The 60,001-nt window shown below is 47.3% G+C and overlaps 1 protein-coding gene and 4 non-coding genes across 5 annotated transcripts; all 5 read right to left on the minus strand.

The window, feature by feature from the left end:
- Positions 1–2,151: 2,151 nt before the first annotated feature.
- Trnan-guu (transfer RNA asparagine (anticodon GUU)) lies at positions 2,152–2,225 on the minus strand. Its single transcript has one exon. It is a non-coding gene; the product is annotated as a tRNA-Asn (tRNA).
- A 3,612-nt stretch (positions 2,226–5,837) lies between these two features.
- On the minus strand, positions 5,838–5,911 carry Trnan-guu (transfer RNA asparagine (anticodon GUU)). The gene has a single exon. It is a non-coding gene; the product is annotated as a tRNA-Asn (tRNA).
- Positions 5,912–10,074: 4,163 nt separating this feature from the next.
- On the minus strand, positions 10,075–10,148 carry Trnan-guu (transfer RNA asparagine (anticodon GUU)). The gene has a single exon. It is a non-coding gene; the product is annotated as a tRNA-Asn (tRNA).
- Positions 10,149–18,448: 8,300 nt separating this feature from the next.
- On the minus strand, positions 18,449–18,522 carry Trnan-guu (transfer RNA asparagine (anticodon GUU)). The gene has a single exon. It is a non-coding gene; the product is annotated as a tRNA-Asn (tRNA).
- Positions 18,523–34,247: 15,725 nt separating this feature from the next.
- LOC119434740 (uncharacterized) lies at positions 34,248–59,996 on the minus strand (the record flags this gene model as incomplete). The annotated part of the gene is given in 15 exon segments (XM_037701820.2): positions 34,248–35,180; positions 36,354–36,791; positions 38,289–38,734; positions 40,065–40,356; positions 40,358–40,833; positions 41,670–42,036; positions 43,816–44,051; positions 44,464–44,804; positions 45,827–46,110; positions 48,604–48,779; positions 50,023–50,188; positions 52,798–53,118; positions 54,607–57,858; positions 57,860–59,812; positions 59,814–59,996. Coding segments are annotated over 15 exon segments (9,027 nt in total), but the record flags the coding sequence as incomplete, so codon positions are not given.
- Between the last annotated feature and the right edge of the window lie 5 nt (positions 59,997–60,001).

A 60,001-nucleotide genomic window follows, 5' to 3' on the forward strand; every position in this document is an offset into this window, starting at 1 on the left:
TAAACACCCATACCCAAAGATATGCAATTTTTCGTTATTTAGACGCCTAATCCTGAGCAGGTTGAAGGTTTCATGCCACTTACAGTCAAAATACCGTCATTTCGAACACGAGAGAGACGCGTCGTCTGCTCGCGCAGACGGCGCGCTGCGCTTACCGCTGCTCGCCGCGTCGGAGTCAATCGGAATGTCGACAGAAATATATAGGGACGTTCCACCAACCAAGTAGAGTCGTTTTAAGCAAGCGAACGACATATATTCATCGAAATAAAGCACTTCTGTTGAGTAAGCGAATATTTAATGGCGTTTTTCACTGGTCGATGTGGAGCAGGATTTTTTGCTCCACGGCTGCGAATCCGAATTTCACTGGTCTAGCTGCAGCGGGTTTGCACTTTCCACTGGTCGTTTCGGATCAACTTGCTCCGTGCCGGATCGCTCTCACTTGCTCCGCTGCCGAGGCGCGGATTCGAGCGGAAATAGGACGAGAAGCATACGTAACTTCCGCTCGCTGGGGGATAGCGATCTTCGTATTCTAGGTAACTCTAATCTTGGTAGAGTGACTCTAATCTTGGTGGCCATGAAAACATGCAGAGCGGAAGTCGATTTACATGACGTGTGTGCGAAGGCTTCCGGTACGATCCAGCGCGGAGCATTTTCGCTCTCCGCTGCCAGATTAGGGTGCACTCGCTCCAGGATTTCGGCGGCCGCTTCAGATCGACCAGTGAAAAACACCATAAGTTTTTACTTCTAATACTGCTTGCATTTTCTTTTATATTTGATGTTTATTGCGTTTCGTTTACGTGCTTGTTAGAAAAAAGTATTTATATTTGCGGAAGTAGGAGCTGGTCAAGCTTGTTGTTCAGCTTTTAACAGTGGAGCTGTTTAAGGTCGAGGTTGATCCCTACGGAGCGATGGTGCTCGCAGTTCGAGCAAAGTGGAGAGAGTGTGATATGAGGAGAGGAGGTGCAGAGAGAGAAGAACAGACAGATAGCGAGAGAAATAAAGAAAACACAGTAAACTTTCTTGGCGAGACGGCATTCGAACTGGGGTGCCCACGGTCCGAAGGCGAGCGTCATATCCACTATAGGCTATGCACCCACGCATTTATGGGAACCATATGATTGCGTTATACCGACGATTGTAAGACAACTTGCCACGGATAAGAGAAAGAGAAAATGAGCGCGAGAGAGAGAAAAAGAATAAGAGGTTAGAAAGAGAGAAAGAAAGAAAAAGTGGCGGGATTTGAAACCGGGTACTCACGGTCCAAAGGCGAGCGTCATACCAACTACGACATACACCCACGCTTGTCGAGCTGCGCTGTTTCATCAGATTTCACAAGCGTGGAACTGGCTTAATTTTTACTCCTTGCCTCCCTCATACAGAACTGGATTGTGAATGGTGAGCCCTGTATGCGAGGTGCACGCATAGCGCATGCATAGCCTGTATACTGGCCAGCGTCCTCGCCTGTACGCATTGTAAAAGACTTCCCACTCTACCGCACTTGGAAAGTGGCACTGGTTAATGGGAGCAGTCGCTGACAGCCTTAGCAAGGCTAGTTCCGCAAGCAGCTAGCAACACTCCTCGTCCATTTCGTAAGCAACAGTATTTGTGAGACAGATTTTGCCAGAAGCAACGATATTCAGCTTAATTATTACGTTGCACGAATGAACGAATTAATAAGTAAATAATTAATTCTGGGATTTTAAGTGCCAAAATAATGATTTGATTATGAGTCACGCCGTAGTGGGGCACTCCGAATTAATTTTGACCAGCAGGGCATCTTTAACGTGCACGTTACACGGGCATTTTTGCATTTCGCCTCCATCGAAATGCGGCCGCCGCGGCCGGGCTTTGGTCGTGCGACCCCGTGCTTAGCAGCGCAGTGCCATAGCTACGAAGCCCCCACGCCGGATTACGTTGCAAAACACTACAAACTCTTCCACATAAGAAAGTGGACACGGTGCCATTATGCAGTCGTTTGCAAAGCCAAGTTCCGCTGCAGCGGCCATTGCTATACGGTGGCTAGATGGGTACCATTGATATGGGTTCCAGCATGGCGGCCGATCCCGGTCAGGCGGAATAAGGCGAAAATTTTACGTAATGGCGGCGCCTTGTATAAAAAAAAAAGGTAGAAAGTACTAAAAAGAGTACAGCCGCCCCCGGGAGGGCTCGAACCTCCAACCTTTCGGTTAACAGCCGAACGCGCTAGCCGATTGCGCCACGGAGGCTGCACGCGTGACGGCGCCGTAAAATAATGCGGTAACATTACCGCCAAAGTATTTCACAAAGACCAACCTTGGGGACATCTGCTGTTTATTACACACTACCCGGGCGCGCGCTCGGGCCCGTCTCGAGCCCGTAAGAGCCATGGGCTGGTCCGCCCAGGCCCGGCCCAGTTATTAGATGCGAGAGCATCTTATGCTCGGGTCCGTGTCCGTTCTGCAGCGTCCTCCCCCATACTGCGCATGCGCAACTCTCCCTCATTCAACTCGCCTACGCAGGTGTGCGCTCTCCTCCTCCCCCTCTCCGCCACAGGTGCGGCGCAGCAAATCAATTTTGCATATAACTCTCTCTCTCACTCTCTCTCTAAGGGTACGCCGGTAGGCGACGCAAGTGTCGCGGCGCAGTATAAAGCGCGCGTTCGCTGTGTTTCCGTCACCGATTACTAGCGCACCGACGTTAGGAATCACGTACGATCTCTAAATAAAGACGCAACAACCCCGTACAAACGTCTCCTCTCTTCTCAATATATTCTCTCACTCTAACTTTCATTGGGTTGCGTTGCCAAGTGAAACGAAACGGAAACTCGATGCGCACCCCCCGCGATGCTTTCGCATCCCACCATGGTTGCCTGTAGGGTGATATGATGTGATTTTTTCTAAACTAACCCCTACCCGGTCCGTGCCGAAGACTCTGAACAATTATCGAACTTGAGTCAATAAATTTTGCGCGAGTGTAAACTTGAATAGGCTTATCTGTTGGCTTCCAGAATACCATAATACACTGCCATTAGATGCTACTTTAAATCCGTTAAATAGGAATTGGTTAAACGCAAGGGTGACGCTCATGTGCAATTATACGGGATGGTTTTTAAGCTGCACCAAATATTTAAATATTGCCTGTGGCTTATAGCACAATTCTAACCCGTGACTCGATGAAGCGGTCATTACTTCTATGAGAAATCAAAATGCTTGATTGAATAAATAACATAATTACGCGAATTAACTTTTAAATAATTACATTACTGCGCATATTTCAATCTACGAATTCTAGCTAATTATGCAAGGCAAGGCATATCAATTAGAACGAATGCAAGGCATATCGATTTAGAACGAATTCTGAGGATGAAACCGCTTGCCAGATATGCCCCGTCGAACTTGCACTGAAAACGCAGTGATGTTCCACTTAATTTATTAAGAAAACAATGTACAACAGTACAGAAAACATAGTACAAGAGTAATTGTAACGCCAGTGCATTTCGTGGGACACTTTGAAAATTATTATCTCGAAAATGGCAGTCTCGAGAATTCATCCCAAGTCGATTTACCTTGCATGCTCACTATACTCGCGGACAACTTTCTGTGGCAATGAAGGGAAAGCTACGGGCGCGTGGCTGCTGCACATGTGTTACCGCGCCTAGTAGTCCGGCAGCGTTTTACAGCGCTTTTGGTTGCTCGGAACAGACGCTGAATCGGCGCAGCTTCCACGTGCGACAGTTTCGCGTTTGCCCAGACGCGGAAGGGAAAGGCCGCAAAATAAGTGAAGTCTTTCACTCAATGCGATCTATTTATTTAACTGCTGCTAGTAATGTGTTCATGTTTTCTCTTCTCCAGCCGAAACTGACGTGGATTAAAACGCCGGACTCTGTTCAAACGCGCTCTCACTTGTGCGCGCTTTCGCTCCGTAGCTTTCCCTTCATTGCCACAGAAATTTGTCCGCGAGTATAGCTACAATTCGTAGATTGAAATATGGGCCGTAACGAAAGTATTTACAATAATTAGCGCAATTATAAGCAGCTTGATTTCTCGTAGAAGTAATGGCCGCCTCATCGAGTAATTTGATCAACGGTTAGAATTCTGCTATCTGTCACAGGCATTGTTTTTTTTTAATTTTGTGCAGCCAAGAAAAAAAAAACATCCTGTATAACAAAATATTAACGCACTTGAAATGGTTCAGCGGAAAACATGTTTATTTTTTTTCTAACTACCGTAAAACCGACTCACCCACAACACTCATGCAAGCGCATGGCCGGCGCCAAGAGATTGCAACTTCAACGCAAAGTTCTGAGGCTCATGTTTCTTTTTCTCTTCTCATTCCAAATTTTCTTTTTTTTCTGCACTTTTGATGAATGAAACATTCTACCATTGCCATTGCTAAGCAGTAACGATACCTTAGAACTTTCTTGTAATCTCATTGTACATTTTTGAATGTATATCGCGGAACTGGTACAATGCTCAGAATGGGTTCCAAGTGAATATTCTTTGCACATTCACCGGTTACAACCGTGTCTGTAAATTAGGACATCGTTGGCTTCATTGGCAATGTTCGCTATACAAGAACACTAATAAAGGCGGAGGGCAAACCGAACGCTCCAGTATTTTCTTGAAGATGAATGGTTTAAGTTAACCACGTCAATCGCGCAAGGCCTTTACATGTAAGAATGACGGTGATGACATGAATGAAAGAGGTTATCGCGATTTTAACAGTTTCTTATTTAAGGTTATGAGGACTAAGAGGGTAATGAGTGCACCAAGCATAAATATTATCAAGGTCAGATAAAGGTGAGGTGTTAATGTCATTATTTCTGGTAATGAGACGATAAAGAATACTATTTTCGACAAAGAGAAGCATTACAGAACTGGTGCTAATGTGCAAATCATTCACATACATTACAAACAGTACTGGGCCAAGGACCGCACTTTGAGGAAGATATAACGGGTGAAATAGTAGAGGCGCTGTTGTTGGCGTAAACAAATTGTAGTCAATTGGTCAAGCGGCTGCAAATCCTGCCCAAAACATGGGGATTGAGGTCTAGGCTTGAAAGCATTAAGGACTTTGTCAAATGCTTTTTCGGAACCTAAAAGTGCAGTCACAATGGGGTATATTGTGAGTCATACTAGCACTCAATTCACTTTTAAAAAGTGTTAGTTGTGGGGCGTATAATAAGCCTGCGAGAAAACCATGATGATTATCGTTAAAGACGTTAGTGGATATGCTATTAATTTAATGATGTGAGAGCAGATTATGTGATGAGCTTACGTTATGTGAAACTAGATCGTACTTTTTTTTAGAATTCCGTTTTAACCGACGGATGCCAGTGAAAGCAAGTTTACCATAAAGATCAAGGGGCGTTAGTTTTCCAGAAAGTGTAGAGTTTACTGGTGGTGACGCGGGGGTCATGTCTATAGCTAGTAATTCTTTCTTCGGCAATTATTGCTCTTATCGGCTGCAGTTCCGCGCCTGCATTTGAATATGCACTCAGTGAGTGCATTTGAATATCAAATGCACTCACTATTAAATGCCTATAAAGGTGCTGTGGGTATTGCGACCCTGCTTAGCAACATCGACGCATCTTTGTATTCTCGCGATACGTTGATCTGATTGTTTTCTTATTCCATGTATTGGTTACAACTACAGCTGGAAACAGTCATCTGCCGTCATACGTTATGAAAAAAAAAAAAAAAAAGGCGATAACAGTTCATCCGCGCCGGTGCAGCTGCTTTCACATTCCAGCATGGCGGCGGAGCTCGGTTGGACGCTAGATGGCGGCACTTTCCGATAACGTTGGCGCCATAGAAAAAATAAATAAAATACAAACCATCGGAGACAAAAGAAACTCCCGCCCCCGGGAGGGCTCGAACCTCCAACCTTTCGGTTAACAGCCGAACGCGCTAGCCGATTGCGCCACGGAGGCTGGATGCTGCGAAGCGAAGTAAAAGAGAGACATATAACTTTATCTCCGAGTATTTCATGCAAGCCGATTAATGACGCGTTGGCGTCATGCGTGCTATATATACGGCGTGATCATTGTTAAGTTTTCCGGAATATTTAAATGTCACCTGTCGCAGAGAACATTAATTACTCCACGGCACATGTTGCAATTTGCGATTCGTAGCCAGTGAGTTTGCAAGGCGTATCCACTCGGACTGAATTTCCAGAAAAACGGTTGGAGACATGCGTCATCACGTGGCGGTAAAAATACATTGTTGTTCCACTTACTTTATTTAACGAAACGCTCTTTTGGGCATTCAAGGACAAAAGTAACTTGAACGCCCGCGTATTTCGTCCCACACTTCGGGAAATATCTCGAAACTGGTGTCATTTATGTCACTTATGCTAACTACCACAGGCGATTCTTAAAAATTGCGGAAAACTTTGAAATGATCACTCCGTATATACAGGGTGTCCCAACTATCATGCACCAAGATTTAAAAATATGCAAATGCTACGCAGCTGGACAGAACCAAGGTAATGCTGTTTGCCATCGCTTAGAGATACTCAGATTGTTTTTGCATTCCGCCTAATTACATTATTTATTGTTAATTAATCAACTTCTCAAACATTATAATTATATGAAAAGTGTGAATGAGAAAATTGTAGGGCAACATGAAAGAAAAAAAGAAAAACGTGGGCAGCTTGCACTATAGTAGTGCAAAGTAGTGCCGGAGTGCCTGGAGTAAACAGCGGAGCTGGTGATCGACCTAGCTTCCAGGTTTTACTAGGCTTGGCTAAGTTTTGCTAGGAAATGCGCAGTGCTGCTAGGCACGGTATTCCGAATCGGCTCGCCGCCGATGCGCAGATTCTCGCTTGGCCGTGCGACGGGCTTCAAAATGAGCGGCTTCTTCTTCGGGTGTCCGGATCTTCTTTGGTCGTCCCATGTCAAGACTACATGTACTTACCACAGAGTCAACGAGAGTTCTGCCCCTGCCGCGGTGGCTCCGAGCTTTATCTCCCCAGTGACGTCAAGGCCAAGATGCGCCTCCACACTTGCCGGGGCGTGGCTGGTCGAAACCTGCCGAGCCGCCGCCAGAGGCGCCTGCTGCAGTCACGGACACCGCGCGCGTTCGGCGCGAACGCGGACGGCGTCGGCAGCAGCTCTGCGCGTTGCCGCGTTCGGGCTGCTAGAATTTATTTCTCTCTCTCGCTCTCATTTTCTCTTTCTCTCTCCCGAGCATAATGCGAGCCGCGCGCATGCTCTCCTACTTTCTCTCTATTTTTCTTTCTTTCTTCTTTACATCCCCCGCCCCTTCCCCAAAGCGCTGAGTCGGGCTCCCTAAAGGGCTGCAGAAAATAGCGCCTCTTCCTCTTCACAACCAAAATCTCTCTCCTACCCTCTCCTTAACGCCCCATGCCAATGCAACATGTGCAAAGCATGGAGAGGAGGCGAAGCACACGCCGCTCCGGGAGGTGGTTGTGAGGCAACGCGCGGTGACGTCATCGTTCAGTGAGTTTTTTTTTCTAGACGTATTATGGACTGATGGTCAGCTTAAACAGCTCCGCTGTTAAAACACCCAATACAGCTTTCTGTTACTCAACAGGTGCTACATAAATGTGTTTTTCCAAGCGTGAAAGAAGCCCGCGAATACACGCAAAGTGCCTCGAGCGGCCAGTTAAGCGTCAATATTGCGTGTAATTGCGGACTTTCTTTATAACGCGGAAAAAGAATTGCGCGAGACATAGCACACTGAAAACAACTGAATCGGGTGTTTTAGAACACAATTATTACTTTTCCATCAAAATCCGCACCCTGAATCCAGTAATTAAGAAGTTTCGTTAATTAATCTCATCTAATTATTGAGGGTTCAATTAAGAAGAAAAGAATACTCCTGGTGCGTTACGTCACTGCTGACAGAGCACCATTGGTTGCGTCCTCGTATATTCCATGTTTTATTTTTAAGAGCTTGCCTAACGTTAGCTGACACGCACTATACATCTAGCTTTGTATACAAGTTCCACGCATACACGTAACAATATTTATTTTGGCAAGCGACACGGCACTTGTTTGTTGAGTAAGCGAATATTTAATGGCGTTTTTCACTGGTCGATCTGGAGCAGGATTTTTTGCTCCACGGCTGCGAATCCGAATTTCACTGGTCGAACTGCAGCGGGTTCGCACTTTCCACTGGTCGTTTCGGATCAACTTGCTCCGTGCCGGATCGCTCTCACTTGCTCCGCTGCCGAGGCGCGGATTCGAGCGGAAATAGGACGAGAAGCATACGTAACTTCCGCTCGCTGGGGGATAGCGATCTTCGTATTCTAGGTAACTCTAATCTTGGTAGAGTGACTCTAATCTTGGTGGCCATGAAAACATGCAGAGCGGAAGTCGATTTTTGTGACGTGTGTGCGAAGACTTCCGGTACGATCCAGCGCGGAGCATTTTCGCTCTCCGCTGGCAGATTAAGGTGCACTCGCTCCAGGATTTCGGCTGCCGCTCCAGATCGACCAGTGAAAAACACCATAAGTTTTTGCTTCTAATATTGCTTGCATTTTCTTTTATATTTGAAGTTTATTGCGTTTAGTTTACGTGCTTGTTAGAAAAATGTATTTATATTTGCGGAAGTGGGAGCTAGTCAAGCTTGTTGTTCAGCTTTTAACAGCGGAACTGTTTAAGGTCGAGGTTGATCCCTACGGAGCGATGGTGCTCGCAGTTCGAGCAAAGTGGAGAGAGTGTGATATGAGGAGAGGAGGTGCAGAGAGAGAAAGAAGACAGACAGATAGCGAGAGAAATAAAGAAAACAATGTAAACTTTCTTGGCGAGACGGCATTCGAACTCGGGTGCCCACGGTCCGACGGCGAGCGTCATATCCACTATAGGCTATACACCCACGCATTCATGGGAACCATATGATTGCGTTGTACCGACGATTGTAAGACAACTTGCCACGGATAAGAAAAGAGAAAATGAGCGCGAGAGAGATAAAAAGAAAAAGAGGTTAGAAAGAGAGAAAGAAAGAGAGGCGGGATTTGAACCCGGGTACTCATGGTCCGAAGGCGAGCGTCCTTCCAACTACGACATACACCTACGCTCGCCGAGCTGCGCTGTTTCATCAGATTTCACAAGCGTGGAACTGGCTTAATTTTTTCTCCTTGCCTCCCTCATACAGAACTTGATTGTGAATGGTGAGCCCTGTATGCGAGGTGCACGCATAGCGCATGCATATAGCCTGTATGCTGGCCAACGTCCTCGCCTGCTACGCATTGTAAAAGACTTCCCACTCTACCGCACTTGGAAAGTGGCACACGTTAATGGGAGCAGTCGCTGACAGCCTTAGCAAGGCTAGTTCCGCAAGCAGCTAGCAACACTCCTCGTCCATTTCGTAAGCAACAGTATTTGTGAGACAGATTTTGCCAGAAGCAACGATATTCAGCCTAATTATTACGTTGCACGAGTGAACGAATGAATTATTAATTAATTATTAATTATTAAATCTGGGATTTTAAGTGCCAAAAGCATGATTTGATTATGAGTCACGCCGTAGTGGGGCACTCCGAATTAATTTTGACCAGCAGGGCATCTTTAACGTGCTCCCAACGCACGTTACACGGGCATTTTTGCATTTCGCCTCCATAGAAATGGGGCCGGCGAGGCCAGGATTTGATACCGTGACCTCGTGCTCAACAGCGAAGTGCCATAGCTACGAAGCCACCACGCCGGATTACGTCGCGAAACACTACAAACTCTTCCACATAAGAAAGTGGACACGGTGCCATTATGCAGTCGTTTGCAAAGCCAAGTTGCGCTGCAGCGGCCATTGCTATTCGGTGGCTAGATGGGTACCATTGCTATGAGTTCCAGCATGGCGGCCGATCCCGGTCAGACGCAATAAGGCGACAATTTTACGTAATGGCGGCGCCTTGTATATATTGTCGCGACGTCGGAAGCTCGAGGGACAAACAAAACGCACTTGTCGGCAGAGGCAGTAACAATAACGGACAGTTTTTTAATACCGCGCTCTAGTCACTGCTTCTTCTTCTGCTTGCTTATGTGCCGATATGTCTTTTTACGTCGTCGTCATTGCCGCACTAGACACGCGGCAATATATAAAAAAAGGTAGAAAGTACTAAAAAAATTACAGCCGCCCCCGGGAGGGCTCGAACCTCCATCCTTTCGGTTAACAGCCGAACGCGCTAGCCGATTGCGCCACGGAGGCTGCACGCCTGTGAACGCCGTAAAAGAAATGTGGTTACACTAGCGCTAAAGTATTTCACAAAGACCGATCCTGGGGACATCTGCTGTTTATTACACATAAACACGAACGGGCCCGTCCGAGCCCGAAAGAGCCATGCGCTGGCCTGCCCGAGCCCGGCCCAGTTATTTCTAAACTAACCCCTATCCGGTCCGGGCCGAAGACTCAGAACAATTATCGTACTTGAGTTAATGAATTTTGCGCGAGTGTAAACTTGAATAGGCTTATCTGTTGGCTTCCAGAATACCCTAATACACTGCCATTAGATGCTATTTTAAATTCGTTAAATAGGAATTGGTTAAACGCAAGGGTGACGCTCATGTGCAATTATACGGGATGGTTTTTAAGCTGCACCAAATATTGAAATATTGCCTTTGGCTTATAGCACAATTCTAACCGTGATCTAAATTGCTCGATGATGCGGTCATTACTTTGTTTGAAGTTTAGTTTGAAGTTTATTTGTAGCGCAAGAGCAAAGAAAGCATACATCTTAGGTAGTACATTAGGAGGTCCCAAAGTACAACTGTCTGGGGGACCTCCTGTTTTACATTGCATACGATATAATCACATAAACAGCAGCAGGATGCATTAAACAAGCGATAACAACATTTCACAAATCAAAGTGTTATATAAAAACAAAATAACAAGAAAATAGTAATAAAATAAATATCATAAAAAAGCTTAGGCTAGTTTAACTTGTGAATTTAAAGCAATGGAACACGAACGTATTTATTTAAAATCAATGTGAACAATAAGAGTGAAGAAAGTCATACGTAGTAGAAATTCCCACACAAATACTAGAAAACACACGTCCGCAGAAAAGACAAAGACGAAAAGGAAAATCTGCAAGAAAAGAGGCAAGAAAAAAAAAAAAAAAAAAAAAAGATCACAGAGAAAGCAGCTCTTCTAACAATTTTATTTTTAATTTTCGTTTAAAGCAGTAGAAAAAAGAGGTAATCTTAAGGTCAGCAGTAATTGCATTCCAAACACTTATACCAGCGAATCTGAGGGTAAACTTTCCATAATTTGATGTTATTTTCGGTAAAAGGAGGTTGTTCTGTTCAGAAAACCTTGTGTTGTATGAATTAACAATGTGACACAAAGAAAGGACGTCCGCAGGTATGTCAAGATGAATGCAGCGAAATACGAGAAGCGATAACTTATATTGAAATAAATACAGAAGGGGTAGAATACGAAGAAGTTGGTAAAGAGGCAGGGAATGGCATCGCAGTGGTGTAAATGTCATGAGCTTCAAAGCTTGGTTTTGGAGGCGTTCTAAAGGCTTGAGGTGAGTGGGATATGTGTTTGCCCATGTAGACAAACAGTATGTTAAATGGCTACCTATATATGCATGATATAATGAAGTAAGAATATGTGGTGCAAAGTATGCACGTGCTTTGATGAGAACATGAATACCAAATGACACTTTGTGCAGTAATGAACTGACATGGCAGTGATATTTCAGGTGTTTGTCAAGGGTAACCACCAAGAAATCTCACTTTTTCAGATATCGGTAGTACATAGTTATTCAAAGAAATTGTTACGGGATTTACTAATACTTTAGGTGGACTATGGAAGAGGACAAACGTTGTCTTAACTGGATTTATACACAGTTGGTTTAAGATACACCATGTGTGGACATTGGAGAGGTTAGTATTAAGTGTGGCTTGCAGCGCGCTTAGTATGTGCTGAGATGAGTATAATGTAGTGTCGTCGGCATATAATAGGCAGTCTGAATCGGTCAGTACATTAGGTAAGTCATTTATGAATAATAAGGAAAGCAACGGACCTAAAATGGAACCCTGAGGAACACCACTGGTAATTAATTTATTGGTAGAGTACTGATCATTTATACAGACAACTGTGGAACGATTAGACAAGTAGCAACGGAGCAGTTCGAGAGGTGGACTAGTAATGCCGAATTGCTCTAGTTTATTTAACAAGATGCAATGATTTAGTATGTCAAACGCCTTAGTAAGATCAATAAATATAGCCCCTACAATTAGTCCGCGGTCAATGGCTTGCTTGATTTTGTCAGTTAAGTGAACTAGTGCTACCTAGGTTGAGTAGCCATGTCTGAACCCAAACTGGAGAGGACTGATAAGCCTAAACTTATTTAGGTAGTTCATGAGGCGGGTATAGATAAGTTTTTCAATAACCTTGCTAAAGAATGGCAATATACATATGGGGCGATAATTGTTAATACTTTCACGGTTGCCTTTTTTGAAGACAGGAATTATTTTACCAATCTTAAGTGAGTTAGGAAATACCCGGGCACGGAACATTTTATTAATAATATCAGCAAGGACAAGTGAGATGTCAGCAGAAACAAGCTTCATATGCGCTGGTCTGATAGAATCAAGACCAGGTCCAGTTGATTTTAGGGAACAAATAACATTGTAGACTTCATGCGGTGAAACAGGACGCAGATAAAATGAGTATGAGCTACGCGAAATACTAGGCACTGCATTAGCTGGAGGACTGTTATCAGAAGCAACAAACTGTTCACTAAATGCATGAGCAATATCATGTCATTGGTGTGTTCATGATCATTGAGGACAATTCTTTTGATGCCCGGATCAGACTCTTTCATATTAAGAAACTGTCTAATTAGTTTCCAGTTACGCCTGGTATCGTTTCCGTTTTCAAGTATTTTGTTTTCATAGTAGTCTCGTTTTGCGCGCCTGAGAATTGCAGAAAGAATGTTTGAATATGCACGGTAGCGATTTTTCAAATTTATATTAAAGGGCTGCGATTTTACTTTTTTGTGAAGATTACTTTTTCGTGTTATATGGAACGCAACATGGCATCTGATATCCAAGGATTTCTTGGAGTAGAATACCAATGTGTGACTAGTGAATAAGTAGTACACTGATCAATGCATTTAGTGATTCTGGAATGGAACATGGAAAATGCCTTCTCAGGACAACCCTCCGTATATACGTCATCCCAGTTTGTGGTTTGAACCTGATGAATAAACTCTGTTTTGTTGAACGAAGATTTAGCATATCTTTTAGAATTGATAACTGCTTCTGTACCTAGGCAAAAAAACAAGGGGTAATGATCAGTGATTGAATAATCGATAACTCCAGAAGAGCAATAAGAATCAGAGTCAAATGAAGAAAAGATGTGATCAATCAGCGTGGAAGAGCCTGAAAGATCATGCCTGGTTGGAGTGTGTATTAGGGAAGAAAAGCCATAGCTGAGTAGACAGGTTACATATTCAGAGCAAGACTGACAGTTGATATTGAGAATATTAATGTTTATGTCTCCGCAAATTATTATATTTTTATTTTCATTTGTTAACGCATGTAATATATCTTCAAGCTGAGAACAGAATTCCGCATAAGAAGTTGATGGCGAGCGATATATAGCACCTACTATCGTAGAGCTATTATTGACCGGCAGAGAATTGCGGTCAAACTCTAACCAGATGGATTCACATAACAAGTCCCGAAAAGCAAGATCGTAGCGTCGAACGTAGGGTAATGATGATCTGATGAAAATAGCCGAACCACCGCTGCGGTGGGAAGTTCGATTATTGAATTCAGATTTGTAGCCAGACAGACCATACAAATTTCCATCAGCTGATGTTAGCCAGGTCTCGGATAAGCATGTCAAGGAAAAAGTGTGGTCAAGCATGGAAAGAAAGTTCAATAGATCGTCATGATGCTTGCGTAAACTACGAATGTTGCAATGGAGGAAAGAGAACGCAGGTGATTTATCGTGCAACAAAGATTTCACTTGGTCACAGGAAAACATAATGCAATAAGGACCGAACAGCAACTGTGGTTAACGGGAAAATGGCTTGCACGATCACTGAATAATCGCCAGATCCATCACACCAGTGATGCGATAGACGCGGCTGCTGTCTGATTTCCTAGCTTTAATCACACAGTTGTCAGTCCACAGGTATTTCCAACCTTTACCTCTTTTGAGGTCAAGAGCCTGCGCAAAGAGTCGTTTGTTATCAGGTGGTCATTGATGAAAATTGGCTTGTTGCTGCTCTGAGCAAAACCGATGGCTGACGTAGTCAGCCTGGCCTTTCTTGCCTTGGCTGCAAACTCGGAGCGCTTAACCCTTGAACAAAAACGTGCAATAATGTTCGTGTCCTTCTTAGCAGGAACACGATGCACGGAGTCAATGTCAGATTCCGTGATAGGACAGCCAATCCTATCACCAATGGCCTGCACCACCGCCAGGCAATTTTCGCCTTGCGTTGCGGGAACGCCCTTAATCTCGACGTTATTTAGCCGAGAGTATTGTTCCAGAGCTGACAGACGCTTCGACAACAGTTCATTTTCATCCTTCAGTGATTTGTTCTCTTTGGTGAGAGATTCATTTGGGTTTTCATGGACTCGTACAGCGCATTAATCATGCCCTCTTTCACAGAAGAAAGCTCTGCACGGAGGGCTGCAATATCTTTAGCTAGATCAGCACATGACGGCATGGTGGAAAAGAATACAGTAGTTGACTAATGGCAGCAGTGGTAGCGGCAACAGGCTTACAAATAATTGCAGAAGTGTCGAGCGACCAACCTGTACAAAGTACGGTGAAGGCGTTAGGCACGTTGACGTAGCCGCACCCCCTGCTGCCAAATGAAAGGCACGTATAGTCCGGCTGCTCCTTAAGTAGAACTGTCGCTCTGGCAGGTGTCGCTTGAGTTGTTCCTAGTCGATGACGTCAGATGCAACAATCAGCGTTCTATGATAAATCAAAATGCTTGATTGAATGAATAACATAATTATGCGAATTAACTTTTAAATAATTACATTACAGCGCATATTTCATTCTACGAATTCTAGCTAGTTAGTATGCAAGGCATATCAATTCAGAACGAATTCTGAGGATGAAACCGGTTTCCAGATATGCCACGTCGAACTTGCGCTGAAAACGCACTGATGTTCCACTTAATTTATTAAGAAAACACTTTTTAATGCACTGAAGTACAAAAGTAATTGTAACGCCTATGCATTTCGTGCGACACTTTGAAAATTATTATCTCGAAATTGACGTAGTCTTGAGAATTCGTCCCAAGTCGATATACCTTGCATATGCTCACTGTACTCGCGGACAGCTTTCTGTGGCAATGAAGGTATAGCGTCCACCGACGCTGCTGCCATTCACACGACCGGACGGAGGAGGAATTTTCGCAGCGGATGGCGTATCACGTAACGCGCGCGTCATCAAAAAGGGCCGCCCTAGCCTAGTCCGGGCTCCTCCGCTCGCGGTCCGGATTGAAAATGCTCGCCGGTATTTCCATCCGTCCCTTTGGCGGTCGTCTGACCTCAATTTAGCGTAGCCAGCGTCAAATCAACATTGGACGGATTGGCGTGGCTACTATGGCGTGTTGTCGGCTTGAAACCACGTGTGTTTTTGTTGTGCAGCAGTGACTGCATGTGTTATTGTTGTGGTGCAGCGGGAAAGGCGAGTCGTGGCTGCGCGTGCATTTCTATTTACTCAGACCGCGCAGCCTGCGTGACCTTAACATGAGTGAGGTGCACAAGAAAACGATAAGTGAAGAGGCAAGCGTCACTTTTTCGGCTCTTGTTGAGAGATTCACAGCACTATGGAATATGAAATGCGCAAGTGCTAAGCGTTGGAGTCGAGAGTAAGCACGCGGATTCCGCAAACGGCGCTCCGGCTGTGGGAATGCGACCTGACTCGGTTGCGCCGGATTCAAGTGATCACGTGACAGTCTGGCCCGCGGAGCAGGCGGGATTTTGCCCTCGCGTGTGTATCCACCTTATAAGCGGGGACAAAGGGAAAGCTACGGGCGCGTGGCTGCTGCACATGTGTTACAGCGCCTAGTAGTCTGGCAGCGTTTGACTGTGCTCTTGGTTGCTCGGAAGAGACGCTGAATCGACGCAGCTTCCACGTGCGACCGTTTCGCGTTTGCCCAGACGCGGAAGGGAAAGGCCGCAAAATCAGTAAACTTTTACACTCAGTGGTGTGTTCTGTCTTACTTAAATGTTGCTTGTAAGGTGTTTATGCTTTCTTTTCTCCAGCCAAAACTAACGCGGATTAAAACGCGGGACTATTTTCAAAAGCGCTCTCACTTGTGCGCGCTTTTCCTCCGTAGCTTTCCCTTCATTGCCACAGAAAGTTGTCCGCGAGTATAGCTACAATTCGTAGATTGAAATATGGGCCGTAACGAAAGTATTTACAATAATTAGCGCAATTATGTTCATTATTCAATTAAGCTGTTGATTTCCCGTAAAAGTAATGGCCGCCTCATCGAGTAATTTCATCAAGGGTTAGAGATTATGGGGTTTTACGTGCCAAAAACACGATGTGATTATGAGGCACGCCGTTGTGGGGGACTCCGGAAATTTGGACCACCTGGGGTTCTTTAACGGGCACCTAAATGTAAATACACGGGTGTTTTTGCATTTCGCCCCCATCGTAAGGCGGCCGCCGTGGCCGGGATTCGATCCCGCGACCTCGTGCTCAGCAGCCCAACACTATAGCCACTGAGCAACCACGGCGGGTTTGATAAGGGTAGAATTCTGCTATCTGTAACAGGCAATCTTGTTTTTTTTTAAATTTTGTGTAGCCAAGAAAAAAAATAAATCATCGTATAACAAAATATTAACGCACTTGAAATGGTTCAGCGAAAACATGTTTATTTCTTTCTAACTACCGTAAAACGCACTCGCCCACAACACTCATGCAAGCGCATGGCGCTCAGACACTGCAACTTCAACGCAAAGTTCTGAGTGAGCCTCAGTGTTACTTTTTCTCTTCGCATTCCAAATTTTCGTTTTTCCCTGCACTATTGATGAATGAAACACTCTACCATTGCCATTGCTGAGCAGTAATGATACATTAGAACTTCCTTGAAATTTCATTGTACATTTTTGAATGTATATCTCGGAACTGGTGTAATGCTCAGAATGGGTTCCAAGTGAATATTCTTTGCACATTCACCGATTACAACAGTGTCCGTAAATTAGGACATCGTTGGCTCATTGGCAATGTTCGCTATACAAGAACACCAATAAAGGCGGAGGGCAAACCGAACGGTCCCAGTATTCTCTTGAAGATGAATGGTTTAAGTTAACCACGTCAATCGCGCAAGGCCTTTACATGTAAGAATGACGGTGATGACATGAAATGAAAGAGGTTATCGCGATTTTAACAGTTTCTTATTTAAGGTTATGAGGACTAAGAGGTTAATGAGTGCACCAAGCATAAATAATATCAAGGTCAGATCAAGGTGAGGTGTTAATGTCATTATTTCTGGTAATGAGACGATAAAGAACACTATCTTCGACAAAGAGAAGCATTACGGAACTGGTGATAATGGGTAAATCATTCACATAGATTACAAACAGTACTGGGCCAAGGACCGTACTTTGAGGAAGATATAAGGGGTGAAATAGTAGAGGCGCTGTTGTTGGCGTAAACAAATTGTAGTCAATTGGTCAAGCGGCTGCATATCCTGCCCAAAACATGGGGATTGAGGTCTAGGCTTGAAAGCATTAAGGACTTTGTCAAATGCTTTTTCGGAACCTAAAAGTGCAGTCACAATGGGGCACATTGTGATTCATACTAGCACTCAATTCACTTTTAAAAAGTGTTAGTTGTGGGGCGTATAATAAGCCTGCGAGAAAACCATGCTGATTATCGTTGAAGACGTTAGTAGATGCTATTAATTTAATGATGTGAGAGCAGATTATGTGATGAGATTACGTTATGTGAGACTAGATCATACTTTCTTTTAGAATTCCGTTTTAACCGACGGATGCCAGTGAAAGCAAGTTTACCATAAAGATCAAGGGGCGTTAGTTTTCCAGAAAGTGTAGGGTTTACTGGTGGTGACGCGGGGGTCATGTCTATAGCTAGTAATTCTTTGTTCGGCAATTATTGCTCTTATCGGCTGCAGTTCCGCGCCTGCATTTGAATATGCACTCAGTGAATGCATTTGAATATCAAATGCACTCACTATTAAATGCCTATAAAGGTGCTGTGGGTATTGCGACCCTGCTTAGCAACATCGACGCGATACGTTGATCTGATTGTTTTCTTATTCCATGTATTGGTTTACAACTACAGCTGGAAACAGTCATCTGCCGTCATACGTTATGAAAAAAAAAAAAAAAAAAACGGCGATAACAGTTCATCCGCGCCGGTGCAGCTGCTTTCACATTCCAGCATGGCGGCGGAGCTCGGTTGGACGCTAGATGGCGGCACTTTCCGATAACGTCGGCGCCATAGAAAAAATAAATAAAATAAATACCATCGGAGACAAAAGAAACTCCCGCCCCCGGGAGGGCTCGAACCTCCAACCTTTCGGTTAACAGCCGAACGCGCTAGCCGATTGCGCCACGGAGGCTGGATGCTGCGAGGCGAAGTAAAAGACAGACATATAGCTTTATCTCCGAGTATTTCATGCAAGCCGATTAATGACGCGTTGGCGTCATGCGTGCTATATATACGGCGTGATCATTGTTAAGTTTTCCGGAATATTTAAATGTCGCCTGTCGCAGAGAACATAGTTCTGTTCTGGAGATTGATTATTCAGAGAAGCAGACATTACTTTCACGAGAAATCGAAACACATATTCGACTAATGAAAACAAAATAAAAAAAAGCTTACAGTGACATACGATTTCTTGAACGAGGGCTGCGCGTTCAAGTGAATGGACGTCGCGAACATGCACAGCGACACCGCGGCGTCGAAGCGCAAACGGAAAGAGCGCGAACGCGGCGATTCCCTTCTCCACCACCAGGTGTCTTCTTGCTCTGGCGCTCGCGATAGAATTTGAGGAGCGATTGAGAGAAATGGCAGAAAAGCGGTGGGCAAGGAGAGTTTTCAGTTATTTGTACATGAGGAATGTTGATACAAAATGGAGGAAGCTGACCAGAAAACTGTCAATCAAATATTTGAACTGCAGGAGGGGTGCAAACCAGGAAACAGCGGTTAAGAAAAAGGTTAAGGAAACAGAGAGGGGTCTGTGGAAAACAGGGATGCAGACGAAATCAGCACTGGGAACATACCGAACTTTCAAGCAAGAAATTACCAAAGAAAATATCTACGATAATTCTAGGGAAAGCTCTTTGTTGTTTGAAGCCAGGACGGGAGTATTGCGGACTAAGATGTACCGAGTCAAGTACCAAGGTATAGGACACGTTGTGCTCAGGGGCGGATCCAGGTTTTTTCTGAGGGGGGGGGGTCAGCTTCTGTCAATGATAATGATGATGATAGTAGCCTTTCTTATTTACCGAAATTCACCGTTTCTGCTCACGATAAACCCGCGTTTTATACGGCTAGAGCAACACCTGTAGCCCACCGTGGTGGCTCAAAGCCACAGTCAGCTCAGGCGTTGCGCTGCTGAGCACGAGATCGCGGGATCGAGTCCCGGCCGCGGCGGCCGCATTTCGATGGAGGCGAAATGCAAAAACGCCCGTGTGCTTGCGTTGTAGTGCACGTTAAAAAACCCCAGGTGGTCAAAATTAATCCGGAGCCTTCCACTACGGCGTGCCTCATAATCAGAACTGGTTTTGGCACGTAAAACCCCAGAAAGAGGAAGAAGACCTGTAGCGAAACCAGATATCGGTTTCTCCGAGCTTATATGAAAAGGACGTTACCCAATACAGCCATGTGCTTGGCGGCTGTGCCTGATAATATAGGGTGTTCAAAACTAAGCTTTATGCTTTTCTTAAAATTAGGCACTGGGAGGCACGCGAAGACCACCTGTGCAAATAAGTTATGCAGCCAGGGGGGCACAAAGTGAGATGATAATAATCGCTGTGAGCAGCCCAACTAACTAAAATTGAACAATTATTTTTTGTCGACTGCAGTAAGTGGGTATGTTTGTATTGAAAACTTAGAGGCAGTCGTGTTTCTTACTGCAGTCAATAAAAAGTTAATTATTCAATTTTAGTCAATTCGGCTGCTGACAGCGATAATTATCATCTCACTTTGTGTCCCCCTGGCCACATAACTAATTTGCGCAGGTGGTCTTCACGCGTGCCCCCCAGTGCCTAATTTTAAGAAAACTATAAAGCCTAATTTTGAACACCCGGTATATCTTGCCTCTATTGTTTCTTAAAATAAAATTTGGGATCATCTGTTGCAGGTTCGTTATAAATGCGTAAGCACGGGTCCGTCTTTGGAGTTCGGTTGGGACACCTTGTTATACTTAAGGAGATTCTTTCTGTTCGGCTGAGACACCTTCGTTTGCTTTGGAGCTCCAACGCAGCAATCACTACGCTGGTTGTTTATGATATGCGAATCACCGCGTATGCAGACTCACGACGCCACACAAGAAGTACGATGTGGTGTGTAGCCGAGAGCGTGAGCCAGCGTCTTCATGTTTTATTTCCCACGCGACGCCATCCTTTTACACAAGGCGCGCATCTGCTTCCGTTTCTCTATCCACGCGACGCCATCCTTGGCCCGCGCGCTGGCGTTGGCCGCTGACGTCACTTCGCAGCCGCTGCTCGAGACTTCGCCCCGCTCCGCGAGAACGCCCACTCAGATAAACGGATCCAGCGGCTTTGACCCTACTATGCTAATAAAACTGCGAAGTTACAATGAAACACTTGTACCTTACGAACGGTACTGTGCTCGTACTGGATATTGTCAACGTGTAACTGTGATCACAATGAGTGCTACAGTTAAAAAAGTTGCCCATGCGTAGTTCTTAGTTTAGCTGTTCGTTGTTATTATTGATACAGGGTTTGTCCGAAAAGTAATGTCAGTGAGTCGATTAAAAAGAAATTATTGATCAGACTGGTACAACACAATAAAATGTTTCAAAATAGGCTCCTCCTGCGTCGTTACATTGCTTGTAGCGAGATTCCCAACCACCGAAGGCGTCATGGTAGGCCTCCTTAGTAATGTCCTTTAGAACCTTGGTGTAAGCCTCTTCGACTTTGCCAACTGTCGCGAAATGATGTCCTTTCATGGGAATTTTCAAGTGGAGAAAGAAGAAGAAGCCTGGGAGAGCCACTTCAGGACTGTATGGTGGCTGGGGAACCGTTGGCATCTTTCAATCGGCCAGGAAGCGGGTCACGAGGAAGGTGGTGCAGGCTGCATGGTGCGTTGTCATGGCGACATTTCCAATCGCCCCCGATATCAGGCCGGGTGCGATGAATCCTGGTTTGAGTCGCTTGAGCACTTTCACGTAGAATGTGGCGTTCACGGTTGTGCCATGGGGTACAAACTCCTGGTGGACGAGGCCACTGATGTCAAAGAACACAATCAGCATGATCTTGACCTCTGACTTGCTAATTCTGGCCTTCTTGGGGTGAGGGGACGCCGAGATGTGCCACTTGGCACTTTGCCTTTTCGTTTCGGGGTCGTATTCAAACACCCAAGTCTTGTCACCTGTGATGACATTGTCCAAAGCGTGGGGGTCACTTTCGCACAAGTCATAAACCTCCTGGCACGTTTCAACTTGGCTCGATTGTCGGTCGTCCGTTAACATTTTGCGCAAGATCTTCGCGCACACTTTTCGCATCTGAAAATTATTCGTCAAAATCTCGTGAACGGCACTTTTTCGAATGTTTACTGTCTGTGCCACTAAACGGACACTCGAACCAGGGTCTGAGTACAAAAGATCTCTCGCGCGCGTCACATTTTCGTCGGTGATGGTCGTTGATGGCGGTACAGCGCGGGCTTCATCGCTGACCTCTTCACAACCTACTAAAAAGACCTTGTGCCCCAGGTAAACTCGATGTTCTGACAAACAATTATGACCAAAAGCTGTCTTTATCAAAGGAAAAGTTTTCACTGCAGACTTGCCGAGTTTCACAACAAAACTCGATGGCAATCCTTTGTTCCAACGAGCGCTGCATTAAGGCTTGCACGGTAAATGAAAATGAGTTGACAAAAGACCTTGTTTTTACTCTCCAGATGGTCGCAGACGACTGAGCGACAGCGCGTGCTTATAAGCTAACTTCCCCCTCCACGAATCCCAAACGGTCTTAGCGCGCTGCGACGTATAGTCGCTTCACAATATAATCACTGACATTACTTTTCGGTCAAACCCTGTACATAAACATTTCAGCAAGTGATCTCTTTCATTAAGCAGGTTGGTCGAGGAACCGATGACAGCCAATGAGGCAACCGATGACACCCCAAGGGGCAACTAAGTTGATCAGGCGTGAAGGCGCTCGCGCGGACATTGGCATGCTTGGCAAAATGGACGTCCCCTCGTTCATTCGACGCCACCGACGGGACGAATAAGGCACCGCCGGTGCCAGGAGGTCCAAGGTGTTCATGAGAAAAATTAACTACGGCAACTTCGCGACACCACAGCCCTATGGAGTAGTAATGTCAGTGAGTAAAGGTAGCTGGCTCACAAGCTCCTAATGGAGCTTGTGAGCCAGCTACCTTTACTTCTACATGGCTGATACTACTGGTACTCACGAAAAATAATTTTGAACAATGCTGGTGGCCATATTTTTTTGACAGGGTCATCCCCCTATCAGCGAGCGGGCGATGCAGAAATCTGAGGGGGGGGGGGGGGGTTAGGACATCCGGACATCCCCCCTGGATCCGCGCCTGACGATCAGTATAGCATAGTAATCGGTTAGGTTCAATCAGGTAATTTGGGCTTGCCAAGCAAACATTTCTGTGGCTCAACCCAATAATAGAAGGTCCAAAAGATAGGATCACAGGCACAGATAAATTTAGGCAATATTGCGAAGCGGGATTTCCAGTGATCTTTTTCTTATTACAGAAAAAAAAAAAACGCCAACAAGACAACCATAAAGGGTCTTTTGTCTCGGCTTCGCCACAGCATGAGCATGATGGCACCAGACCAGACTTGTGGTTTAACGAAGGCTTACGATAGCGCAGCCTCGTGATGGACGCTTCAATTTTTCGTGTTTCGTGACTGTCACGGCTGATGTAATTGATGGGCCTAATTTGCGTAAAGCGAGCACCACTGCCATAAGTGCGGCCAAAAAGAGGGGTATAAAACCTAGCCGCCGAAGGAAAAATGTCCAATCAAGAATCGGGGAAAATATACGTACACCTGACGTTCCTTCACATTACGAAGTATCTCTCACAATTACGATCATTGCTTGAAGGCTCTGCAGATGATCTTGTAACAGACCGTCTAGAATACGACGTGAAAGTAATTTTGCTTTACCAGGACAAACGTCATCGAATTGAGTATCAGTGGTAACAGGTCTGTCGGGAATCGTAATTACATCGCAGACGCGCACGCCCAAAGGGTCAAGTAATTGTCACAGGAATGTAACTTGCGTAATCGCGGCCAGTTGACGCCAAAAGACAATGCAGGCTGGGAAATATTCTTTGAGAACGTCGAGCGATGATTCATAAATTCTCAAGAACGTCTGCTCCGTCAAAAGACGGAACCTGCACGAACGAGGAGGAACACGGGATTCTAGATACAGAACATAATTTGCAACAAATTTAGGAAGCCTTAGACACAAACGTAATGCTTCTCTTTCTAAGAAGATCAGAAGGCGGGACTTGTAAGCTCCGGAGACGAGCACGCAACCGAATTCTAGTACAGGACGAACGTACCTACATACGCTATATCATTAGGAGTGTATCTCTTCTCAATCCTATTCGACGATTTCTCAGCCTATGTAATATGCCAATTGCACGGGTACCTTTTCCAGTCACAGGGTCTATGTGTGGCCGCCAGTTGAGAGAGGCGTTATAAATCATTTCAAGTTATTTAATATACTGTGCAGGTGGTATGTCTTGAAGGTGGTACGACCGTGAGATGTATACTGGGCTATGTATCAGAAAAAACAGAATGGCACATTTCCTGGCATTGAATGAAAACTGATTAGCGTCTAATCACCTTTCCAGGGCACAGAGATAAGTTTGCAGTCGTTGATATAGCGCGTGAATGTCGTTTGATAATGCGAAAAACACAATATCGTCTGCATAAACATACGTATAGTTACTTCTTTACGACGGAGAATTGTGCTCGTAAGAATATTAAAAAGCACAGGGGAAAGGACTGAGCCTTCTGGTACTCCCGTTTTTGTTTATACCTAGAAGAAGAAAAGCCACATTTCTAGCAATAGAATTCTCTTTCACCATCTCTTAACAGCTTCTGCAATGGTCCCACTCTGACATTGAAAAAAAAAAAAAAAACATGTACTATGTAAGTTTAAGAAATGTGGGAACATCAATAGTCAAACGCATTTATAACGAAGTGCTGGGATCAAGTCTTACTACATCAGGTCATTGAATCAGGTCTTACTACACCTATCGCTATCTAACTTTTTGACTATCTGATATCGATCTTAACTTTCGTATTTGGAACTAGAGCACTGCACGGGCTCGGGCTTACCCGAAAGCCCGGGCCCGGCCCGGCCCGTGGGTCGGGCCGGGCCGGGTAGAGGAGTTTTTTCACGGGCTCGGGCCGGGCTCGGGCACGGCGTGTTCTTTTTGACCCGGGCCCGGGCCGGGCTCGGGTTTTTAGACGCGGGCCCGGGCCGGGCTCTGTCTTTCTGCGAGTTATTCTCGGGCTTGTCAACTCTGAAAAACATGTATTTTTCGGTCTCGGGCCGGGTTCGGGCCGGTTTCGAGTCGGGCTCGGGCCGGGCTCGGGCTTAAGGTAAAGGGGTGGCGGGCCGGGCCGGGCGGGTAACCTAGATTATTTCCGGGCCCGGGCCGGGCCCGGGTCTCGCCATAAATGTTTTGATCGGGCTCGGGCAGGCCGCTCAATGTAAAAACGGGCCCGGGCCGGGCCCGGGCCGCAAAAATCGGCCCGTGCAGTGCTCTATTTGGAACCTATATCGCTATTATAGTACTATTACCTGCAATTGCAATGACTACGGTTCTATTAATCTCTTCCCTGCTTTTTTTTCATCAATACTCTAACAGTCATTTACATATCTCGACTGCTGATCAGTTAATCCTTCCATCTTCGTTGAATCCCAACGCGTCTGGTAGGTGGACAATCCCTACGGGTCTCGCTGGGTGAAGATATTGTCATCCCTTTCTGGCATCAGGAAGTGCCTCCCGAGCTTGGAAGCTTGATCAGCCTAGGTGGCCCCTGGATAGCTTCGTTATCCAACGCTCCGCGAAGGCCAACAGCTATCCGACCAACCGTTCGCTGGCGGCGTTCTACCCATTCCCTCGCAGGGCGGCGAGAGGCAAAGCACAGCATTCGCGAACGTCAACGCTGGCACATGTGCCAGCTTCCACAGGTCACGCGCCATCACATACCGGTTGCAACTCCACATACACCAGCGACGGAGGACGCAGTAAACCTGCTTTCTGGCGGAGGATGTTCTCTTGTTGGTATGTATAGCTCCGTTCGGCTCGACAGCTGCACTCCAAGATACTCCGAGCACAATGCCAAATTGTCGTCACCTGTCCTTATATGATGGTCTCATCCTTGCCTGCGAGATGTACGATTGCAGAGTTCGCGCTGTTGAAGCAGAGCCCAAGGCGAATGATGTCCTCGTGACATATGTTTGTGAGCTTCTGGGGGCACTCTGCCATCAGCACAAGGTCATCAGCATCCCTCATCCTCCCAAGCAGTACTGTACTTCATCTGCGACCCGAGACCACAACTGGGGAGCTTTTGCTCCAAACTGACCACGTGTAGAACGTACAGCAATGCGGATAGCGGGGAATCTTCTAGTGGTCCCCTTGCATAAACTTGCATCACTAGTAGCCCCCTTGCACCACTGGGTTAATCCCGACTGTCCATTAAAGTATTTCTCAATTATTGCTTACGTCTTAATTATTAATTATTGGTTTCTTAATGAGGTTACACATACATTCGGCTGCGACGGAGAGAACGACGTCACTGACGGTATGCCCGCAGTCCGCCATTGTCCCCTGCGTACGTTCGATGTCTCGAGTTTGCTCGGCGGCGTGGTTATAGCAGCATTCGTCCGCCACTGCCGCTTGCGATCCTTCGAAATTAAATTGCTTCAAAATTACATCTGCCCGTTACGTAAGTCAATGAATGGCGCACACCCCCACAAGCAATGGCTCATACCCCCGTAAACGCGGCCTCCCCATTACGACGACAGAAGAGAAGTGAAATTCTACGCTGGAAGGATGAGTGGCAACGCAGCCAGCTGTGGAAGAAGACGACGACAACGAACGTGGGAGCAGTGGCACGAGCGCGTGCCGAGCACGAGCGCAACCCAGGAGCGCCAACGAGCTATCTGCGGAAGAAGACGACGCTCGAGCCGATGCCGATGATGATAGTTTTGTGTGGGACAGGCGACTAACAGACACTTTTTCGTTTCGCCTAGCCATATAAAGCTGCGCTTTAAAATTCATGAGCCATTCCACTATGTGAAGGTGGATGACCAACGAAGCTGCTTAGCAGACGATACAGAGGTGTAACGAAATTTTGAACAAAAGTACGAACCATGCAGGCCCGTAGCCAGGGGCGGGGTGTGTTCTCCAGCATGGCTCCCGCTACCCCGCTGCAAAAAGAAATTTTTCGACGCAGGAAGCGCCTCAAAACCTACCTTACGCAACAGCTCTGTTGAGGAACGATTGAATGGGTTGGCTCTAATGGCGCTCTACAGAGAGTCCGTTGACGTGAGCAACATAATCGCAACGTTTACGAAGAAGGCACAGATACTTGTGTTTTAGGCTTCCAAACTTAAGGAGCCAGTGCGGAGAAGGACTTTGAAGAAAACGGACGCACAGCGTCGCGGACTTGTGGGACCTGAAACGAGATCACTGCCGACCGTTCCACGCCAGACGCCGGGTTCAGCTCTTCTTGAGTGTGCTTCAATACAACAAATATTTCCACTCTTCGTCTTTTTATTTTTGGCTCTGAGTGACGCTGTTTTATTTTACAACGAAAGCTGTATATGGCTAGGCGAAACGAAAAACCGTTCGTCCTATGTTTCGATATACGTCTCCATTGGCTGCGCCGTCAGTTACGTCGTTCTCTACGTCGCACCCAAGCGCGCGCGCCATTGGCGCTATTCTACGCTAGAACGATGAGCGCAACGGAGCCAGCTGTGGAAGAAGGCGACGACGTTCGAGCCATATACAGCTTCTCTGTAAAATTCCTCATCGGGCGCCTTATCAGGCGCACACTACGTCACGTACTACGTCATATGGCTGCCACAAAGGTATCGTATGCTGCAGCCCCACGTCTCGATGCACTGGTCTCGAAATGCGCGGCGAGAACTTCGACAGCTTGTGTTGGCAGGTACTTGCCCCGTTTCTTTGAACACCGGGAGTGAGGCACCACCTGAGTAGCTGAACTCAAGTCGAAGGCGATTGTGGTCGCTACCCAAGCTGTATAAGCCTTTCTCGTCGATGTCCATCCGCTGATGCAGAATATTAAGGCGTGCTCACACCAGGACATAATGAATGAATGCCGAGCTGCTATGGGGAAACCCCGTCACCTTACCATCACAGTGTGGTCCTAGATTCGAAATAACCAGTTCAAACTCCACAGTCGATTGAAGCAGGAGTCGGCCTTTCCCATTCGTAAACCTGTCAAGTTGATTTATGCGCGCGTTAAAGCCGCACACAATGATGAACTGTCTATCTGTAGCCAACCTTATTGCACCCCTGCGAATGAACTCCACCAGCTGAGGGCAGTCGAATCCGGATATATCGAATCTGAAGGGAATCAAAAAAAAAGTTCGAATATGAAATAATAGGCCCGGAGGCAAACGGCGGCTTACCGATTGCTGCGTCCGAGGGCCACTAAGTTACTGCACACAACTCGAAAAAAAAAAGAAAGAAAAAAAGTTGCAGTGATCTTTCATTTCGTGAACGCGGGTGACGCGCGAGCGTATCGCCACCACGTATCGCCCCCTTCGCTCAACGCCACCTATAATTTCCTCTCTAGGTGGCGTTGTTTCAAAAGTGCACAAAGTAGTGCACTTTGAGGTCTTCGGCATGACGCCGCGTTCGACATAACGAATGTGCTGGTGAACGGGCGTTCTATGTACGCGTGCACCAGCCCCTATACATTTGCATGAAATTCTCAAGGGGATTTTACAGCTGCTCGATATACGCAATAATTCGATATATGTGGGTTCGATATATCCGGTTTCGACTGTATTCGCAGTGCGTTGCTTGCTGCCGACTGACGTATACGTATACACCACACACACACAGCGGTAAGCCCTCCTAGCACATCCCCTAAAGCCCAGAAAAGGTCCTCGTGCGCAGTCGTTGTCCACACTTCGCTACTGCATTTCCCGACGCCATAGCAGTCCAACGTCCTTGCGGCTGTCCCCACTTCGCTTCTATTCAAAAAGTAAAGCGACATATGACGACAACCCCGCAAGCACCGTCCGCCATCTTACTTAGGGCGCTCAAAAACGAAACCAGTTGCAGCGCAGCATACCTGCGGCCAGATGCTGCTTCTTCGCCTTCGTTCTGCTATGCCTTCCCTCGATTGTGTGCCGCAGCGCACTCAGTGAGGGAGCCGTGGCAACGCCGGCAACGAGGTAAGGCTGCTGCTAACCGAATGTCCTAATTATTTAAGCGATGAAAAAATACCGACGCGAAGCTGATTGTGTCAACGAGATCGGCGTTGCATTCTCTTCTGAAGCCGTAATAATGTTTAGCCTCGGGTATCGCTTTCCTGTGCATTTGGGTCGTCTTCCCTGTGACGTAAACTAGACTTAACCAACAAACAGTGACACATTATCGATATGCGCATTATCGATAAGCGCCATCAGCATTTACATGTCAGTGTTGCTCAATGACGGAAGAAAAATACAGCACGCGATGGTTCGTGCGTATAAACGTGCATATGGCTACGTCGCTGCCGCAAATCGAGTCGGAGATCAAGCATCTATACCGCCTTTCACCGTGGTCTATTTTTTCAAAGCAGCATATGCTGCGTCTCCGGAAAACTTCATCGTGCGGCCAGCGATGTTTAGAACATCGGGACAACCATATAATAAATAAAGACCGGTAACGAGAACGGGAAAAGATGCCAACACCTCATTTTTCTTCACATTTCGAGGCATCTCTCACAATGATAGCAGCTATCGCCATAGGCGTCGGCAGGGGTGCAAAACAGGCACTTGACCCCCCCCCCCCCCTTCCCCGCGCCGCCGCGATGCAACGGGTTTGTCCCAACCTCCCAAGACAAAGTCCTGCCGACTCCCATGCCTATCACTAGACTCATTATATGATCTTATAGCAATCCATGTACAATGCTGTATGATAAATCTTTTAGCGTTGCGTGGAAAGATGCCACAAAATATGATCTCTAAGAATTCTCACACACCGCCAATAGGCGGGTATCTCACTCATGCGTACATTCAAGGGTTCAGCCAGTTGCTGTAAGAAGACCACCTGAGGTGTACAAAATCTCGGCTATTGAACCACAAGAAATTACGCCGGCAGCGAAGTAAAAATGGCTTCTAATTTTCTGATCGGTACTTCGTAGTTTTTAACAGCGGAGCTGTTGTAGGTCGAGGCTGCACCGTTCGTCCGTCCGCCGGTGTCATGTAGGTCACGTGACGAGGAGAGGATGGGAGCCGCGCCGGGGGAGGGCAGGTCCCGTGACCAGCAGAGGAGGAGAGGCGCGCTGTCACTTATTGTGCGTATGAGTGAGCATATATTCAAGTGTTCGCCCATTCACTTATTCTTGACATGTTGGCGAATGAGTGGGTGTAAGTTTCCGTGCTGGTTGGGGTAGAGGTGCGTAGATACTGTGCGCGAAACCTACTACGACAGGAAGCGGCGCTACTCCCGTTATTGTTTAACGAGTGGTACTCACTCTTGCCGACGTAACCGGGGCTGAAGCCCTTTCTTTGAAGTTTAACAATACAACGCTGGCGGATGAGCAAATTTGTGTGTCCTCGGGGAAATCCGTACATCTCGAAGTGCCGGAAACATGTACGGACAGTTGCAGCAGCGGTCCGCGAACTTGGCCACACAGATTCGCTCCATTCCTTAATATGCCAGTCACTATTTTTGCAGCCAACTACTGCACAAGTCTTCATCCACATTATTCAATCCAACATGATTGGAGCACAGTGCGTTAGCGAAAGCTCCGTTGCATTTCCGCCAGCTGATTGCACAGCAGCAAAGTAGAAGCGGTAATGGTTTCGTATCCAGTGCGCTGTAACTGAGGCCACGTGCGGCGCGCCGCCGAAAGCGCCCTCTCGTTTCTCCAGAACAAACTGCTCCGCGAAAAAGGTCAATAGCCTTACGCTGCCAACCAGTTACCGCCGTGTGAATACTCCCCGAAACAATATATTCCTTCTAAGGGATGCCAGCAAACGGAAAGGATATCCAAAAAAGATCACGAGGCAAGACACAGAGAATGGAACAGGAAAAGTGCTGGACTGACAACTCATGAGTTGTTAGTCGAGCACCCTTATTGTTCCTTTCTCTGAGTTCTGCTTCACGATCTCTTCTGGTTACTTTTTCCTTTTCCTGGTATGCCATTATAGAGTACCACGTATGAACTCGCCCAACAAGCCGCTCTTATGAACAATATACTCGTATTCCACCGCCTGTACCTAACATTGCTATTGTAAAAACATTGCCGACGAGAAACAGATCATGATGTGTTAGGATCAGACTGGGACAATAAAAGTCACCTTTATTAGCTCAGCTACGACGGCAATGTAAATGACTCCACTCGAAAACGCTCTATTGCTGGAAACATTCACAGAAACTCAGAAACTCGACCTCCATTCACACTAGCGCGAGCACTGCCTGCAAGCCTAGCATAACACGAAGTGCCGCGCTATAGTTTCATTAACCTGATTAATGAAACTTCTTCTGATGAATGAAATAATTTTCCAGATTATTTCGAGGATTATTATTTTTTCAAGGTTTAAACTAATGAAAAGAAAAAAAAATATCAGGAGTTCATAACCTGAGGATAAATTTCGGTTCCCGAAACTAACATTCGCTATCAGCGAAAAAACAACAACAACAACTAAAGTCTCGAGAGACAAAAACCTATGCAAGTGATGAGGACTATTCTGAATGATCCTACTGCAAGAGAGCTGAGGTGGTTGTGCAAAGGCGCCAGTTCTCGAGAAAACGCATGGGGTGGATCTGTTCTGTTGACTAATTTTGAATGACTAATCTGAATCAGAATAAGTTATCAAAACGGAAGTGAGCTTTTAGGCGGACTTTATAGGGTGTCCCAGCTATATTTAGCCAAGTTTCAAAAATATGCCGAAGCACTATAGGAGGGCATGACCAAATGGAGGTCAGGCATTTTTTCTATTTTGCTTAATTGCGGAATAAATCTAGCTTAATTAGCCAACTTCGCAAGTATTGACTTCAGGCTGACACTTGCAATGAGAAAATTTGTAGCGCGTTGTAGGAAACATTCAGCAGATTCAACTTCGTACTTGTTACGTAATGATTTTTTTCTGCGTCCTAAAGAAAGCCCGCGAAATATAAAAAAAAAGAAGTACGGGACGTGGCCGCTTGCGCGCCGCGATTGGAGCAACGTAGCGCATTTAGTGTGTATTGCCTGGTTTGCTTAACGCTATCGTGAAGCACGTCTGGCGTAAATCGCGTCCCTGAAACACGCACGCACGCACGCAGGCACGCAGGCACGCACGCACGCACGCACGCACGCACGCACGCACGCACGCACGCACGCACGCACGCACGCACGCACGCACGCACACACACACACACACCACACACACACACACACACACACACACACACACACACACACACACACACACAACACACACACACACACACACACACACACACACACACACACACACACACACACACACACACACACACACACACACACACACACACACACACACACACACACACACACACACACCACACACACACGCACACGCACACGCACACACACACACACACACACACACACACACACACACACACACACACGCCCGCATGCACACATGCACACGCACGCACGCACACATGCACACGCATGCACGCACACGGCGGTTTCGCATAATATCATAATTGCTATAATAATAAACTATTGTTGAAGACAGGATCTTCTTAGCTGACTTGACACGCGTTTAGCGTATCTGGGATCCGGGTGTGTTGTAACGACTTCGAGAAACAAATGGCTCAACGGGACAAGAAGTGATAATTGGTCGCAAAGTAGATAAAATTACCGGCATGGGCGCAATTAGTGCCAATATACTAAAAAGTTCCCTCATTGCAATATATCCCTGTAAAGGATACACCACCGTATATATAGACACGTTGAGGCAAAGCCACCGTCTGGCACACTTTTGGGAAATGGAGCGAGTTCGCTTGGCTAAGCAGGAGCTCGCTCGAGGCAACACTGCCTGGAAGGAGGGCTTCGGCGGTGCCCGCAAGAAGCGGTAATTAGTCGCAATGTACGTAAAATTAACAGTACAGGCGTAATTAGCGTCAATATACTCGAAAATTAACCAATCGCGCCATATGCCCTATCTCCGGAATCGGCTTACCTGACATCTTGGGTCAAAAAAAAAAAAAAAAAAGAAAGATAGAGACAGGGTTAACCAAACATCGACGCTTAAGAAGACAAGGTGGACGTAATTGTGCGTGAAATAAGATACGAATAGTATGTGTGCCAAGGGTGTCATATTGTAGATGTCACATGTTTAGGTGATGGCTGATGAGCAGATCCTGAAACGATACTTGAATTTTAGTATGTGTTTCCCCCCTTAATTAAAGCGTGTGACTGTCACTTGTATCTTTCCTCGCCCTTGATGCGATTGTAATGTGGCATCTGCGCATGAACGCATGAATGTACAAATAGCACGCTGTCATAAATAAAGCTTTAGTTAGGTGTCAGCGCTTGTGTGTGTCGTTTCTCCTTTGTCTCCACCATTGTTTGCGTGCTAAGAAGGTTGATCATGGTATGCCAACTAGTCCGATGTCTGACACTGCGAAGCCTTCAGAAGGGACGGGTATACGTGCACCAGCGAATCATCTTTCATGTCTAGTTTTCAAAGGACACCCGCTTGCGTAGCCCGTCTCACTTGCTGGGTGAGCTTGAGTGGTAGGTCAGTCGGCCCATTCAGCATAAAGAAAGTTTGGGGGGGTTGACGAGGAGGTACGTCAACCCCCCAAACTGCACAAGGTCAGCAAAATCATTCTCATAATTTCATATCCCAAAAATTCAATTGCGCGTTGAGCTGTCTTCTACGTCCTGGCACTTGGATATTTTGTCTGTTCGTGCGTGCAGTTGTTGACAATGGCGGGTTCATTGTTGCTGAACAGCTACGACAACTCCTTCTCTTTCGTGCCGGTGGCGTCTGCAAGGGCCAAAATCCACTAAATCCGCATGGCGTTACGCAAGACACACAGGTGCAATGATGGCTCGCGGAAAGCAGTGCGTGTGCGGGAACCATTTCTTGAAGGGCGCAGGGACAATTTGGAGGCGCATCGCGCGTTTCTTGCAGGAGAATGTCCTGCATTCTTGACAATTGTCACAGACTATAAGGCTCATGAAGATGCGCCCCCAAACAAAGCTTTTGCTGAGCTCATGAACTAGACAGTGCGACACCCTTGATAGGTCACCGCATCGGACTAAATCGTCACTTGCACATCCGGGCCTGTGGCGCGACAGATAACGCCTCTGGCTACGGATCAGAGGGTTCTAGGTTGGAATCCTCGCTGGCTCGCTTTTCTTTTTGGCCAGCCGCGGTAGCTTAGTGGCTAAAGTTTTGCGCTGCTGAACTCGAGGTCACGGCTTCAATCTTGGCTGCATTTTGAGGGAGTGAAACGAAAACAAACGCTCGTGGGCTTAGATTTAGATGCACTTTAAAGAACCCCATGTGATGAAAAGTATTCCGGAGTCACCACCTACGGTATGCGTCACAATACGATCGGGATTTTGGCCCGTAAAGGACCAGAAAAAAAATTAAGTTCACCTACGCGCACCGCCATGCACCAGAGGTGCAGTTGATGGCGAAGTCGCAAGGGATATGTCCTGACACCATCCAGGTCGCCATACTGCAGTACAGCCAGCACGGTAAAAAGCCGCGCGTTATCTATATATACGCTTATCTCCAGCAGCACACTTAACGCTGTGAAGACTACAAAACGGTGCACCTGAAGACCGTGTGAACACTCCCCATACCACTGCGCCGTAAAGGGATGCTTTCAAAGTGAAGTGACCGAGGCACTGTGTCATAAATACAACTCTTTATTGCCTATTCTTCTTCGAAATGGCACGCCTACACACTACGAATCCGCCGCCAGTATTTGTCCATCTTCTTGAATCTTGGTCATTGCAGCAGCTGACGACAGCATTGGAAAGCTGCTCCGCGCGGGGGGGCCATGACATCACGTGTCACTTCCTGCGGCAGTTCTTTTCGCCCCGATTGCGCTAACGTCGTCCCACACGGATGGTAACATAAAAAAAACTATGTGCTAGATTACAGACAAGCATGAAGGTTAATAAAGCTGCTTACACAAGGAACTAAAATTTCGAGTGATGCCTGTGAACCAAATCGACACAAACACGATGCAACTCCTCGAAATAATTTCAGCCAGCCAGTGTATATAGGACAAAAAATCCAGGAACACGGAACATGACATTGTCACCCCCATCCCTGTTTAAGCACTTCCTACATACTCAAGCTTGCGCTAAAATTTACAAAGTGGTGGGGCGTCCACTATATCGATGCTACACGGCTATACACAAGATGTACACTTACGTCGTTGTACAGTTTCGTTTTTTTTTATCCACATCTTTATTGCATTGAACATCTCGCGGTGGGGCTGGTGGCAATAAATGTAAAGCGGCGGTAGAGTCCGAGAGAGGGAAAAGGCTGAATTCATTATTGTAAAAGAGGATTCAATAGCAAATGCAACGTAGGAGTAATAAATGTGAAAAACTAAAACGCGATGAATTCAGCCTCTATGTGCTACACATTCTCCAGGTATCCATCACAATGATAGTGACTTCCTTCTCCCAGTCTCTCGCAGTAGCGCATTGTTTAATTAATTGCTTTAAAAATACGCTCATTTCAGGCTCTGTGTCCGTAGCTTCTTGGTCTTCGGCCTCTTGTAGGTTTTCCGCTCCACCGTTTCCTCGTACATCATTGGCGAGAAGTCAGGCTGCAAAGAGAGAGAGAGAGAGAAAAGGATAAATGAAAGGCAGGGACGTTGACCACGACTGAGCCCGGTTGGCTACCCTACACTGGGGGAAGGAAAAAGGGGAGAGAAAGATTAAGATTAGAATAGAAAGTCCGATGTGGATATCGCCGACGTAGCAACAGATAAAGAAAACAATCATGGCTGGGCCCACAACGTGAATCCTTAAACAATGCATCTGAGGCATGTGGTTCGCGAAGAGTCGGTTCCCACTGTAAATAGCCTGCATGCTTAGGTTAACAGACGACGAACAAGGATTGTCGCTGGAGTCGATGTTCTGACAAGTGGACTTGTATTCTGATGTTGTCCTGATGAAGACTCTTGTTGGAATGTTCACTACAGCGACATTCCCTGTTCGACTAGCTTTTAATGGCATCAAGCCGGTGTACCCGATCCTGCAGCTTCTTGTTTGAATTTCTGTTTGCTTAGAACGTTTCGGCTTTAATCACTGTGTTCTAAAGATCTTCAGCTGCACAACAAACATGGCCGGCTTTCTTTTTAATGAGCAGCACGCTGCGAGTAAAATACGCAACTGCTAGGATCGCAGCAATGCGAAAGGGATGTAGATGCTCAAGCAATATGAAAGTAAATAGTCAAGTTGCACTCAAGAGGCCTTTGGGTGGCTAAGCACGGATGTCCCGCATAAAGACCTTCAAGGGCACTAAATGTTCCACGGAAAAGCTATCGGTTAGGCGTTAACCTGCAATGTTCAAATCTATACGTCCCGAATAATCGTTGCTTGACTGTTCACATCGCTAAGGCGATTTCGTTGTTTCGTGCCATACTGTCGACTGTTGCACGTTACTTTATTGATCTTACGAGGACTGAGTGGCTGCGATAGGTTTGCAAATATTTAAATCTCATCTCACTGCCCACATAATTCTTACTTAGCTCACTATATAGCCACTACACCCCCCTCGCCCCCTCTCCCCTCGCTTTCTGCATGAGCGAAGTTGTTACTGCAGATTGTTTGTTACATTCATTTCACTATTCGAATGAAAAAGAAAATCTAAACTTGAAGTACTATCAAGACGAAAATGTGCTTTCTCAATAGCTGTTGCCTTGATAGGACTTAAAGATTCTCAAGAATAACGGCTACGTGTCGAATGACGCTTCGAACGTGAGTGGTATACGCACCGATCTGACGGGTCCCAGCGTGGGCGACACGCAGCGGGAGCAGAGCGACTGGCCGACGCCGTCTTCGAGGCTGACGCACTCGCAGATCTGGCAGTCGGGAGCGCTGGACGCGGCCACGCGCCGGGCCATCACGTCCACGAACTTCTTGTTGACTGCGCGCTTCTCGAACATCTTCATCGAGCTGAACAGGGTTCCGTTGCTCTCCAGGGCGAGCGGCACGCAGAAGTCCTTGGGCAGCCGGATCTGGGAGTGGAGCTCGGCGTCACCCTGCATGTCCTTGATGTCCTTGACCGTGAAGGCCAGCCTTCGGTCGACGCCGAAGATGCGCTTGCTCTTCGACGGCTTGGACGCCGTGCGCACGTTGAAGTCGTCGTCGTCCAGAATGTGCAGGTGGACTCCGCGGTCGATGAGCATGCGGTAGATGTCGGCGTACACAGACTGCGAACACGAAGCGACAGGAAAGTAGGACGTTAGAAACTGGAATGCGCTGAAGATTACGGGAATGACAAAAAAAAAAAAAATGTCGATGGTGCCTGGCTGCGCAGGCACAGTGTAGGACTCAGTGACACAGTCTCGCAAGCGATACTCGGAATCCTTTACTGCGGCACCATCTGTTAGCGATAGCAGGAACAAAGACAGAAGACACAATAGGTGGTGTTCAAAGCCCCGCCCCAGCGACGGTTGCCTCTGATTAACCGAAACAGATCTCGAAGGCTATGTTTTTGGGAGCTGCAAGAGCTGGAAGTGATTCCGGGGCCGAAAACACGTCATGGCCGCCATGTGTAAGACACCACCTATATACACAGCGCTGTGTGCTTCTATTTCCGTCTTGTGTCGATGTTCCTGCTTGCGCTTACGATGCAAAACAAACAAGCCCACATTGCAGCCCTCATCGACCATATTACTGTTTCAAGAATATTAAGACAACGCAATTTAGAAGAGCACGATGAGGGTTTGGCTGAATTACTGGTGGTAGCAAACTGCGCAGTGATGCCATCACGAGTGAAATATCAGATATATTTATAACTAAGCCTTTGTGGCCTGGCACCCACACAAACTGAGCGAGGTGTCTTGGGAGGAAACAATAGAACGCTCCAATAAAGATTGATAATTCAGACGTGGTTCACGCGATGAATACAGCTGATGACAGAGACGGAGGCAACTTGCGTATAACCGAAAACATGGCAATAAGACAGCCTGAAAGATTGCAGTGCCGATTTCGTGAATGGGCGACGATGCAAACATTTGATTCTGTTCGCAGTCGGGAGTAAAAGTCGCAATCACAGTATCTATTTAAAGGTGTTCGAGGTGGTCTTCCCAGAGACAACTTAAGTATTGGCATGGCAAATACTTAAAACTGTATTGAGAAATATATTGAATTCCTAATTGTAGTAACTGCAGTAGTTGCTTGATAAGATCACCTCACGGACATATACGGCTGGCGCTCCAAGCTCGTTTGCACCTAAACGACTTGGGGACAATGCAAAAGAGACCAGTTATGGTTACAAAGTGCGCTGGGCTGCTGAATGAACCATTTTGCAACATTCTTAGTGGAATGCAGGGATTTTCAAGAATTTTTTTTACTGAAAGGATACGGAACGGATGGGGAAGAGAACGCAAGACACGCTTCGTGAAACGGCTTTGAAATGCGTTGAATGTTTTTGTATGTGTGCTTCTAGAACATGTTTTTTTTTGTGCAGGGTTTCGTACATAATGATGTTGTGAATTATTCTCATTGTGTGTCCCCGCTTAACGCCGTCGAGTATTCGTCAAGGGGCATTATTTGTAGTACTTCGGCTACGGTCCTCTTTCCTTGTCTGTTTGAGACAAATAAAGTTTTCCAAAATAAAAAAAAAGTAGAAAAAATATAATTCCCCGCCTTCTACTTTCTTTTCTGCGCTGCGCGCGAACGTTGAGCATTGACGGTCCACTCACGCTGTCATCCTCGGGCTTGCATGTCGTGCACTTGACCAGGATCATGGTCTGCGCCGAGGCCATCCTGACGGGCAGCTGGCCGGCGTAGGCGAGCGCCGCGAACGGGTCGCTCTCGCCTTTGCCGATGGTGAGGCTTCCGAAAGCGGACACCAGGGCGCGGATGCTGCTGAAGATCTGGCCGTCGGCCGTCACGACGTGGGGCTGCTCGGCGAAGCCGTCGCCGCCGAATCCCACCACGGCGTAGCGGGTGTCGACGAAGCCGCGAGCCGCGTACCGCTCCTCGATGCTTTGGGCCAGACGCATCAGGTTGGGGATGACGTTCTTGTTGCACACCTTGCGCTCCACGACGAAGATCACGTCGGCGGTGGAGGCGTGCGAGTCCTGGTCTGTGATGGTGGCGATGTCACCGGCCAGCATCTCTACACCGTCGGGCTTCGAGCAACGCACTGTGAAGACGAGACGACGAAGGTGCGTAGGTTAGGGGCTCCCGTTACTCTTCTGTTTATTTCAAAAACACTTTTTCATACAAATACAAAAAATATTTCAAAGTTACAGTAGGGCATTGCGTAGGTGGAGGACATAGAGAAATAGAGGGAGTATAAGAACAGACATCGAGAGAGAAGATCACTCCAAGATGGAGACGTGAATTGATTAATTGTGGTCGAACAAGGGGATGTCACCGAACCTAACGTTGCGACAAGGGGACTTGTATTCCTCCTGACGAAGGCAAGTCCTTTTGTCGAGAAGTTGGCTTCAGCTGACATTCCTTAGTCGGCGATTGTTCATAACTACAAGAACATACACGCACAGAATGCGCAACGCCAATAATTTCAATAAAGTAAGCCAGGAGAAAAAGGGGCCAGAAAAGCACTACCTGAGAATAAACCTGCTATCACTGAAAAACAGGCAAACAACGTAAATCGGGCTAAGATTGGAACAAGAGTGTAACATATACCAAGTTCTAAGCTGTATGTAACATGCAACGATTTCCCTACTAGAGGCTGCGGTAAAGCACCCGTGAGAGAATATCCCGTGATTTGTTACCGTGGTCTGCGTCTATACGCTTCTTGTTTCATAAGTCACAGACAGGCAAGCGCTGGACATTAGTTTCTCGTTGCGTCTCACTTTCTCAGTACAAAGCTACAATACTCGAGCCTCTACGAGTCCTATAGAAAATAAAAGAAGAAACCGGCTTTCGTGCAGCTCTCGTAATGGGTGTTTTGTGAATACTAAAGTTTACACTGCACAGGCGCCTCTATTTGTCAGCAATGGTCCGGTCCCTTCGTGTCGGTTTCTGGCGGGTGCGTCAAGTTTGTTTTCTCGGCCTGCCGGGTTATATGCCGAAGCACCTGTTCCTATTTACAGCAATGTCACGTATATGTACATTTAATGTACGTATTCAAATCTCATTTCTGTGTTTGCCTCTAGAGCATGCAATGGACATATTGAACATTTGTATACCTCTCTGTTTGCTGCATGCCGTTGTCCACGTGTTCAAATGTGTGATGCATCGTTTGTACATGTTGTTGCATCAACGTGATTGTCTATGTGCGAAGTCAACCTTGTCGACTTTTGATTTGTGATACTCTTGGAACTACAGTGCATCGGATATATTTGGCGATCCTTGTGAAGCTACAATGCACTGGCCGTGCCTTTTTCAAGGAGTGTTGTACACACTTTATTGTGCATTGAACTGTTAGTGGATCCTAATCAGCCTATAATAATTTATTTTTTCTAAGCAGTTCGGAGAGGGAAGCGTGGAGGACGTCGACTTACCGCAGGTCCTGGGCATGTCCAGGGGAATTCCGAACTCGCGGCACTCTTCCCTGTAGGCGGCAGCGCTGACGCACACCTTCCGCTCCATGTCGCTGTAACCGGCCGAGCTCATGTCGTAGAGGCACATGTTCATGTACGGCTTAGGGTCGACCATCTTGAAGCAGCTGCGGAGTGGAGAGTCCTCGTTCTCGAAGTACTTGGCGCACAGCGCAGTCGCCGTCGGGTGGGTGGCGGCCGGTTCGGCGAGGTTCCTCTGGCTGCGGCACCGTCCCTGGCCCACTTCCCACTCGCTCGGCGAACGCCGTCGCGTCGTCCACGATCTTCCTGTCGGGCGTCATGAGGTCCAGCTTGTCCTCGTAGTCGTACGTTCCCAGAAGGCCGCCGGTCTTGCCGAAGTAGTCGCCGGTCACCTCCGTCACGCACTGGTCGTACGCCAGGTTGCAGCTGATCTTCAGGCCGCGCTCGTTCTCGACGGTGATCACGTGACCCTCGCGGTGGATGGTGGTGCTTCCCACCTGGACGGGCAGCTCGATCTTGCTGCCGGCCTTGGTGACCTTGTAGTCGGTGCTGATGTCGAATCGGCTGCCGTCGGTCATCACGGTGATGGACTTCTTGGTGACCCGCTGTCCGTCGCGTGCGTAGTTGATCACCACGGCGAAGTTGTCGTTGAGGAAGTCCTTGGCGAGCAGGTAACTGCACTCGCCGGCGAACTCGAAGTGGAAGCCGTCAAAGGTGCGGTAGTGTTGAGAGCCCGCAACCAAGGCACGGGCTGCAACAACAACAACAAAAAAAGGAGCTAAGTTATCAAACCAGAAAAAGACTACTTAGCTAAGCTGATGCATCATGTTATGCATATAATAGTGGGTGGTTGATGCGTGCGGATCATTAGCGGTATAATGCAACATGAGAATTTATGACGTTTCCCCAGTACGCAGTGATTTTCAGGTACGCTGAATAGTGGCATGGAGGAAACCCTAAAGTTGTAAATTCCGCCTTGCCTCACCCCTGATGATGGACACCCGCAAAGCAAAGTCTGCTACGACCGAATAATCCTCAATTTTGCAAAGTTCTAACAGGGTGTCCCGACACGGCATAGGCGCTCGAGCCCATTGGATGTATTTCACAGTTCGTGCGCTTCCTTCTTCTATGTTTCTGTCTTGCATATGAGTGGGAAATGACGGACAACAACGCAACTTCACGAGGCCGAAGAAAGAATAGACACACTATGGTGCTTTTGGAGACAGCAATATGTATATCTCACCCTTATCCAGTAGACCATACAAAAAACGTCGAAAATTAATCGCACCCAACACAACTGTGTACTCGTAGCACACTTCCAAATGTTACGTGCATATAAAATCAATATGATGGCCGCGTATCAAGGAATGATATGTCTTGCTTAGTTAACGAGAGGGCGGGGCGGGTGAGTGTGACTGATGAGTTCATCTTGTGTCAAATGTCTTTCTTTGTCTTTGTAAAATTTCGCTTTTTTTGCGCCATGCGTCTGTACAAACTGGTCGAAATGTCACTTCTCCGGAGTGCAAAAAGAAAGTGTTTCTTCGTTTATCCGCACAAAGAATTCCTTCGCACGTTGCGCGCCCTTACCCTTGAAAGGCGGCATCCATGTCTGTGGGTCAGCGATGCGACTGTACTGGTAGTAGGCGTCCCACATCGAGTTGGTTCCCACGTCGTAGAAGCGGTCCTTGACGGCCACCAGGCGGTCGAACTCGGGGTAGCTGGTCACGTCCAGGGCCTGACGCAGACTGTCCTTCTGCCCGGGCAGCCGGACCTCGGCGAGGATGACTCCGCGCTGCGGCGCGAACTCGTAGCGCAGCCCCGATCGCAGGTTAGAGTACTCGCGCACAGCGTCCGTGAAGCCCTCGACGATGCTGTCCTGGATCTGTTGGGCGCCCATGTCGATCATGGCTGCTGCCATGTCGTGTAGACCCAGCTGGTCACTCACGTCACGGATCTGCGACGGAAAACAGGCCGGGAAACGAGCTTAGAAAGGAGTCCCTCGCCCATGTATGCCCATCTGAGCAACTCGTAGAACAAGGACAGCGAAGATTCGTCCTTCGTACGAACAAGGGACCAACGGAAAGGAAGGAAGCCCGACGTGACAGCAACGTGTCCGTTGTGTTTTTCGTCAGTGTGCAATGCCAACTCGCCCTGCGCTGGGTCATCCCACGAGAAACGTCCCAGACCCCAAAAGTGACCATCGCCGATTCTCTTGGTGAGTCTGTGATTGAGGGCTACTTGGTGGGGCTACTTGGTGAGTGTGTGAATGAGGTTTGAGCACAGTATATTTCTCGAAAACATATTTTTTTAATGAAGTAAGCGCTCTTTGAAGTTTCCGCGAAGGCGCAAATGTTGGTTAGAGGTAATTTTTTTATTCGAGTGTGTAACTAGGTACAATGAGAAATCTTATTTATAATAATCTACTCGCGTGGTATTGCTTTTGCTTCTTCGCTTAAACTTCTAAGAGCGCTTACGTCGCAAAAATGTATTTCTCGAGAAACATACTCCTCATTTACACAATCACCAACTAGCCCAATTTTTTGCTAAGAGAATAGACACTGGTCACTTTTGAGGTCTGGGCCGTTTCGCGTGTAATAACCCTACTGTATAAAATGGTTCGCACACCCTTCGGAAGTTTTAAGGGCCTCTTTTGCCACTTAGCGTAGTACTTATGTTATTTCTGACGCATGTTCCTGCCTTCGCCGCCGTTTCTACTGACGCCGGTGTCTGGCTGCACGTTCCGATGGTCTCGCAAGGTACCGTTGGTGGCTACTTTTTTGACGTTTGCCTATTACTTATCATGCAAATCAATGTGTTGTTAATACTATTGCTATTATTATTACTACTACGTTGGCACTGACTGGTGCCGGCGGCGTAGTTGTACATTTTAACCAAATATTGCACTACAGTTCGACAATCCGCAATAACTATGCATGTTTACAAAGACTGATATTGCTTTGCATTATTCAGAAAACTATGGGTACTTGGAAATTTGGATGCATAAAAACTTGGAGGACGCTTAAGATTCGCCTTTAAGAGTACAGAACGCGATAGCGTTATCGGGACCCGTTCGCTTCGCATCGTTCGCATACGGCAAGTAGGCTTCATTCACTGCAAAACTGAACGTGGGAAAGCCAGCTTACAGAGACCAAGCTTACACCGATACTGTTAAAGTCGGCTTCACTTTTAAACTGAAATGCATTGCTGGAAAGACGTTTTTCAAGGGGCAATATAAGTGGTCTTATATTAAAATGTGAAGGCCCTAGCACCTTTTTTATATTTTACTAATTGTTTGCTATTGCCCTGACGCGCGCAGGTCTGGTAGAAATGTTTCAGTTTCCTCGTAGCAGAATTAGGTTTTCTCGTACATTCAGATTCCAATTCGACGGCGAATCCGACGCCGAATGGTAAAGTCGTACTTCACCATTTTTCTGACGGATGTCACTGTGAGAAATTCAATTTTTGTTCAGGAAAAACCTTGCACCACGTGGAGGGCCTGCGCGGTCGATGCGGTTGGATGATTTTCTCCGCCACCCGCGATCACACGCTGGTTGCGGACGCCGGATTTTCTGCGACACGGGGCCCTAAACGCTGTCGCGTTAATACTTTATAAGTAACACCGCAATAACGTTTAAAGTAACCCCAAGCGCGAAGATGAGAGAAGTCCATCATTCCCGCAGACGCTGAACGGTCGCAGCGTCCCTCCTCGCGCGTACAGGAGCCGCCAACTGACCTTCCTGATGGCGCTGTGGGTGACATCGCTGACGTACTGGACGTGCGGGTGGTACACGACGTTCTCGTACACATCGCCGACAGCGTTGCTCACGGTGTCGTAGGCGTAGCGGTAGCCCCTGGTCACGGACTCGACGTCGAACGCGTTCAGCGTGGCCATGACGCGCTCCATGTAGCGCCACATTCCTTGCACCAGGGCGTTCTTCATGATGCGCTCGGCCAGCGGGCTGGCGTACGCTGCAAAAGACGGGGCGGAGGTGATCGGCACAAGTGGGCTTCCACGCATCATAAGAACGGCGCGCGTATGTCCTGGGGCCGCCATCAACGGCTACTGCGGGACAAGCATTCACAGCATGAAGCGTGAACGCGGTTCGTTAATCACATAGCTTATGCAACATCGCCGGAGTGCGCATCGCTTGTATCAAACAAGTGTTGCAGCTTTTCTCCTCCACTCTGCCGGGAGAACAGCTTTTCCTCACGCCGTAGCAATCGCACTCACTTTAACAACAAGTTTGCGATAGACGATGGCGTTGCCTACGATTGACATTTGACACCGACCAGCTGTCGCACGAAAGACAGTGCCGAGCTACCCTTAGCCGCTTCGCTGCGAATCACTCGAAAAGCACGACGCAATGCGTGACGCACTTACAAGAGATGGCCTCCGCGACTCTGTAAAGGAGGTCGCGGGCACCAGCCGTTGAGGGACCATAGCGCTCGCAGAAGTTGACCACCTTCTCGGCGATGCTGCTCATCAGTTTCTCCAGCTTGAACACGAGGTACTCGGTGGCATCGGAGAGGGCGAGGGCTGCGCGGTTGATGCTCACGATCAGCAGACGCTCGGCGAAGATGAGCGTCCGGCGGCTTGACTCGGCGAAGCGCTCCATGATGTCAGCGATCTTCTCGCACGCAAACGTGAGCCAGTTTGAAGCGTAGCGCATCACGTAGTCGCCCACGGTAGCCACCAGGCGATAGGTGTCGGCAACCATTTGCCTGCATCGGAGAGAGAAAGATGTAGTTGGTGATTGTCTTTTTTTTTTCGCGTATTTTCGGCAGGATCCGTGCAGTCAAAGCCTGCCAAATGTTTTCAGATAAATTCTCTTCTATATTCAGTTGAAACGACATACCTTCTTTTCCTTTTAGACGTTTTGTCCCTGCGCTAATGTTTTGCTGGAATGTGTGAGGCTGGTGGGATGCCGTTTCTATTATGCGGCGGCCACCTGTAGCCACGTTTTCATATTATGCGACGTACGGAAACTACGCTGCTGATTCAAATTGCGTTTCGCTACGCCAAATGTGTAGTGCCCGAGCAAGGTTTTACTAAGTGTTCTTTTATCGGCGATAACGAAAGACGTCTTCTAGCTCTACGTAGTAGCTACCGGCGATGAAACCTTGTGGCTAGCCTTGAACCTATGTCGCTCCCGGCCATGCCCCATTGCTTAGGGTTGAATCACCCCGCAAGATGATGCGCTTGGAATGCTTGAATGCTTTGTTCTGTCCACAGGGCACGAGGAAAAGAATGCGTAAAATTATTCGTTCCGACTGTTCACGCCAAGCACCAGGTGTTACATGGATTCCTTATTTGGCCCGAGTACAGAACGATCGTCGCCACTCTATCGCCAAAAGGAGGATTTGATTTGTAACGTCTATATTAAAAAAAAAGGCTTAGTTGGGGGCCTTAAGCACTGGAGGCCTGAGTGACCGCAATTTGTCTTCTCTACACGACACATTAGTTAATGATAGTGATCTGTCTATGTTCCAGTCGCTTTTAATAGCGAGTAACGTTCTTAGGTTCTTTCGGACTTTCTCGTGGTTGGTCGGTGGTCGGACTCGGCAAACGAAACGTTTGCTCGCTATCTTTCTATCGCTCGTTATTTTTTCTTCTTTTTTTGTATTTCGTTGGGCTGTTCGCTTACATTGAAAATCATATGTCCTCGGGTGAATTTCTCGGCTGATGTGGCTACTATAGATTCGCGATTGCAACTCGCCCTAGGCTTTATATCGACTCTACGTACCCGGCAGCAACGACGACTCCCGAGCAGGTGTTCACAACGGTCTTCAGGTAGAACTGGTCCATGCGGTAGAGCTCCTTGAGGGTCTCGACGGCTCTCTTGACCTCGAACTGCAGAGCGCGCCAGTCGTTGGCGATGTCCTGCAGCAGCGGCCGCATCTCGGCGCTGATGGACTGTCCCATCATGTGGCGCTTGGCACGCACTTCCTGCTCAGTCTCGGCGCTGAAGCTCTGCCAGATGTCGTAAAGCTGGTTGCGCATGCTGCCGTACTTGGCCATGGCGTAGTCCTGCGCACAGGTTATTGAGAGAGAAATGAGTCATGGCGCCGACGAGTAGGGTTCATTGTACACCTCTCCGCTGTGGGGGATGAGCCACCAAACGCGTGGGAACATGATAAACCAATAAAAAAATGTAAAGGAAGATATGAACGGAACTGATAAAATAAAACAAAAGAGTGTTTAGTGGGGTAGTGAGCCTTTCATAAACAGGTAGTAAAATGAACTTAAATATAATAATAATACTTATATATAAGGGTCGAGGTGAAGCATAACGTGAAGATGGAATAATATTACTATTATAGAACGCATTTGTCTCTTTGCAACGGAAATGCTATAATTTATCGAAATATAAATAACTCAATTGTGAAAAATCAGAAAAAGTAATAGGCTAATTTTTTTGTGTCGACGAGGTAATTAAAATGCTCCAAGTGTGAGTACAGCAGTACTGCCGTAAGTACTGCCATGACATTAGATTCTTCATCTATATGTTCCCTGCAGGGAGAAAGCCTCTTCCAGCGATCTCCAATCACCTTTGTCTTGAGCCCGTTTGATGCCAGCTTATGCCTGACTCTTATGATGCCATGTAGTGCCACGCCATCAAGATAGATCATGCTTCAGCCCTTAATATGAAGATAATCTGCAGACCACCCGCAGAGTCTGCTCGCCTAAAACAAATGCGATTTCTTGTATTTACCTGTGACACTTAATTCAACTCTATTATCAGGCGTTGAGTTCGGCGGTTGACCAGCCCTTTGAATTTGTAACGTGGATGTGAGGCATGGAGTGGACTATTTACGCGACTAAAGCTTGCGCTGAAATTACTCTTTGGTGCACCTTGTGGTGGTATCGCATCGAACTTTGGCTTCTCAAAAAATGAGCTCTAAGCAGTGAGAAACTGTCGAATATAGGTCTCAATGATGCTCTCTTCCGAGTTCACTGCTGTTCAGCTGAGTTGAATCCAGTTCAGTAATGCGCTGCTTAGCGCCGGAGATCCACACGAGCTAGTCCGATCGGAGAGCTTGTTCCCTGACTCGGCACCAAGTCTGTGTAGATTATATAATAATGTTTATAAATTAACAGATAAATAAATAAATAAATAAATAAATAAATAAATAAATAAATAAATAAATAAATAAATAAATAAATAAATAAATAAATAAATAAATAAATAAATAGTTCATTCTTGGATTTATTTATTTATTTATTCCCACCATGAGGGCCTGAAGGCATTACTCAAGAGTGTGGTGCAATATACAAGTATAGTAATAAGAAACAGTAAGAGTAATTGGATTTTGTAAGATGCGAGTGAGAAGAACACCATTTGGTTGGCCCAGCTGCACCCGTGCGGTCTGCTTTACTTTCACATATGAAGACGACGCCTGCCTTCGCATATAGCATGCTAGGCTAAGCTCCTAAGCTCGAAAAAGCGCAAACTAATGGCATCTTCGGATGGTCTTGTTCGGATGGTCAAAAAAGGGTACTCCGGCTACATTCCAGTGCTTCATTTCGATCAGCGGACTCCAGATTAGAGCGCCGAGAGTAGCTCCCAGTATTGCCGTCGGAGCAGCCTAGAAATCTGGTCGGCTTCCAATAATCTGACAGCTGTATACCGTCCCCGTGCTTTTGCTGGATGTGCTATTTATGCCGGACGTTGTCGAATTCCGCCATGTTGTCAAATTTGGTAACGGCAGCATTTTGAACCACTCAGAGAGGCCTCTCTGGGCCTGACTCTGGGCCAATCAGAGCTGACGAGATCGCGAATTCGACAATGCGACGGAATTGGTCAATGTTCCCTGGCGAAGTACCTTTGGCGAAGGGGGGGGGGCTCTCGCTCCGTTCACGCCGACGACTATCATCCGGGGTCGGCGCTAACCGCGTCACCTGAAGTTTCCCTGAGCTTTCACTTCATCCCTTCTCACTGCTCCGTAAAACAGCCGGCTGTTAGGTTGGCGAAATATATCTCCTGCCTGAGATCCGGAATCGGGTTGCTCGGATGCGAAGGATCACAGCGACCACCCGAAGATGCCTTCCCTGAGGTCTGCAACACCGCCGTCTTTACTGCTTACGCCGCACATAAGTCGAACCATGTTTATGCTTGTTAAACGATCATTTCAAGCCACGATGCGCTAAGGTTTAAAGCTTAGTTTCTGTATTGCAGGGCCAAGAACACAACGTTAGGAGATATAATGAGCCTCTTTTTTGTTTAAGAGAGAAGTGTCTTGCAGGACTAATATGCTAAGTTGAAAAAATCAGCGCAAACACGTAGGGCAACCACAAAGAAAAGGCGAGACAAGCACTGGCGCTGTATATGCCAAGGCCAGTGCTTGTTTCGTCTCTTCTTTGTGGTTGTTTATGTGCATGCGCTGATGTTTTCACCTTAAAATACTATGTAGAAACTAGCCCCAACCGAAGTTTTATTCAAGTTACAGCAAGAAATTCGGTATCTCTTAAATGCAGAATGGTGCAAAGGTAGAATACATAAATAACAGAAAAGTAGCCCACCGAAGCCTCTCTGGCGAGCTCGGGCCTCCAGCTGATCTCGGATGACAGGAAACGCTTCTCCTTCAGGCCGAGCTTGATCAGGATGTCGGACACGCTGCGTCCCAGTGTCGTGTGGGACAGCCGAATCTCGCGCTTGTCCATCGAAGCCGTGGCTGACATCTTGGCCGTCGACGCGTCTGTCGGAACAAGACGTATAAATAGGAACTTAGCAAACGACGACGTGTCATGCTGAGTGCTTTGTGGAAGAATGGTGCATTGATAAAGTGAACGTGTCGGCTAGTCGGTTGACCATATCGAACTAGTACAAGCCGTGCGCTGCATGTGGTTGTTGTGTGTGCCTCTTCTGCGTCCTCGTCTTTCGCGCGGTTCCCTAGTTCTAGCATTGAGTTCTGCATGAAGTTTTCAAAAAGCGTAGCAGTGTCGGAATCCGGGAAACTCGGCCCAGAAAAGGGCGCAACATAGTAAGCGGACAAATGGAAACACGGATTGTAGACATTAAATGAAGCTGGCATGCTACGCAGTATGCAGAGACAACCTGTTCATAATGTGCTAGCACTTGTAAGTGATGATTCCTAACAAAGAAATTACAAACAATTATTCGAATAATGAAATATAGAATTGTAAGAACACATTTAAATATACCTATACCAGTGTCCTTTCACGAAATTATGCACCACCTAAAAAATTTTTACACACACACCACCTGAGCGACAAGGTGAAGCAGTCGTCTTCAGCGCCATGAATATTGACTTCCGTTGCATATATGTATATATATAAAGCACTAGAAAGCATCTAATCTCCGATATGCGGATACGCTTGGCGGGAATGTTGTACAGAGAAAAGAGTGTTTATTTGAGCTGATTGGCACATCTCACAAGCAACACCTGAAAACAGTGCGACACAGGGGACAAAATTACCAAGGAGGAAAAAAAAATTGTCAAGCTGATCTTTTTTTTTTCTTTTCATGTGTATTCCTTTCTTACATATTTGTATACCACTCCTGTAAATCAAGGATTTGTATGTTAGCGCTCTGTCCTATGGTTATTTTGCGGTGTCCTCTGCTGCCCTGTTCCAAGCTGTTGTTTGCCATCTTAGATAGATTAGATTCTGGAGCCTTACAGGCCAAAAGCATGATATAACTATGAGGCACGCCGTAGTGAGGAACTCCGGATTAAATTGGACTACCTTGTTTTCTTTAAAGGGCGCCAAGGTTTAGGTACGCGAACATTTTTTTTTTTGCATTTCGTCCTCATTGAAACGCGACTGCCGCAGTCGGGATTCGGTCCCGCGACCTCGAGCTCCGCGGCGCAAAGCCATAGTCACTACGTCACCACGGCGTCTGTTCAACACGTAGTACGAAGGCAAATAGCCAATGAGTCAGGCGCCCAGCGATCCCCTACGTTGAGCATGAAATCTCACCAGATCCCGTGAACACGAGCTCCATATTGCTGTGCCTCTTGTTCACCCGCAGGTGCGTCTTGGTTGGCGGAAGCTCGTTCAGCTGGTGCTGCAGGGACATGCCGAATTCCTGGCCTCGATCGTACATTTCACCCTTGAGCTGGTTGTTGTCGCGTCCGCTTCGGAGCTGTAGAACCGAACAGAGCAATTGTTGTATCTTTCAGTATGGCGACTATGAAACTAAGAAATAAGCAAACAAGGTTAGTGACCATTGAGGTACCACAAGGACAACGTTTATTGTAAGCGTCATGCGTTCAATAAACGGTTTTGCGTAGGCGAGTTGGAACTTGAACATGGAGCGCCAAGTTGCACTGCATAGGTGATACGAAACACTGTGTGGGAAAAAAAAAAAAAAAATACGCCGACACCCTCAAGACGAGGCGCAAACCAAAAACTGTTTGTTCACACCAAAATGTCCTGTGCATTGGAATGTGCATCAGCAGTCCGACCATAGACATGGAAAATTCTCTGCTAAAGCTAGATAAACGAACTAGTAAGCAGTATTATTTGTAATGGAGCATGTGGTGTCTGCATTCCCGTCCTGGTTGTTTTTTGTGGGCATGCACATATACCTCGCCTTTTGGGTGTGGAGAAGCAGTCGTTAGTTAGCGCACCATCTTGCATCTGTCCATGTTTTTTTTTTTCATGCATGTTTCGCATAAGCTGTGCTAAGCAACTTGACTTCCATGTCATGTCTCTTAATTAAGAGGACGAAAAGCTGGGCGAGCTGGAGAAACTGGACAGCGTAACAGCGCGAACGGACGACACAGAAACATGAAGAGGGCAACGGGACAAGCGCCGACTCACAGAAAATAGGTTCTGTATACCATACGGTCACATTTGTTTTCAAATGGGCGAGGTTTTCAAACAGAGAAGAGCGATGGCATCGCGTATGCGTTTTTTTTAACATTTGCGACAGCCTCCTCCGAATTGTTAGTATTATGTTATCGCCTCATCAGAGACTCAGTTGACTTGACTAACATTGCCGCCTCTGCGACAGCAGGACGAAATAATCATCCACAACTGTGAGTTGTGGATGATTAACGATGATGATGATGAACGCCACCTTCGTGAGCGTCATTCTGTCCCAGCACAGCCTAAGTTCGCCACGTGGACACCAATTCTTCCAATTAATGACTTAAGCCTTCTCGGGTCGATTTTGCAAGGATTTTCATTCTTGAGTGCTTTTTCCATTGGCTGAATGCTTCCGCTAATAACACGTCAAGTATCAGCAACGACTAGAATTTGCTCTTACGAGCAAATATAGCGTGGCAGCTTTTGCGAATACTTGCCCTCGTCTGTCTATAATCTATATAGTTAGTGTTTATTTTTGCGGACTGTAAATAGCCCGCGACAGTCGGTAAGGAAAACGAGAAATAGTGCTTGTTTTCTTTTTATCGCACGATTGAGAAAATGGCTACATGAGAAAGCGGCAAAGCTGATTTATATTCATGTGCCAAACTAATTGCTTTCAGGAAAGTTTCTAGCTCTCTCTACAGTTAAGTTTTGTGATGTGACTTGGCATATAAAAGAATTACGGACTATTTATGTGTCGTGCAAGGTGCGTGTGTCGCGCGGGTAAAGAAACCTGCAAAAAAAAAAAAAAAATCAGTGCAAAAAAAAAAAAAAAGAAAGCTTTGGTGGCCGTTACGCCGGCTGACACCTCCACTCGGAACTAGCCGCACTTTTCACTGGGCGCAAGCTATCGAAACTGTCTCCTTCGGATGACGGATGCCCACCACTTAGCACGGAGTGCTCAAGCTTGCAAGTGGAACGTTCCCGTTTCCTACTGCAAGCTGGTCCACGCTACAGTGTCACGACCTGCTATGATGGTTGGCTACATGAGAACAGATACCACAAAACACTGCTTTAATTCATACACAACACAGGTGTCACTGCGCACATAAATAAATACGAAACAGTGTGCCTTAGAAGATCGCTCCATCGCAAAAAAAAAAAAAAAAAGCCTTTTCTTGGCGGCAATTTGCGAACCACCAACTTTCATTTCCTGGAAGAATACTGCATATGAAGTATTGACGCACGTTTCATTGCCCTGTATGTGATAACAAAATAACATGGCCCTTGGAGTGGGATATATATATATATATATATATATATATATATTGATAGGACGCGTTTAAGATTAGATGCGCTTGGCGTTTTTCTGAATGCCAGAAACAGGCAATGGCCAAGCCGAGCGAGTGCGAGCACCAACACCAAGAAACGTCTTCTTCTTCGTCTTATATATATATATATATTGTCACCTGTAGTAGTGGGAATAGGGCAAGCGCAGAGGCGCAAGGAGAACGAAGTGCGCGTGCTAACCGCCCCATATATATATATATATATATATATATATATATATATATATAAGGAAGACAAGGATGGTAATCAGTCAAGAGTCCGGTTGGCTACCCTACGCTGGGGGAAGGGAGAAGGGAAAAAGAAAATAGAGAGAGAGAGAGAGGTATGCAGACGTGCACGGACCGTACTACAGAGTCAAAGGCGCTCGTACAAACCAGACGCGCTCAGAAAGCACAAAAGTGCCTTCACTGCCTTCTGAGCCGATGATCGGTGGGGACGGTGTTCTAGTACAATCTGTTCACTCAGGGGGCGATCGTCTAGTTTCCTGAATGCGTTGATCATAGTTTGTCTTTCTGCTTCAAGTGGGAGGTGTGCGGAAAACAAGTGTGGTAGTATTAGGCAATAGACGAAAGTGCGCCTAGCCCCACTTACAAGCACATCGATGGCCTGGCGGAGCTTGAAGATGGACGCCTTCAGCTCCTGCACGCGCATCTGGCGGTTGCGGTTCATGTAGTTGATGGTGACCTGCGCCGAGGCCTCGTCCCGGCCGTTCTTCAGTTCGGCCACGGTGCGAATGTCCATCAGGGACACAGGCTGGCGAGCGGTCAGCTCGGCGCTCAGGTGAGACCGGCCGTGGTTCTTGAGGCGCCCCTCGAGCATCACGTTGTGGCGGGCGTCGGCCGAGTACTCGAGCTCCGTCTTGCCGTGCACTTCTTCGCCGCTCACGGAACCTTCGAGGCGCATTGTGATGTCCTGCGTTCAGTGGGACATCACACTTTTAGATTAAAAGAAACTACTTCTAAAGATTCCAACATGTGCCTAAAAAGATGGCCAAAGTATAGGCCACAGAACAGTTAGTAGTTCTCTCGTGTTCGGGGCTTGCGTCAATATAGCTGTGTCTCTTGGTATCCATAGACGACTGACTTCATTGATAAGCTCGAAAAAATGCAGACCGGGGCAGTCAGAATTGTTCTTAGCAAGTATAATAGAAAACTAAGCATGAACGAAAGTAAAACTTAATTATCGTGGCTGATACAAAAAAAAAAAAGAAAAGAAAAGAAAGAAAACATGTCGACAGGCTTAGGTGAAATTTCCTGTCCAATTCTAAATGTATCGTAAAATATTCTGAAACTGGAACCGACAGGCAAAATACATTGTCGCCATCGTGTATTTCGAAGATCCACAAGCTCCCTTTCACCGGTCAGGTATTTTTGTATTCTTTTCTCGTGCAATCTATAATAGAATTAAACATTCTTTCGCCTGTTGTTGTCCATATTGTGAATAATGGTGATTTTTACTGCGCTTTATGTCTGTGAATATTGTTTTTTTGTATGCATGTAACTCCCCCACCCCCTGTTTTGTTTCTGTTGCAAGGCCCACAAGTGCGAACCAAGTACCAAAGAAATAAATGAAATAAAATAAATGGGTAAAAAAATAAAGGAACATTCTGAGATGCAACTGAATAATTAAAAGAGTGCGCACTCGTTTCAGTACCACCTGCATATGCGTACCTATATAAGCTTTATGTTATAGCCGCGATTCACGATTCAAGTTAAGAAGGAACCGTTTAACATCACTTAGCAGAAAAGCGCAGATAGTGCAAATTTACGAAACATATGCGACCAGCATAACATGGAATGGAACACAGAGTAGACACGGACAGCACAAACATTGGCGGTGGTGCCTGACTACGTTAACCTGTGCAGTCGGTATGATAATACAGATGTGGCCACTATTGTGCCCGTAGTTGTGATGGAAGTAGTTACCTTTAAGAGTACGTACGGTGGCCACAATGTCAGATTCACCCTGATCATTCATAAGGATGAAGAACTTCTACCACTTTTGTGAGCGCATACGTTATGATTTCACACTGCAACCAACTCAGAGTGCCATAAAGCTCTAACTAGACAATCACACAACTTTTCAACGGTCCTTCGAGCGCGAGGGAAAGTTGCGCAAACACCACCGCTTAAAGAATCTGCATAACTATAGATTCCGCAGTTGCTAGAGAAAACATGTGCAGTTAGAGATGCAGGGATATATGCGCGCTTACTCAAAATATATTTCTTTTGGCCGTTACTCTTGTAGTGTCACTCATTTCGTACTTCATTTAAGCTTATTCCTGAAACGCAAACAATTCAGCCATTGCAACAGTCATTAAACTATTCGAGTTTTCTTTGTCGGCGTCACTGAGAATTAAAAGTGCCTCTGAGTGATCTGGCGTGCAGAATGGCGGCTTACCTTGTTAAGCCTTGGGTGCTTGACGGAGGCAGAAATCTTGTGCGCCCAGGCCGATCTGCTGCTGAGGTTCTGGTGTTCCATCGTCAAGGTCACGTGTTTACTCTGGTCGCGGGCGGCGTCCCAGAAGAGCTCGCAGGACAAGCTGTTGACGTTCTTCCTCTGGCTTTGGCTGGCACGCACCTCGAAGGACCTCAGGGGGAAGTTCACCTTGCACGACACGTCCGTGTTGGTCAGGTCGCGCCGCGTACTGCGGGTACTTCTGAGATCGTAGGAGAATTCCTCGCCGCGGTCCTGACCCCATTTTAGCGACGCCTGATGGGCGAAACTGTAGGGGTGGTTCTGCCACAGGGTCTGCAGTTCGATGCTGCGCCGAGCCGAGTTGAACTTGGCGCTGAATTCCTTGCCGGAGTTGACGGGTTTGTAGCCTCCTTCGATTGCGAGACGCAGAGCTGGCACGTGAACAGCGAGCTCGCACCTGTGAGCGCGAAGACTTTTCACGTACTCGGCAGCACCGGCAATCTTGAGAACCTTCTCGTCATTGAGGTTAACTTCGCCGTCCACTTTGTAGAGGCTGAGCTCATACGTTGCCCGGAGAGTGCGAAGCTGCGGTGCGCTGGAGGTCGCCACGATGCTGCCTTTGAGGTCTCTTCGGTCGTGGTCGACGCTCAAGGTGGCCTTCGCAACGTCGAGGTTGCACTGGATGTCGGTTACCAGACGGGAACGACTGCTCTGCTGCAGAACTTTGAACTGCACGGAGCGGAAGCCTACGTGAGGAGTGACGAGGCTGTTGTCGAAGAGGAAGTTGAGTGGTCCGTGGTAGCTGTTGGCGTGCTTCAGTTCGTACAGCTCGTTCCTCGGTCCCTTGTATGTCGCCCGGAACGTTCGCTTTTCTCCTTCCCGACCACACGTCATGCCTGCCTCAATACGCTCCATGTTCCGGAAAGGCGTGGAAAGGGTCGTCTGCACGCTGAAAGCTCCATTCGGCTTCTTCACAGCGAGAGTAGCCAGGATTTTGCGACGTGGTCCCCACTCGTGGCTCGCGCTGATGGAGTAGTCGCGGGGGTAGAGCCGGATTTCAGCTTCGCTTGTGTAGGTGATGCCAGGGATAACGATGCTCAACCGAGGCGACATGGTTGTGAAGTCGCTGTTGTGTGTGCATGCAAAAGTTGACTCGAAGTTGGAGAGCGTTCTGGTGGGTAGGCGTCCTTGGATAGTGGCCTCCACGGATCCTTCCTGTTTTCGCAGTTTTCCCGATAGATCCGCGTTTTGAAGCCAGGAGGCCGAAGACTTCATGGTCAAGGACCAGTCAATAGCTCTGTTTTGCACATTGCTAAATCTGGCATTCACGTCGGCGAAGCGAAGAATCTCAAAAGGTGTTTCAATTTTCACGTTGCCTTCCATTGCGTTGAGGTCACGTGCCGACAAGGCCACGAAGGTATTGAAGGTTTCGCGCGGTGTGGAGAAGATAAGCGAGCATTCGATGCGGCCACTCCTGTTGTCATTTCTGAAGTTGAAACTTCCAGTCAAGGTCCTGGAGCTGAGCAATGGCGACTCGATGCTGAGCTGCGCGTCGGCGGTTCCAGAAAGGCGCTTCCAGTTTCCGGTGAGCCGATGGGTGTCTCGGGCGTTCTCAACAGTGACGGAGAGGACAGCTCCTTGCCGGCTCGTCGTGATTTCGCCTTCAGCCTTGAGGGTGTTACCGAGCAGGTAGTTGGATTCAATGTCCAGCTTACCCTTTGCCATTCGGTGGTCCCAGTTACTTTCGACGCTGATGGTGTTCATGTCGCGTTCGAAGCCCAAGCTGAGCACAGCTTTAACGCTGTCGCGGCTCCGCGATGACAGCAGAAGACGCGCAGCCGCGGGTCCCTGCCGAAGAAGAGGGCAGTTCAGTCTGATCTGCGTCTCTATGTCGGAGAGCTTGTTCTCGAAGCTGCCCTCGATGACGTGCGTCTTCAATGAGTGCTCGCCTGTTATCTTGAAATCTACGTAGTCTTTACTGGGAGCGTTCACGACGTAGCTGAAAGCTGCTCTGTTTCCGGGCAAGTTGGGACACTTAATTTCAATGGAACCTTCGTAAGGACCATTGTTTTTCAAGTTCAACACGAAGGAGTGATCTCGTCCGTTATGAGAAAGCAAAAAGTTCCCGGTAATAACCTTCAAACCTTCATTCTTTATGTTTATATCCAAGATGGAGCTCTTCTTGTTGATAGGTGAGTACTCGGTATAAAGGCTAGCCTCATTAAATGACCGTCTGACACTAATCTCGTACTTCCAGGAGGCGGCGTTTGAAGCCAGCAGCAATCGCTCCAGCTGCTCCAGTTTCTGGTATTCAGCAAGGAAGTTCACGTCACCGAGGAGGCTGGTGGGAGACTTAAGCACGAGGGAACCCTTTACGTCACTGATGCCGTTCGACTTGAGCTCTCCGGATATTTTCACAAATTCCAAGGCCTCAATAGGGGTTGCCAAGTCAATGTCAATGCGCGACTCCCGTTCAGTGTAAGCACCGGATCCCGTCAAAGAAATCTTTTGGTTCTCTTTTGCCAGTACAATACTTGCTCTCTTGTTTTCTCGAGCGAGGTCGAGGGAAGTGCTTAGACTCAACCGGCGGTATCCTTCGAAGGGAGTCGTCAGAAAGATGTCGTAAGAAAATGGAGCCACCGATTCAGTTTTTAGCGTGATGGCGCTAATTGGAGACCAACGCAGAGAGAGATTACCTTTGATGCTTCGGCTGTCTTGTTGGAGGTCGCTGTTAAACTGAAGCAATTCCATGCTTTCAATGGGGCTGCGGAACTCTAGCTTTACCGAGCGGCCGGAAGTATCCAAAAGACCATTAAGCTCAAACTTTTGTTGGTCCAATTGAACTGTACCAGAAATAGTCTTGGAGGTTGGGATAGAGCTACCGCTGAGAGTCACGTGAATGTTTCTCATCACCTGGAATGGCGTGTTGATGATAACGTTTGCCTTTACTTCACTCTCAGTTTTCAGCACTTCGGACTCGGCATTGATCGTCTTTCCTTGCCATTCCGCGTTGATCCTCGAGGTTATCTTGTCGGAGTGAAGGTTATAATCGCCATACAGCTTTTGCTTCTCAAGGCCACGGAGAGGAGTGTTCAGCGACATTTCTATGGCAGAACCGGAGCGCGTGTTCTTCAGCTCAGCGGTTAGTTCGTATTTTTTCCACTGCGACGCGAGCGACACCATTCCGTTTATTTTTCGCTCGTCAGCTGCCATGTTTCCTAGCAGTTGGATCCGCTTCGTAGCCTCGAATGGGAGTGGTAAGAGAGAAATCGATGTCGGCGCTGCGAGGTTTGTGCGAACCCGTGGCTGTGAGAGTGATGGTATTTTCGGGCCGGGGATCCCATTGTACGGACATTTCGCCAGACTTCTGCTCGTTGGCGATGTCATATTTCGCGTTAAGCGTTATAGCTTGGAGTGGCCTGATCGTGCTAGACAGTGCTAGCTTGCCTTCAGCAACAAGGTAGCCTCGTGCTCTGAGCGTACCATCAACTGAAATGAAGTTGTTGCGGTTCCATTCCAATTTAATTTTTGGTGCGATTTCCTGGCTGTTAGAACTGTACTTAGCATTTACGCTAGCAGTGTTAAGGACACGCCACGGGGAAAACATTTCAATTTTGGCCTCCGCTTCGTTGGCGTACCGAGATTGTGTGGCAGAAGCATCGATCGTCAGTGACAGCCTCTTACGGTTTTGCCATTCCATTTCGCTGCTGTGGTAGACTATATTCCTTTGGACCTGATTCTTGTTCCTGATGTTTAGCATTGGTAGGGAAGTGAATGGCGTTGACAACTCAAGATTGTGCTCGAAGTTTCCGATGTCTCGAATCATGAGGTGGTGGTTCAAGGTAAGCGACGAGCTGCTGCTTGTACACTGGAAGCTCGTGTCATAGTTGATGCCTGCTCTCGTCTGCTTCAAGTCAATGCTTATCTGTTGGTAGTCCCGCATTGGCGTTGTGATGAGCATTTTACCCGTGATTTCATGGCTTCCTCGACCAAACACGTAGTCACCGTTCGCTTCCAAGGTGAACTTCTTAGGTCCAACGACGAGATGACCAGTGGACTTAACGTTGCGATTTGTGGCGGCGTGGGAGACCTCGAGGTTAATTCGTTCGTAGTTGCGCACCGGTAGCTGGATGTGGATTAGCGAAGTGAAGTCGTGGATGGATCCAATTCTCCCTTGGCTTCGCACCGACACCTTCTTGTTGTAGGGGAGTCGTGCCGCGAAGACAGCGTTGAACTTCTCCGGGTCCATGGAGTACGATCCGCTTGCTTCGAGGTTTTCGTATCCGTACATTGGGCTCGCAAGATGTATTTTCATTTCACGGGCTACATCGTAACGCGACTTCGAGAGACTCATCATGAATCCGCCGGCAATCTTATCCCTGTTTCGGGTGGCCTCGAAGTCGGCGACAGTCTTGCGCGCGTCGTTACTGAAGCTGAGCTGCGACGTCAGTTGCTCCGCACCCTGGAACGGTGTCGTTACACGCAGCTTTCCATCGAGGCTGCCTTTCTCACCATTCCTGTTCACCTGTCCATCAATGTCAAGAGTAATTCGTTTGTAGCTGGTCCACTGTGCGACAGCCTGGCACTTGATGCTTTCAGGCGCGTGTGTGTGCTCCAGTGAAGCGGTCAGCCTCTCGTACCCTGGTACGGGAGTCAAGGCCTCGGCCTTAGCCCTCAGGAATCCGCGGCCGTAGGCGCCACTGACTTCGGCGGAAAGAACCTTGTCTTCGGCCCACCGAAGAGAAATCTTGTTGTTAGTGTCGTAGTAGGTAGCCGCGTGAACAGCTTCCAGGCTGTACTGACTATTGTATGGCGTCTGAAGTTTCACTGTCGCTTGGGCGTTTCTGCGGGCTCGGTCTGACTGGAAGAGACCATCGGTGGAAAGAGCGAGAACGCGGTTTCTTGGCAGTGTCATCTTGGCTTCCGTGTTCCACTCGCGGCCGTCGTCGTTGTGCGTCAACACGAAACCGATTTTGTCGACAGAGTAGAACGGGGTAGTAATCTGGGCGTCGGCCTTGAGGGCGCGTCGCCTGTAGTCGGGGTTCCAGTCCAGGCTTGTAGCGTAAGTCATCTTCTTGCGTGGCATCCACTCGAGCTCCCCGCGGCTGCTCACACGAAGTGGCGTGTCTACCCTGCCTTCGATCGTTGTGGCCACGCTTCCGCGGATGTCCTGCTTTGGGCACTTGACTGGCGAACTTAGCGTTGTATCCTCCCGGCACTCGAGTTACCTCGGCATTGATGCTGGCGCGCCTTGAGGCGTCGCGGGCGGCATCCCACTTACACTCGAAGTTGATTGATCGACTCTGTCTTGACGCCATCAGTTCAGCAGTGGCCAGTACGTCGCGGTAACTTCCGAGCTTCATGTTGACATTGGCGG

The sequence above is a fragment of the Dermacentor silvarum genome, unplaced genomic scaffold, assembly GCF_013339745.2.
Source record: "Dermacentor silvarum isolate Dsil-2018 unplaced genomic scaffold, BIME_Dsil_1.4 Seq213, whole genome shotgun sequence".
NCBI lineage: Eukaryota > Metazoa > Arthropoda > Arachnida > Ixodida > Ixodidae > Dermacentor > Dermacentor silvarum.